Below are 72,089 nucleotides of genomic sequence, written 5' to 3'. Positions count from 1 at the left end.
TGTCGTTCGTTGTGCGATAGTTGTACCTTTCGTAGGTTAACGATAGCATTATTATCGTTGATGTAGATTAAGGTATGATGAGACGAGTTCAACGTATTTATTGGACAGATTGTTTTAGGATATTTTAAGGCTAAACCTTTTCTTCATTTTGACATGATCCCGTAACTACTTGCATTTGATAATGAGACATAATGAGAAGTTTGTATTCCTGGATTTATGTACATTATCCTAGTCTCATAAGCTATCATATTCTCCCTTATCGGGAATTTATATTCGGTTAACAATCATCTTCTTCCAGTCAAGAGAGTATATATATATATATATATATATATATATATATATATATATATATGTGTGTGTGTGTGTGTGTGTGTGTGTGTGTGTGTGTGTATTCAAATGGCGTTATATACGGTGGGCAGGCCTCTATTGTGCAGTATTACAGTATTTTCACAACCATCGAGCTATAATCAATGGGAAGGCCCCTATTAGGCAACCTCTGATCAGATGGTAAGTTTTATACCGAGCATACTATACCGAGCACCTATGATCAAGCCCAGAATGGCCGAGATCCGAGCCTACTACGGCAGATCAATTACACGTACCGAGCCTTATAGGGCCGAACAGTTATTTTATTTACTATATTGAGAGAGTTGTGTCAGCATCAGCAGGTAAACATATCATCATAAACTCTCAGTTTCTTTCAATTATTATATTATATGTTCAGTCACAACTTTCAGTTATTCTATTGCCTTACATACTCGGTACATTATTTCGTATTGATGTCCCTTTTATCGGGGATGCTGCATTTCATGCATGCATGTCCTGATTGACAGCTAGATAGGCCTTCCCAGTAGAAAGTGCCAAATATCAACTTGATTGGTAAGCTCCACACCCCGGTGTTACCAGGTCTAGACTTTGGAGTCCATTTTATATATACAGGTTTGATGGGTAGGTCGAGGCCCTATCCCAACCATGATACAGCTCATTTATCTCTAGAGGCTTGTAGACAAGTCCTGTATATTTTGTATATCAGTAGTGTGGCTTTGTAAGCCTTGTGTACATGTTCAGTTTGGTATTGCTGGTTGGAGATATTCATGGCGGCCTAGTCGGCCTCCACAGTTATGTATATGAGCTTTTGGGTATATTTACCCATCAAATGAGAGAGATGTTATTTTCAGATGACTTAAAATATGGCATCGCCGTCCTTGATTAGTATTGTCAGTTTACGGGTAGGCCTTGTCGGCCTAATTTTAGGGCTACACCTTCAGAGATCACAATTACAGAGTGGTATTTTCGGGCCAGGTCTGGCACCGGGTGCCGGCCACGCCTCCCCACGTTTGGGGCGTGATACCAGCTGCCTCTCAGGCTGGGGGCGAGCACAAACTCCTGCTACTCACACTCTGAAGCAGATGACTCCCATATATCAGACTCTGGCAGTTCTGCCAGTTAGGGTAGTTCCTCCTATTGTTTCTACGCAGACCGGGAAGAGGCCCGCGATGTCTTCTGAGGGATTAATAAGATTGGATAAGTTCACAAAGCTCTTCCCTAAGTGCCCCTTCTGAGGAGCCACGGGATTATTTGGACCGTTGCTACGAGGTGTTGCGCAACATGGGTATTATTGAGTTTAATGGAGTAGACTTTGCAGTGTTTTAGATGACCGGTTCTGCCAATAGGTGGTGACAGGATTATGAACAAGGTAGATTAGCAGGTTCTCCACCCCTTACTTGGGATCAATTTTTGCAGCTTTTTCTGGAGAAGTTTATTCCTTTCACTCTGAGAGAGGAGTAATGCAGGAAGTTCGAGTGCCTTCAGCAGGGTAACATGACCGTTACCCAGTATGAGACCCGATTTATGGACCTACCTCGTCATGCAGTTATTTTACTCCCTACTAAGATGGAGAGAGATAGGAGATTCATTGATGAACTTACTTTCAGTATCAGGCTATAGATGGCCAAGGAGACCGGAGATAATATTTCTTTCCAGAGGGCCAAAAATATTGCTAGACGGATCGAGATGATTCGTGGTCAGAGTAGAGAGGCAGTATCTATGAAGAGGCCTGGTGATTTTGATGGTTTCAGTGGTGCCTTATCTAGAGGAAGAGGTTCGTTTGGTAGAGGCTATCCTCCCAGGCCGATTCAATCAGCGCTTCAGGCATCCCACAGTGCTCGGGTAGTCGTGGTTCTTATGGGTCTCATCCTGAGAAGCTAGCCTACAACGCATCTTCAGCTCCTATTAGTACACCTCATATCCAGATTTATCAAGGTGGTTATCCAGATTGACAGGGTCAGTTCCATAGTCAGCAGTCACAGCAGTCAAGGACTTTTTATATTTGTGGAGATCCGAGGTACGTTACGAGATTTTATCCTAGGTCACAAGGCGGCATGTCACAGCAGGGTTCTCGTGCCATGGTTCCGGCACCGGTTGCTTCACTGCCCACTCAGGATACTAGATGTGGAGGTCAGGCCATTAGAGGTTAAGGTCAGGCCATTAGAGTTAGAGGCCATCCAGCTAGAGGCCGTCCGAGAGACGGAGGTGAGAGTGATGGAGCCCAACCCCATTTTTATGCGTTTCCAGCTAGACCTGAGGCAGAGTCATCTAACGCCATCATCACAGATATTGTTCTAGTTTGCTGTAGAGATGCCTCAATTCTATTTAATCTGGGCTCTACTTATTCATATGTGTCATCCTATTTTGCTTCATATCTAGTTATACCTCGTGATTCTTTGAGTGCTCATGTCTATGTGTCCATGCCTGTGGGAGATTCTATTATTGTAGATCGTGTGTATCGCTTGTGTGTGGTTTCTATTAGGAGTTTTGAGACTAGTATAGATCTTCTACTTCTTGATATGGTGGACTTTGATGTTATTTTGGGCATGAATTGGTTGTCACCGTATCACGTTATATTGGATTGTGACGCCAAGATGGTGACCTTAGTTATGTCATGGTTTCCTCGATTAGAGTGGAGAGGAACTCCTAGACATTCTACTAATAGGGTTATTTCTTATATGAAGGTTTGACATATGGTCGAGAAGGGATGTCTAGCATATTTGGCCTATATCTGTGATCCTAGTGCGGAGGTTTCTTACATGGATTCAGTACTAGTTGTGCGTGCGTTTCCATAGGTGTTTCCTGCAGATTCGTTGGGGATGCCACCCGACAGAGATATCAACTTCTGCATTGACTTGGCTCTGGGCACTCAGTCCATTTATATTCCACCATACCATATGGCCCCAACTGAGTTGAAGGAACTAAAGGAGCAATTGCAGGATTAACTTGACAAGGGATTCACTAGACCTAGTGTCTCGCCCTGGGGTGCGCTAGTGTTGTTTGTGAAGAAGAATGATGGGACGATGAGGATATGCATAGATTATCGGCAGTTAAACAAAGTCACCATCAAGAACAAGTATCCTTTGCCGAGGATTGATGACTTATTTGATCAGCTTCAGGGTGCCAAAGTGTTTTCGAAGATTGATTTGAGATCTGGCTACCATAAGTTGAATATTAGGGCACTGAATGCCCCTAAGACAGCTTTTCGGACTCGGTATAATCATTATGAGTTCCTAGTGATGTCATTTGGCTTGACAAATGCCCTAGTAGCATTTATGGATTTGATGAACCGGATATTCAAGCCCTAATTGGATTCTTTTATGATCATCTTCATTGATTATATTTTGGTTTACTCCTGTAGTAGATAGGAGCATGAGCAGCATCTTCGGGTTGTACTTCATTACCTTGAGAGATAGTCAATTATATGCCAAGTTCTCAAAGTGTGAGTTTCGGTTGGATTCGGTTGCCTTTATGGGGCATGTGGTATCTTCCGAGGGCATTAAAGTGGATCCTAAGAAGATTGAGGCAGTTCAGAACTGGCCTATACCTACTTCATCTATAGAGATTCGGATCTTCCTAGGTTTCGCGGGTTATTATCGCCGGTTCGTGGAGGGGTTTTCATCTATTGCAACCCCATTCAATAGAATGACCCAGAAGGGTGCCCCATTCAGGTGGTCTGATGAGTATGAGTTGAGCTTTCAAAAGCTCAAGACTTCTTTGACTACAGCTCGAGTGTTGGTGTTGCCTACGGGTTCGTGGTGTTACATTGTGTATTGTGATGCGTCATGTATTGGGCTTGGCACGGTGTTGATGCAAGACGATAGGGTGATTGCCTACGCGTCTCGGCGGCTGAAGGTTCATGAGAAGAACTACCCCGTTCATGACTTAGAGTTGGCAACTATTGTTCATGCACTGAAAATTTGGAGGCATTACCTCTACGGCGTGTAGTTTGAGGTATTCACAGATCATCGGAGTCTACAGCACTTGTTGAGGCAAAAGGATCTAAACTTGAGGCAGCGGAGTTGGTTGGAGCTATTAAAAGACTATGATATTTCCATTTTGTACCATCTCGGGAAGGCCAATGTGGTGGCCGATGCCTTGAGCAGAAAGGCTGAGAGTATGGGTACCCTTGCATATATTCTAGTTGGTAAAAGATCGCTAGCATTAGATGTTCAGGCTTTGGCCAATTAACTCGTGAGGTTAGATGTTTCGGAGCCCAGTCGGGTTATTGCTTGCGTGGTTTCTCGGTCTTCTTTGTATGAGCGCATCAGAGAGCGTCAGTATAACGACCCCGATTTGCTTGTCCTTAAGGACACAGTGCAGTACGGTGGTGCCAAAAGGGTTTCCATTGGAGATGATGGGGTGTTACGGATGCAGGGTCATATTTGTGTGCCCAATATGGATAGGTTGTGTGAGTTGGTTCTTGAGGAGTCCCACACTTTGCATGTATCAGGATTTGAGGCAACACTATTGGTGGAGAATAAAGAAAAACGATATAGTGGAGTATGTGGCTCAGTGTTTGAACTGTCAGCATGTGAAGTACGAGCACCAGAGGCCGGGTGATTTGTTTCAGAGACTTGAGATTCCCTAGTCGAAGTGGGAGGGTATTACCATGGATTTCCTTGTTAGACTCCCATGGACTTTGAAGAAATTCGACACAGTGTGGGTTATTGTGGATAGACTGACTAAGTCTGCACATTTCATTCTGGTGGTGACTACTTATTCTTCAGTGCAGCTGGCTTAGATCTATATCCAGGAGATTGTTCGTCTCCACGGCGTGCCGGTGTCTATTATCACCGATTGAGGCACACAGTTCACATCACATTTCTGGAGAGCTATGTAGTAGGAGTTAGGTACGCGGGGTGAGTTGATTACAGCATTTCACCCCCAGACAGACAGGCAGTCTGAGCACACAATTCAGATCTTGGAGGACATGATACGCGCATGTGTTATGGATTTTAGGGGGGTTTTGAGATCAGTTCTTACCACTTGTGGAGTCTGCCTACAGCAATATCTACCATCGAGTATTTAAATGGCTCCTTATGAGGCCTTATATGGGAGGCGGTGTCATTCTCCAGTTGGGTGCTTTGAGCTGGAAGAGTCTAGGTTATTGGGCACCGATTTGGTTCGGGATACCTTGGAGAAAGTCAAGTTGATTCAGGATCGGCTTCGTACAGCCTAGTCTAGGCAAAAGAGTTACGCTGATCAGAGGCTCGTGATGTAGCATTCATGGTGGGAGAGAGGGTTTGCTGCAGGTTTCACCCATTAAGGGTGTGAAGAGGTTCAGAAAGAAGGGCAAGTTGAGCCCCAGGTATATCGGTCCCTTTGAGAGAATTGGCGAGGTGGCATACAGACTTGCATCGCCACCCAGCTTATCGGATGTTCGCCCTGTGTTTCATGTTTCCATGCTCCGGAAGTATCACGGTGATCCGTCCCATGTATTAGATTTTAGCTCAGTCCAATTGGACAAGGATTTGACTTATGAGGAGGAGCCGGTGGCTATTCTAGCACGGCAGGTCTGGAAGTTGAGGTCTAAGAGTTATATGTTGCGGCCAAACGCACACACGCAAGTATACGCAGTTGTCAAGTAACAAAATGACTAGAAGTCGGATGTCGAACCCACGAGGACTTGTTATCAACTATTAACTAGATCAGACTATCCTAATTATCTAAACAAGGATTAAACCTGAAAATTATGATGCTAAAGTATTTAAACTAAAAAGAAAATAAATAATGAACTCTGAGCAAAGGAAGAACAGATTTTTATGTTATCAATGTACTGAAAACGATCTAGGGTTATGGGCTATCTAACATTTGTATTGTATTCTTCAATTGAATTGACTAACTAATTTATCTAGCTTATTGGTTAACAGGGTTAATATCGCTCATAAGAATCTGTCGAGTTCTTACTCGCCTATTCAAGCTAACATAACGCCTATATGTCTATGGAATTAGAACTAACAAGAACGCATGTATAAATCCTGTACATCAACCAAGCAAGGCAATTAGGCATATGTCTATCCTAACCGCGAATTCGTTCCCCGATGCCCAGGTTCAAGAACTTGCTCTACTCAATCCTATATGTAATCTAAAATTTCCACTTTCGAGTTCAATTCTAGATTCGTAGATAGTATTTAATTGGTGATCAAGCAATCAAATAATTAAGTGCATGATTGAATAAATAAACTAATACAATAAACTAAGAAATTAAAATCAATATTCGAATAACAATAATCATGAAAGAACCACAACCCTAGAAGGTGAAGTTTAGCTCCACATAGACATGGTAGGAAAACAATAAATCATACAAAGAAACATAAAAATTACTAAGTTTGGTGGAAGAAAAGATGAAACCCGGCCTCCACGGCGGCTCTGTGCTCTCCCTTGGTCAAAAGTTACTCTAAAAAACGTTCTCCCCCTCCAAAATAGGTTTAGGACCCCTTTTATACGAGTTGGGAGTATGTAGGGCCGAAATAACCTAAGTCCCGGGCAAAATAGGACAAGTCCCCACTTCAAACGTCCAGGGCAGCGCCTAGCGCTGGCCCTGGCGCTAAATCCAGTAACATTTCACGTTCAAAGTACGAATTCCTTCCTTCTTTTTATTTCAATTCTATCTCTCTCTCTTTTTGTCTTTCATTTGGGGGGACAAATACCAAAGGGTGTCCCCCTTTTGTCTTTTTTTGTTTATTTTCCTTATTTTTTTCTTCCGCATTTTATTCAATTTTGCTCCAAATCTCTTCATCTTCACACCGCTTTATTCCTACACAGTTAAAATATAATATTAAGCATAAAGTGATATAATTAATACTCAAAAGATGATTATATGTACTAGAATGTGAAGCAACAATGGTTAAATATATGTATTTTTGACCGAACATCACCACCCCACACTTAAACGTTGCTCGTCCTCGAGTCAACCAACAATTTACAATATTCTTGAGCACATTATATTTACACATTTGAAGCACACTAAACCAATGACTATGATTTATAGCAACAATTAAATTGTAGCATATGCGGTCACTTACACTTCCCTTTACTTATGTCATTCTTCAAAATAATTTACAACAAAGACAACGTGCTCATAATAATCCTAGCCTCAAAATCCGACTCAATGTCACAATGCATTCATGGCTTGAACACTCAACATCATAGAGAAGTCTAATAACGTTACATATCCCTCATGAAATCATGTGCTTTCACAACAAAAGCAAAGAGAGTAAGTTGAATCCACACATCCGAATCGCATGATCAAATATAGTTTAAGGACTCACTTGTATATAAAAGAAATCTCTCACTCTCACAAAGAAGTCGCATGCATGCAATTGGTACCATAGGCTTGACCTTAATGTAAACCTCTACTAATGTAAGCTCGCTCGATCTAAAATCAATTAGGACTTTTTCATGGTTGTAATGTGGGCTAAGGGATGGGTAGGATATATTTAGAACAGTGACTCAATCTCCAAAGCACTTTAACACATCACATGATAACTTAAGCGCAAATTCCTCAATCCACTTTAGTTTCATAACTACAATCGCCCCGAACAATGTTCCCTCTTTCTTTAAGCACTACTTTAATTTATACCCCACTAGCAAGAACAAGACAACAATTTATTCACCTATATTTTTCCTTCTCTTTTTTTCAGATTTTTCTTCTTTTTTTTTCTTTTTCAATTTTCGCTAGTGGTGTATTATTTTACAAAATAAGTGCACCCTTCTTTCTTTCATTGGTTCCAATCAAAAGCCACCCCACACTTAGTCTCTTCTTACTTCTTTTAGCGCTCATTTTACAATTAAAGTGCTTTAAGAGGTAAAAGGATTAAAACAATATCAATTAAGAATAAAAGGGTATAGGCTCGTAATGTGGGTGCCAAATAAAAGTCTATAGGCTCAAAAGGGGTAACTAGGGATAAATTTTATTTATGGTAAGCAATAAGCACAAAAAGATCAAAGAAAGCCTAAAATCATTTCTCAAGCCGAGCATCACCTAAAATTTCGCTTCAACTCACATACCGGGAAAGTTCTAGACACAAGTACAATACATGGACTACACAAAAATCTTACCACATATGGCACATGACTCACTAAGGGACGGTCCCATTCCGACTCTCAACTAATGCAAGTATTCACGAAGTCACGAGATATTAAGCATTAAGCACAAAGTGAACATAAGTCAAGTAAACAAGACATAGGCGCCACAAAACATGCTATCCAAATAAGCAAGGCATCATCAATAATTTCAAATCATAGGGAAGATACTACACATGCCAAAGCCTAAATATGTTATTATCAAAAAAGTCAAGGTCGCCTAGGTTCATCATTCATCCTCCATTATTTCCTACATCCTACTCTAAAAATAAAAAAACTTACTACCCGGTTCAAGCTACATCCCATGGAAAAGAACCTAGGCACAAAGAAAACTCACGGGGAATTATTACTACCTAAGAAAAACTAAAAGACATGTTTTTGGATTTTTTCTATTTTCTAATTTTTGTTTTTTGTGTGAGTGTTTTTGGTTAGACTTTAATCCCTCAAGAAAATTTTCTAGGAGATCCATCGTAAGGAAAAGTCCAATTTTGAATATAAAATTCATTGTTTTTTTATTTTTTTTAAAATTAATCACCTAAAATACTACACTATTATAAAAAACAAAAATACGAAACTGAAAAAAATAATAAATTAACATAATAATATAATACTACTAATGATCTAAAGGAGATTTCTCCCACCCCACACTTAAAAGAGTGCAGTGTCCCTAATGCACAAATAAAGCAAAAAATAACGAGGGTGGACAAGAAACTCCCTGAAAGGCCGAAGCACAAGTAGCTCACGGGGTACTCAGACTTATCCCAAGGATGATCCTTTGCACGGGCACCCCACACTTAGTAACTTTTGCACCTTCCAATGGCTTTTCTTCCTATGCTCATAATCCTACAAAATAAAACAACACTAAAAAGATAATAGAAAAATAAAATAAACAAAAAAAATAGTAAAGTTGGGTTGCCTTCCAACAAGCGTCTAATTTAACATCGCGGCAGGACGTGAACTACTTTTTCTCCACCTTGAACTTATGAATTGTACCCTTAACATGGCATCCAGTCTGTGGCTATGCTCCAGTGGTGGGGCTACAAAGATAACCAGGCCAAGTAATAAATTTTTCACTCTGCACTTCTCGGCCTTTAGATAAGAAATGTAATTTTTTGTTTTTCGGCACATCAAATTCAAAAATATAGGCACTCTCATCCTCACTCTTTGACTCCCCCATAGGCTCAGATGGCTCGATTACTATCTCACTGTCTAAACACAATGTGGAAAAATGATTGGAGTGAGCTCTAATGCGCCCTAACTTATGAATTGTACTACTATTTATATCCCCGTATATACATACACTCAAGTCTCCCAAATTAATGTTATCTACTCCCTCATATGACTCTAGAGCACTCTTCTTAACATTGGCATCATGATTGGTAAAGTTGGTCTAATGATTGGTATTCTTGTTTTAGCTCCTCAATTTAGTTTAGAAGATTTTTTTCAGCTTCACACAACTCATCATTAAATTGTTGGGCGTTACACGCATCAACCTTTGTACTCAAATCTACATCCAACTTATGCACAACCAAGCCAAAATTTTCAATTTTATATCCAAGCTCATCTCTCTCCTTAGACCAATCGTTTACCAATGTTGTTAGAAGACAACGTCGTTCCGCATATTTCCCTAATCGAGAATATCCATCCCAATACCAACCCTTACTCCTATATTTAAATTCAGACAAGCATGAGTTCAGGTCATGACAAGCCCAAAAAGATGGGCCATAAAAGTCTTCCGTCAACCAAGCGTCTTCATCAATAACCTTACCATCGTATATTTCATCCCCATATGTCATGTTGAGAGAACTAGAAACAAACTAAAAGAAAGATCAAATTGTTATAAAAATAAAAATATTCACAAAAAGAGAAGAAGAAAAAAACAAAACTTGTAAAGATAAAAGTAAAAGTCTAATCTAGAAAATAAGCTAATTCTAAGTCCCCGGTAATGGCGTCAAAAACTTGTTGCGGCCAAACGCACACACACAAGTATACGCGGTCGTCAAGTAATAAAGTGATTAGAAGTCATATTTCGAACCCACGAGGGCTTGTTATCAACTATTCACTAGATCAGACTATCCTAATTATCTAAACAAGGATTAAACCCAAAAATTATGATGCTAAAGTAATTAAACTTAAAAGAAAATAAATAATGAACTCTGAGTAAAGGAAGAGCAGATTTTTATGTTATCAATGTACTGGAAACGATCTAGTTGTCATGACCCAAAATTCATTAAAGGTTGTGATGGCGCCGGACCCCGCTATCAGACAAGCCAAAAATAAATACTTAATTTGATTCTCATTTTAATATTTTTGAAATCATTTCCTTTAATTAAATAGTAAAAGATGGAATTTACAGTGTAAATAATAATATTTTTAACCAATAATTCCAATAAGTCATATATCACTGCCCGAACTTAGTCGAACCTCCGGAACACCCAAAACAACACCAAAACACCAAATCAACCTCGAATTCAAGCCTAAGAACTTCTAAACTTCCAAAATTCGCCAACAACGCCGAAACCTATCAAACCACGTCCAAATGACCTCAAATTTTGCACACACGTCACAAATGATACTACGAACCTACTCCAACTTCCGGAATTCCATTCCGACCCCAATACCTAATTTTCCACCGCCGACCAAAATCTCCAAATTTCTAACTTTCGCCAATTCAAGCCTAATTCTACCACGGACCTCCAAATTACATTCCGGACACACTCCTAAGTCTAAAATCACCCAATGAGTTCATTTATTCATAAGTCAACTTTCGGTTGACTTTTCTAACTTAGCTTTCTAACTAAGGGACTAAGTGTTCATTTAACTCCAAAACTACTCCGGACCCAAACCTACCAACTCGATGCAACTCAACACAGCCGAACAACACATTAAGAAGCAGAAATGGGGAAACAGGGCTATAACTCTCAGAATGACTGGCCGGGTCGTTACATCCTCCCCCTCTTAAACAAACGTTCGTCCTCGAACGTGCCAAGAGTTGTTCTCAAAACCATCAAGAAATCTCTCCGAACCCCAATGGCACAAAACCAATCCGTCAGGACCGAATCCTTCTAACTCAACCAAGCTACGCAGACCACCAAAAACCCTAGGACATTGCCACAAAACACTTGTAGAACTCATTACCTCATACAAACCCAAAGAACTAATCATACCCATTACCATGCCGATCCAACCTACTACTAAGATGTCCTATCTATCCGAGTTCCTTCTGAATTACCTTCAAATTGATACTTTGCCCCGCCATAACACCACAATCCTCAACCCAGACTCACCACACGAGACCCAAGCATAAAACCACACCGCCCTAAGGCTCATAGGCCGTTGAACACTCTCTTAAATATCCCCAAAAGTACCACAAGTACGCGCTCACACAATTAACACCTCAGTGCTCAAGCGACAGTCAAAACCCGGCCTCATGTCCTCCAGACTGGCCCGACATCAACACACAGAAATCACATCTCGCACCTCATTCAGGGAATCACAAGCCGTCGATGCACAACTGATACCGAGCGCCCATGTGCGCATACGAATGCGTGGAAGGAATTAAAAGAGTTACACTTCAAGCTGAATCAATACCGCACGAAAAGAATTCAAGAATGTGACGTTTTCCTAAAGGTTCTGCAGCCTCTCAAAGATAAGTACAGACGTCTTCGTACTGATCCGCAAGACTCTACTAAACACGCTCATAACTCGTGAGACCTATGTAATCTAGGCTCTGATACCAACTTGTCACGACCCAAAATCTAACCATGGTCGTGATGGCGCCTATCGTGTTACAAGGCAAGCCTACTTCCCAAAATATTACTACTAAACCGATTATAAGAATTTAATAAAACGTTTCCAACATTTAACTTTTTCATAAACTAAATCCACTCTAAATATAATATAGAAATAAATACGGAAACGAGACCCAAACATCGGGGTATCACTAAATCATGAGCGTATACTATAAACTAAGATATATAAGATGTCTAACTGTCCAAAAGAAGAAATGACAAAAGGAGTAACAAGGTCCTGCAGACGCTAGCAGCTACCTTGATCTCTCCACAGATAGCCGGCCTAAACTCAACGATCGCCGTGCTCTAACTCACCTGGATCTACACATAAAGTGCAGGGTGTAGTATGAGTACAAATACCTCAGCAAGTAACAGAAATAATTAAGGAACTGAGCTGTAGTGACAAGCTAAGTAAAATAGTCCAATTATTTATTTTCATAATTTAAAAATAAACATTAATAAACAGGTAAATTCCATAACTCAGTAAATGCCACAAAGAAGTTTAACAAATAAATGCAGCAACAACACAAATAAATACAACCTCACAGCAGTGTCACTCCATCACTCATCACTCGCACTCAGCACTCAACACTAAAAACACTCAACACTCTGCGCTCACTGGGGGTATGTACAGACTCCGGAGGGGCTCCCAAAGCCCAAGCGCAAAACACGGACAACTCGCGTGCCATCATATCAATACCTGGATCCACACGGTCAACTCACGTGCTACACGGACAACTCACGCACTATGGTATCAATACCTGGACCCGTACAGTTAACTCACGTGCTACGCTAACAACTCACGCGCTATGGTATTAATTGTTACAACCCAAATTCGCATACCATAGATCACGCCATAAGTTAGTCGACGTAAATCCAAGAAGAGATTATCTTTGAGATGATAAGAAGTTAATCCTATTGGTCTTAAACGATACAAGGGTGTATAAGAGTGCTTAACAAGTATTTGAAGTTAAACGAATCAAGGATGTTGTAACCCGTATTTTCGGGTAACACTAGAGGTGATTAATTGTCCCAAGAGGTCTTGTTTTAATGTATTTGAATCATATAATATCCGCATCATAAGTCTTGAAGTCAAGCGAGTTATGAAACAAAAGTCGATAAAAGTTGTCGCAACTTAGGTTTATAATTTTACTTAAACTTTAGGTCAAATATTACTGATTTTTTATACCAATATGCTTGGAATTATGGGGTGATCTACCTATCAAATTGAATATCTATGAGTCTAGTTTCCAACGCATTAAACCGTTCGTTGATACGATCTCGAAATAGAGAGATATTCGCATTTTCGCGAGAGTGCGCCAAGCTGCTCTCTATGGGGCCCACAAAGGCGGTTTAAGACATATGGACATATATAAGATACCTCAACCCCGTTTTAAGTCATTATTTTTCAGTATATTCAGACCTTATAACCCTAAAAACAGTCTCTCAAGGTTCTCTCATGATCCAAGACCCAAACAAAGGGCAAACAACACAAATCAAATATCGGGAATCCCGTGGCGCTAGTAAGTTTCTTGTTCTTCTTGTTGTTGCTGATTTTTGTGTTGTTCCAGCTCGTGTGGGAGGTTGTTTTAAGTTTTTTATGTCCTGTAAATACACCTTCAAGTTTTTAATATCAACCCTAGGTGATTTCAAGTCTTCTAAAGTAATTCTAGTGCCGAAAAACCCGAATTAATTGCTAGTTTCGCTTCCTTGTTCTTGTGGCAGAATTGAAGGGATATTTTGTGGAAAATTAAGGTCAAATTGGAGTTGTTCTTTCTTTTTAAAGGTAAGGAACCTCTTACTCTATACATATTTAAGATTATTCAAGTTGCAGCTAAGTCGTTGAAGCTAGAACTTGTGAAATATATATCGAAAGGCTTGGTAGTAATGTTGTTGGTTGGTGGACTATTTTGGAGGCTCAATATGATTATTAATGATGTTGTTTGGGCTGTTTTGTGATTGTATTGACTTGTGGGAAGTCATATAAATAGGGGAGGTGCTGTCCGTTTCATCGTAAAATAGGTTGTGGTCGATACATAATAGTTACGACGCTTAAACGATAATGATAGTGTCATTTGTCTTATTGTAGACTAAGGAGTCGTGACATTTGCATAGCTTGAGGTTGGGAAGTATATACAAGGTATGTGAGGCTATCCCCTTCATTCTTTTGCACGACTCCGATTGTACATAATGTAATGAACGAGCTCCCAAAGATACTCTACTCTTAGAAGCTAGCAGTACTTACATTGCTGTCCTTCTTATGAAACGATTGATATTGATGTTACTTCTCTTATTCTTATATTATCAATGTTGTTGGTAGTTCCTGATTCTTATAAGATTCTTGATGAAGAGTTAATCCTAATAACGTGTACGAAGGATACCAACCTTATGTCACTCCAAAAGGTTCAAAATGTGATTCCAATGAGTCCAGCATGCATCATATATATGTATCTATTTTACTCTACCGAGCCGCGCTATAGTCGGCCGGGTACGGCACCTATTGTGCAACCACTGATCAGTTGAGTTTTACCGAGCTCCACGTGGCCGGGTACGATTCTACCGAGCCCTATGATGGCCGGGTACATTTTACCGAGCCTATTATGGCCGGGTACGATATGATGATGGTGATGCCCACAAAGGCGTATGTTTTAAAAGTTTATGTATATATATGTATGTATCATGTATTTCATGTCAGTAGCCCTCAGAGGTACCCAGATGTCACAGGTTGTATATTCTTTATCCCTGTTTATATTACTGTTCTTACTTATGCTTTCTTGCCTCACATACTCAGTACTTTATTCGTACTGACGTCCTTTTTATTTGTGGACGCTGCATGTCGTGCTGCAGGTCCTGATAGACAGGTAGACGTAGCTCCCCCACCACAGTAGGCTGTCCAGTTCAGCGGTTATTGGCGAGATCCCTTCTCCGGACTTGCCGTGGTCTTGGTATGCATTTTTGTTATAGACATTATGGGTATGTCGGGGCCCTGTTCCGGCAATGTTGTAGCACTTATGTTCCTTTAGAGGCTCATAGATAGGTGTCGACTTATGTATGGTTTAGAATGCCTTTTCGGCTGATTTTTGTTGTATAGTCTTTCATGGCATCATGATAGCTCGTACCTTATATATAGTTTCTTGACAGTCTTGTCGTCCCATGTTATGTATGTTCATGACATTATCTTTCATTGTTGGATGTTCATGATCCATGTCTACTATTTATATTGATCTTGTCGGCCCTTAAAGATAATAAGGAAGGTTAGATAAAATGTACGTTGGTGCTCGGCAAGTATGGCCCGGGTGCTAATCATGACCCTCCAGTTGGGTCGTGACAAACTTGGTATCAGAGCAAGTCTGTCCTAGGGGATGTCTATGAGTCGTGTCTAGTAGAGTTTTGATTATGGATGTATAGCGCGCCACATTTATAATCAGGAGGCTACGTGACATCTAGGGTTGTTACCTTCTTCCTGAATCTAGATCGTGCGTAGAGTTGAGTAGTAAGTGTTCATATCTAATATTCACCTTGTTTTCTTTCAGCGATGCCTTCGACTAGGAAGCAAGCAATTAGTAAACGGCTTGATACAGCTGTGGGAGAGGGTAACATTCAGGTGCCTCCAGCCAGAGCAGGCCAAAGTGAGGCTCAAAGTGAGATGCCGTCTCATACCTCTCCGTCTCCTCCAGAGGATATTAGGAGGCACCCAGTACATCCAGTTCCTGCGTCTAGCACTACAGACCACGATATGCGCAGTGCGGTGCAATTGTTGACTAGCTTGGTAGCTGCTCAGGCTTAGAGGCAGAATACCGGTGCTGCTGATAAACCGGTTAGTGTGAGAGTTCGTGATTTTATTAATCTAGACACTCCAGTGTTTACCGGATCAGACCCCAAGGAGGACCCACAAACATTTATTGATCAGATTCATCGTACATTGCGGGTTATGCATGCTAGTGATACAGAGGCAGTAGAGTTGGCTTCTTATCGGTTATGGGATTTAGCGGTTTTCTGGTATGATAGTTGGGAGAGATCTAGGGGTCCGAACGCTCCTCCAGCCGTGTGGAAGGAATTTTCTGAGGCCTTTCTTCGTCACTACTTGCCAGTTGAGATACGACAAGCTAGAGCTAATAAGTTCTTGAACTTCGACAGGGTAATATGAGTGTACGAGAGTATAGTATACAGTTTGATTCTTTAGCAAGGTATGCTCCCCATATGGTGGCCGAGATGAGTGATAGGGTGCATCTGTTCGTGAACGGGTTGGGACCACATCTGATAAATAAGTGCACAACAGCCTCCTTGGTAGAGGGCATGGATATTTCCCATATTCAGGCTTATGCCCAGACCCTAGAGGATTGTAAGCGCTAGCAAAGGGCAGATAGGGAGTAGGATAGGGGCCAGCATAAGAGGGCGAGATTTGCAGGGTATTCTGATGAGTTCAGAGGCAGTATCAGGCCCCAATCTTCGAGGAGTTCGGCGCCACCTGTAGCTAGTGCTCCTCCAAAGTTTCAGAGGCCTCGGTATGATCGATTTACCTATTCTGGTTCAGGTCAGAGTTTGAGGGCATCAGGCTCACAATTTCATAGAGATACTAGTCAGACGAGACCCCCAACACCTCATTGTGATCAGTGCGGCAAGGCCCACTTTGGACTGTGCCGTCGAGGTTCCGATGCGTGCTATTCTTGCGGACAGCGTGGCCATATGATGCGGGATTGTCCTAACATAGGAGGTGGTGGTATGGCTCAACCGACTGGATCTGTGTCTGGTTTTTCCTCATCAGTTCGACCTCCAGCACAAGGTTTTCAACAGTCAACAGGTCATGGTAGAGGTAGAGGTTCAGTGCCGAGTTCGAGTGGTGCTCAAAATCGAACCTATGCTCTAATAGGTCGACAAGATCTTGAGTCATCTCCGGATGTTGTTACAGGTATATTGTCTGTGTTTTCTTATGATGTATATGCGATAATTGATCCAGGATCTACCTTATCATATGTTACACCCTTTGTGGCTAATAAGTTTGGCATTGAACCTGAATTGATAAGTAAACCACTTGCGGTATCCACTCTGATAGGAGATTCTGTGATTGCTAGAAGGGTATATAAAGGTTGCACTGTGATGATTTGTAGTCGTCAAACCTCGGCAAATTTATTTGAGTTAGAAATGGTTGATTTCGATGTGATAATGGGAATGGACTGGTTAGCCTCATGCTATGCAAATGTTGACTGTCGTACGAAGATGGTTAGGTTTCAGTTTTCTTGTGAACCCGCCATTGAATGGAAGGGGAACATTGCTACGCCGAAAGGTAGGTTTATTTCCTATCTTAAGGCAAGGAAGATGATCTCAAAAGGTTACATTTATCATCTTGTTCGCGTTAGGGATGCGGAGGCGAAGCCGCCTACTCTACAATTAATCCCCGTGGTCAATGAATTTCCAGATATTTTCCCAGATGAACTCCCAGGCCTTCCTCCTGAAAGGGAGATTGAGTTTAGCATTGATGCATTGCCTGACACTCAACCGATCTCTATCCCTCCATACAGGATGGCCCCGGCAGAGTTGCGAGAGTTAAAGGCACAGTTGAAGGACTTGCTGGATAAGGGTTTCATTAGGCCTAGCACTTCACCTTGGGGTGCGCCAGTCTTGTTCGTGCGGAAGAAAGATGGGTCGTTAAGGATGTGTATCGATTATCGACAGTTGAATAAGTTTACAATAAAGAACAAGTATCCACTTCCAAGAATTGATGACCTGTTTGACCAACTCCAGGGTGCCAAGTATTTCTCCAAGATTGACTTGCGTTCAGGGTATCATCAGGTGAGGGTTAAGGAGAATGATATTCCAAAGACGGCCTTCCGGACAAGATATGGGCATTTTGAGTTCTTGGTGATGTCGTTCGGGCTAACAAATGCCCCAGCAGCTTTTATGGATCTCATGAATAGTGTATTCAGGCCCTATCTTGATGTGTTCGTGATCGTATTCATTGATGACATTCTGGTGTATTCTCGTTCGGAGGCGGAACATGCGGGCCACTTGCGAATAGTATTACAGACCCTTCAGGATCATAAGTTATATGCTAAGCTCTCTAAATGTGAATTATGGCTGAACTCAGTAGCATTCCTTGGCCATGTGATATCTGATGAGGGTATTAGTGTCGACACTCAGAAGATCGATGCAGTGAAGAATTGGCCGAGACCTACAACACCATCAGAAGTCCGCAGCTTCCTGGGGCTAGCAGGATATTATAGGCAGTTTGTAGAAGGGTTTTCCTCTATATCAGCACCATTGACTAAGTTAACACAGAAAGCTACCAAGTTCCAGTGGTCTGATGCTTGTGAATATAGTTTTTAGGAGCTAAAGAATCGATTGACATCCGTGCCAGTGCTCACTCTCCTAGAAGTAACAGAAGGTTATGTGGTATATTATGATGCCTCAGGTATAGGTTTGGGGTGCGTATTGATGCAACGTGGGAAGGTGATTGCTTATGCATCAAGACAATTGAAGAAGCATGAAAAGAATTACCTGACTCATGATTTGGAATTGGCTGCAGTAATATATGCTTTGAAGATATGGCGGCACTACTTATACGGCGTCCATGTTGACATCTACACATATCACAAGAGTTTACAATACATCTTCAAGCAGAAGGAGTTGAATTTGAGGTAGCGTAGGTGGCTTGAATTACTGAAAGACTACGATGTCGAGATATTGTACCATCCCGGTAAAGCTAATATTGTGGCAGACGCTCTCAGCCATAAGTCAATGAGAAGCTTAATACATATTGAGGCAGGTAGACAAGGGTTGACCAAAGAGCTTCACCAGCTGGCCAATATGAGAATCAGATTGTTGGACTCTGATGACAGAGGTGTTACTGTACAGAATACAGCAGAATCATCTTTGGTAGCCGAGGTAAAAGCACGGCAATATGAAGATCCTACCTTAGTAAGATTGAGAGAGGGAATTCAGCAGTGTAAGATTGTAGCTTTCAAGATCGGAGGAGATGGGACACTGAGATACCAGGGCCGATTATGTGTACCTAGTGTGGCAGGGTTGCGAGAGAAGATTATGATTGAGATTCACCAGTCCCGATATTCTATCCATCCTGGCTCGACAAAGATGTATCATGACGTTAAGGAGCAGTATTGGTGGGATAACATGAAGAAGTCTATTGCAGAATTTGTAGCCCAGTGTCCTAATTGTCAACAAGTAAAGATCGAGCATCAGAAACCTAGTGGATTGATTCAGAATATAGAGATTCCGACCTGGAAATGCGAGGTGATTAATATGGACTTCATTATTGGATTACCTCGCTCTTATCATAAGTTTGACTCCATCTGGGTGATAGTTGATCGACTTAAAAAATCTGCCCATTTTCTGCCAGTTAAGACAACTTACACGGCTGAAGATTATGCGAAGTTGTATATCAAGGAGATTGTTAGGCTTCATGGTGTGCCGGTATCTATTATATCAGACCGAGGAGCTCAATTTACGGCTAACTTTTGGAGGTCTTTTCAGAAGGGTTTAGGCATACAAGTAAATCTCAGCACTGCATTCCATCCGCAGACTGACGGACAGGCTGAACGTACCATCTAGACGCTTGAAGATATGCTACGAGCATGTGTTCTAGATTTCAAGGGGAATTGGGATGACCATCTGGAACTTATAGAATTTGCCTACAATAATAGCTACCATTCCAGTATTAAAATGGCCCCGTATGAGGCACTGTACGGGAGGAGATGTAGATCACCAGTTAGATGGTTCGAAGTCGGTGAGACAGAATTATATGGGCCAGATTTGATTCACCAAGCCATTGAGAAGGTGAAAGTGATACAAGAGAGACTGAGGACGGCACAAAGCAGGCAAAAGTCTTATTCCGACGTCCGACGTCGTGATCTGGAATTTGAGGTTGGTGATTGGGTTTTCCTGAAGATCTCGCCGATGAAGGGTGTTATGCGTTTTGGGAAGAAGGGTAAGTTGAGTCCGCGGTATATTGGGCCGTACAAAATTCTTCGACGAATTGGACAGGTTGCTTACGAGTTAGAATTGCCATCTGAATTGGAATTTGTCCACCCGGTATTCCATGTATCTATGTTGAGGAAATGTATTGGAGACCCTTCTCGGGTCGTCCCTATCAAAGATGTACAAGTTACAAAGGATCTATCATATGATGAAGTGCCAGTGGCTATATTAGATCGACAAGTCCGCAAGCTGAGAACAAAGGATGTAGCTTCCGTGAAAGTATTATGGAGGAACAAGAATATAGAAGAAATGACATGGGAAGCAGAAGAGGAGATGAAGTCTAAATACCCTTACCTATTCCAGAGTGAAGATAACGAGGATGCCGGGGGAAAGAAGGACACATTATAAGGTGAAACGGCTCTATGAGGTAAGCAATAGCTTGTGAATACTCTTTTTTTTTAATACAAAATGGTAATATGCAGATAATGTACATATCCATAATGCTTTGTATAGTCTTGTAAGGCCATAGGTTAGGTTTAACTGCTTGCAAGTTTGGCTAGTGTCCATTTTATAGGGGAAACTCAGCCGGAAATCTCCGTCGGAATCCACAATGAGTTAGACACCCCATAAACCCTTACATTCGAGGATGAATGTTCCTAAGGGGGAGAGGGTATTGTTACAACCCAAATTCGCATACCATAGATCACGCCGTAAGTTAGTCGACGTAAATCCAAGAAGAGATTATCTTTGAGATGATAAGAAGTTAATCCTATTGGTCTTAAACGATACAAGGGTGTATAAGAGTGGTTAACAAGTATTTGAAGTTAAACGAATCAAGGATGTTGTAACCCGTATTTTCGGGTAACACTAGAGGTGATTAATTGTCCCAAGAGGTCTTGTTTTAATGTATTTGAATCATATAATATCCGCATCATAAGTCTTGAAGTCAAGCGAGTTATGAAATAAAAGTCGATAAAAGTTGTCGCAACTTAGGTTTATAATTTTACTTAAACTTTAGGTCAAATATTACTGCATTTTTCTCCCAATGTGCTTGGAATTATGGGGTGATCTACCTATCAAATTGAATATCTATGAGTCTAGTTTCCAACGCATTAAACCGTTCGTTTATACGATCTCGGAATAGAGAGATATTCGCGTTTTCGCGAGAGTGTGCCAAGCTGGTCTCTATGGGGCCCACAAAGGCGGTTTAAGACATATGGACATATATAAGACACCTCAACCCCGTTTTAAGTCATTATTTTTCAGTATATTCAGACCTTATAACCCTAAAAACAGTCTCTCAAGGTTCTCTCATGATCCAAGACCCAAACAAAGGGCAAACAACACAAATCAAATGTCGGGAATCCCGTGGCGCTAGTAAGTTTCTTGTTCTTCTTATTGTTGCTGATTTTTGTGTTGTTCCAGCTCGTGTGGGAGGTTGTTTTAAGTGTTTTATGTCCTGTAAATACACCTTCAAGTTTTTAATATCAACCCTAGGTGATTTCAAGTCTTCTAAAGTAATTCTAGTGCCGAAAAATCCGAATTAATTGCTAGTTTCGCTTCCTTGTTCTTGTGGCAGAATTGAAGGGATATTTTGTGGAAAATTAAGGTCAAATTGGAGTTGTTCTTTCTGTTTAAAGGTAAGGAACCTCTTACTCTATATATATTTAAGATTATCCAAGTTGCAGCTAAGTCGTTGAAGCTAGAACTTGTGAAATATATATCGAAAGGCTTGGTAGTAATGTTGTTGGTTGGTGGACTGTTTTGGAGGCTCAATATGATTATTAATGATGTTGTTTGGGCTGTTTTGTGATTGTATTGACTAGTGGGAAGTCATATAAATAGGGGAGGTGCTGTCCGTTTCATCGTAAAATAGGTTGTGGTCGATACATAATAGTTACGACACTTAAACGATAATGATAGTGTCATTTGTCTTATTGTAGACTAAGGAGTCGTGACATTTGCATAGCTTGAGGTTGGGCAGTATATACAAGGTATGTGAGGCTATCCCCTTCATTCTTTTGCACGACTCCGATTGTACATAATGTAATGAACGAGCTCCCAAAGATACTCTACTCTTAGAAGCTAGCAGTACTTACATTGCTGTCCTTCTTATGAAACGATTGATATTGATGTTACTTCTCTTATTCTTATATTATCAATGTTGTTGGTAGTTCCTGATTCTTATAAGATTCTTGATGAAGAGTTAATCCTAATAACGTGTATGAAGGATACCAACCTTATGTCACTCCGAAAGGTTCAAAATGTGATTCCAATGAGTCCAGCATGCATCATATATATGTATCTATTTTACTCTACCGAGCCGCGCTATAGTCGGCCGGGTACGGCACCTATTGTGCAACCACTGATCAGTTGGGTTTTACCGAGCTCCACGTGGCCGGGTACGATTCTACCGAGCCCTATGATGGCCGGGTACGTTTTACTGAGCCTATTATGGCCGGGTACGATATGATGATGGTGATGCCCACAAAGGCGTATGTTTTAAAAGTTTATGTATATATATGTATGTATCATGTATTTCATGTCAGTAGCCCTCAGAGGTACCCAGATGTCACAGGTTGTATATTCTTTATCCCTGTTTATATTACTGTTCTTACTTATGCTTTCTTGCCTCACATACTCAGTACTTTATTCGTACTGACGTCATTTTTATTTGTGGACGCTGCATGTCGTGCTGCAGGTCCTGATAGACAGGTAGACGTAGCTCCCCCACCACAGTAGGCTGTCCAGTTCAGCGGTTATTGGCGAGATCCCTTCTCCGGACATGCCGTGGTCTTGGTATGCATTTTTGTTATAGACATTATGGGTATGTCGGGGCCCTGTTCCGGCAATGTTGTAGCACTTATGTTCCTTTAGAGGCTCATAGACAGGTGTCGACTTATGTATGGTTTAGAATGCCTTTTCGGCTGATTTTTGTTGTATAGTCTTTCATGGCATCATGATAGCTCGTACCTTATATATAGTTTCTTGACAGTCTTGTCGTCCCATGTTATGTATGTTCATGACATTATCTTTCATTGTTGGATGTTCATGATCCATGTCTACTATTTATATTGATCTTGTCGGCCCTTAAAGATAATAAGGAAGGTTAGATAAAATGTACGTTGGTGCTCGGCAAGTATGGCCCGGGTGCTAATCATGACCCTCCAGTTGGGTCGTGACAAACTTGGTATCAGAGCAAGGCCCTCGGCCTCACTCAATCATGTACCTCACTAGCCTCACCATCATCAACAAATAAGGGAACACATCCCACATCAAGTATCACAGCATATTAGCAAATAATAGAGACTGAGGTAAATATGTACAATAATTTCTATGACTGAGTACAAATAATGTGAGCATGAATAAAGCCTAAGCACGATCTCTAACATGAAGGCAGACAAGTTCAACAACAAGTAACTACGTAAATACAGATGATGGCCGTGAGGCCTCATGAGACGGCCCAAGTCTCAATCCCTCGAGGTATACACCCACACGCCCGTCACCTAGTGTGGGTATCACCTCCAAACAGTCACACGATATCAAATTCTCCGGGTTTATACCCTCAAAGCCAGAGTTAAAACTATTACTTACCTTAACAGCGTAAAATCCTACTCCGGGATGCCCTCGTCTCTGGACTCGGTCTCCAAAAGCTCCAAATCTAACCATAATCAGATTAGTACCATCAACATAGGTTAACAAATCGAATTCCACAATAAAAACTACAAAATATGCCAAAAATCCGAAACCGGCCAAAACCCGGCCCCCGGGCCCACATCTCGGAACCAGTCAACAATGGCAGAATCCAAACCCTCGTCCTCTCTCGAGTCTAACCATATAAAATTTTCAAAATTGGACTCCGTTTGGTCCCTCAAATCCCTACCTAAAACTCTCCAAAACTCAAGCCCTAACTCCCTCAATTTTACTTTGAAATCATCAATCAAATCCCAAAAACTAAGATGGATTCATGAAATATAACCAAAACCAAGTAGAGAACACTTACCCCAATCCCTATGGTGAAAATCGCCTCCCAAATCGCCCAAATCCGAGCTCCCCAACTCAAAATATGACCGAATGAACAAACCCTTATTTTATATATTTTTTTGCCAGATATTTTGCCTCGTTTCTCATGCCAAACGATCCCGAAACTCGCTTTTTATGCCTCCACTAGATTCCTTGTGAAATGCTAGTCAAGTTAGGCTTTTGAATCACTCAATTTGACCTTATAATGAAGGAGATATATTGGTTTCAATATTTGCAAATAGTGTAGATTTTTAAATACGCCGTCAGTGGCAGTTGCGTAATTAATCTGAAAAATCTGACAACCTAATTCTTAGTAAAATGACCATAAAATCCTCACACGATGTCCAAATTTGACGATCCTTTTTGCTACGGGTCTGTAATTACGATTCGGATCTAACGTTTCAATCAAAAAAGAAATTGGAGCTCATTTTTTGCAATATGATATCATTTATGCTTGAAAAAACGGCGTCAAAACATAAGAAAAAAGAGCGCAACACAACCCAAACCTATCTGAAACTCACCCGAGGCCCTCGGGACCTCAACCAATAATTCCAATAAGTCATATATCACTACTCAAACTTAGTTGAACCTCCGAAACACCCAAAACAACACCAAAACACCAAATCAACCTCGAATTCAAGCCTAAGAACTTCTAAACTTCCAAAATTCGCCAACGACGCCGAAACCTATCAAACCACGTACAAATGACCTCAAATTTTGCACACACATCATAAATGACACTACGAACCTACTCCAACTTTTGGAATTCCATTCCGACCCCAATACCTAATTTTTCACCGCCGACCAAAATTGCCAAATTTCTAACTTTCGCCAATTCAAGCCTAATTCTACCACAGACCTCCAAAATTACATTTCGGACACACTCCTAAGTCTAAAATCACCCAATGAGTTCGTTTATTCATAAGTCAACTTCTGGTTGACTTTTCTAACTTAGCTTTCTAACTAAGGGACTAAGTGTTCATTTTACTCCAAAACTACTCCGGACCCAAACCTACCAACTCGATGCAACTCAACACAGCTGAACAACACATAAAGAAGCAAAAAAGCGAAAACAGGGCTATAACTCTCGGAACGACTGGCCGGGTCATTACACAAATATATTAACCAAACTGGTTGGCATATTGAGATCATAAATGAAAGGAAGATTGAATATCATCAAATTACTATAATCATATCGGGAAAATATAAAAGGCTACCCGACTTTCCTTTTATTTATACTACACAACTATAAGCATGATGATTGAATCACATGGCACAAGTAAACTAGATGTTTACTGAAATAAATATTAGTTGGCATGATCGATTGGCCATCCCGGTTCAATTATGATACAAAATTTAATTGAGAATTCACGCATATTGAAGAAATAGTAGATTCTTTAAGAATTCTCTTGTGCTGCTTATTCTCATGATATACCAGTTAAGGTTGGGATTGAATCCCTTGATTTCTGGAACGAATAAAAGGTGATAAATATATGGGCCCAGTCACCTGCCATGTAGACCGTTTACTATTATATGATTTTAATAGATGCATCTATTGTATGGTCACATGTGCATTTTTTAATCAACTTGCAGTTTGACATTTGCAAGGTTACTTGCTCAAATTATTAGAGCAAAGTTCCAAAATATAAATTATGATGATTTATCATGATAATACTAGCTTAAATCTAAGTTGGTTTAGCAGAAATTGTATACCTCTAATTATAGCTAAACCATTGGTTATGAAAACAAAACTCCCAAAATAAAATTTGGTATGAGATGTATTATTTAATATACATCAGCACTTGTACGCATCTAGCCAAGTTATGAAAAGTTCTCCCTATCACAATCGGTTCAGGGTCAGGAACCAAATAATTTTCATCTAAAAATATGGATGTGCTATATGATTTAATTATGCCACCACAATGCACAAAGATGGGTTCCCAAAGAAGGTTGGGAAATGTGTTGGTGATCCCAACATTAGGGGTAGAAAATGGGCAGCTAAGAAAGTGATACGTGGAATGAATTATTATGAATACATATAGATCCTCGTACAAGAAAATATGAACTTGAAGTTCAAGTGATAATTCATTTTTAAATTATTGCCAAACGCATTTGCTGACCCAAATCTAAATGTTATATTTCAGCTGCTATTGCTCCAAATAGAATAATGCCCGTGATGGACAAATTTTATGGCACGCATAAAGTATAATAGACTAATCGGTTCCAAAGATAAAACTCCTTGAAGAAGGAGAGGAGAAAATGTTCAAGATGGTCATAAGACCTCATCGAGCACCACGACATAACATTTCATAAGACCTCATAGGAGAGGCTCAGGTACCTAAAAATAATGAGATAAAGAGATCTCATTAAGTTATGTCTTTATTGGGTAATAATGAAACTGACATAAAATGATCGTCGACGATATTGTTAATATAATATAGCGCTCAATATTATTGACGAGGATCTTGAGCTCAAATCTGTCATGAAATTTGGACAGATAAATGATTGGCCAAATGAAAAATACACAATGAAAATTGACTTCACCTGAAAAATGTAAAGTTAGACGGATAATCCCAACACCTGAAAGTTTAAAGCCAGTAGAGGTATAAATGTGTTCTTGTGCGAAAAAAGTCAAGTCGATAGACATAAACACGACTTGTGTTACAAGAAGATTTTAAATATCCTGGCATTGATTATATAGAGACATGCTCTTCTGTGGTGGATGTAGTCATTTCAGGTTTTAATCTAGCAATACATGAAAAACTTGATATGCGTATAATGGAAATCATTGAAGGATTTAAATTGTTCTGAAACATATTAAGGTTTCCAATAAATTTATTAAATAAAATTTCAAAAATCCTTATACGGATTGAAACAATCAGGGCGCATGTGGTATAATCGCCTGAGTGAGTACCTGTTGAAATAAGGGTACAAGAATGATTCAATTTGTCCTTGTGTCTTTATAAAAAGATTAGGATCTGAATTTGTTAGAATCGACGTATATGTTGATGGTTTAAATATCATTGGAACTCCTGGGGAGCTTCCTAAAGCAGTAGACTGTTTAAAGAAAGAATTTAAAATGAAAAATCTTGGAAAGATAAAATTTTGTCTTGGTCTACAAATTGAGTATATGAAAGATGGAATTTTTGTCCATCAATCAGCATACATTGAAAAGATTTTAAAGCGATTCAATATAGATAAAGCACATCCATTGAGTACCCCGATGGTTGTGAGATTACTTGATATAAATAAAGATTCATTCCGACCTCATAAAAATAATGAAAAGCTTCTTGGTCCTAAAGTACCATATCTTAGTGCAATTGGTGCACTAATGTATCTTGCTAACACTACAAGGACTGACATGACTTTGTCAGTTAATGTCTTAGCAAGATATAGCTTCGCTCCTATAAGTAGACATTAGAATGGAATCAAACATATATTGCGGTATCTAAAAGGGACTACCGATATGAATTTATTTTATGGCAATGATTGCAATCCCGATTTTGTTGGTTATGCCGATGCTGGGTATTTATCTGACTTACACAAGGCCCGATCTCAAACAGGCTATGTGTTTACATGTGAAGGCACTGCCATATCTTGTCGATCGACTAAGCAATCAATCGTGGCTACTTCATCTAATCATGCTGAGATAATTGCTATTCATGAAGCAAGTCGAGAATGTGTATGGTTGAGATCTATAATACATCTTATTCGAGACAAATGTGATTTGAAGTATGACAAACTACCCACAATTTTGTATGAAGACAATGCAGCATGCATAACCCAATTGAAGGTAGAATTCATAAAAGGAGATAGGACAAAGCACATTTCACCAAAGTTATTTTTCACACATGATCTTCAAAAGAATGGTGATATCAATGCGCAACAGATTCGTTCAAGTGATAATATGGCTGATTTGTTCATCAAATCTCTACCGACGTCAACCTTCAAGAAATTAGTGTACACGATTGGGATACGAAGGCTCAAGAATATGAATTGATGCTCTCATCAGGGGGAGTTAATACGCGTTGTACTCTTTTTTTCTTACAAGGTTTTGTCCCACTGGGTTTTCCTTGCAAGGTTTTTTACGAGGCAACCAACAGGCGTATTTCTAAACATGTGTACTCTTTTTCCTTCACTGAGATTTTTTTTTTCCATAGGATTTTTTCCTAATAAGATTTTAACGAGGCACATTATCTATGGACATCGAAGGATGAGTGTTATAAGAAAATTAAATTATGGTGGTTGTCTACTCTTCTCCATTATCTCCATAACTCCCAATACTCTAATAATTATGGAGTTATGATTGTAACTCCATAACCTCCTCCGTGATCTTCCTCTCAAATGCTTAATGACATATTCAATGACATATTTTGCAATAGTGATTCTTCACTTTTCATGCATATATAAAGGTCTTATAATAGATAGGAATAGATATACACAATTGAAGAAGAAATAATAATAATCTCTCATCTCTTTCTCTCTATATCTCTTAGCTTGTTTTTCCTTGATCTATATTGTTACTTTGAGCTATATTTTATAATACAATCCAAAATATATAAAAGACAAATAAAAAAGTTACAGTAAAAAAAAAGACTCTTAATAATTCAAACTGCATTAGATTAATTAGGATAACGGAAATATTATTTAAAATGTGTAGGTTGTCATACATTGACAAGTCGGCAGTTGGAAATGAAACTCTGTCAAAACCTAAAAATTCTTTTTTTCTATGGTAAGACTTTGGACTCTCGCATTTATTGTCACTTTCGAAAAGATCTTCCATATTAGTAATTCAGAATAAAACACCCATACCCCGGCTCGGCCCGGCAGAAGAAGCCTATTCTAATTTTCCATAATAAGATGCAAGAAAAAAGGGCTAAATTTTGAAAAAGAACCTCTGTACCTCACTAAATTCCAACTCTACAACCCACCTATAAGGTCCCATCTTTGATCTATTCCGAACCAACTCAGCCATCCAAAACTTCTTGTTTTGTCTTTATGTTTTTAGACTCTTCCCCTCCCCTTCCCCTCCCTTCCTCCTTGTCAGTTGTGGGTCCCTTGTTTTCCCTGTAATTTGTATACTAGTATCTGATTACTCTCTTTCTCATTGCCAGCCAACTCTCTTCCCAATTCCCATCTCAAAACAAAAAGCTTGCACCTTTTTAGACTCCTTTTCCCCCTCTTTAATCTACAAGAAAAAACTTGCCATTTTTCAAGATGTTCAGAAGAACCCATCAACCTTCTCTATAAATGAAGCAACACCTTCCACCGAGTCCTTTGAAAAAAGTAGAATATACCTTTAATCTCTCTTTCACCTTTTAGGAGATTTTTTTCCTCTCCTCCCACCCTAATTCAAGAAAAGAACAAGAATTCTCATTGGTTCCCTTCTGTTTCCAAGATTTACCAAACCCCATCAATTTCATCACTCGTAATCCAAGTAGAGATTATCAATATAGGAAGAAGTTGATATTTTTTCATTCTAAACCACCCAACTCCCTGTACTAGTAGAGAGATAAGAATACGTATACACACATTTTGATTGAGGGATGAGAGAGTTGTGGACAACGCTGGCATCAATGATGGGGGTATGGGCTTTCAGTCAAAGCCTCCTTCAAACAGTTTTCCCAGCAGAAGTCCGTTTTGCGTCCCTCAAATTCATCCATCGCATCTGCAACTGGTTCTCTGCCTATTGCTACTATGACATAACGGAGATCGACGGCGTTAATACCAATGAGCTTTACAACGCCGTTCAGCTCTACCTGAGCAGCTCTGCCTCCATCACTGGGAATCGCCTCAGTCTCACAAGGGGACTCAATTCCAGCACCATCACTTTTGGGCTTTCCAATAACGATTCCCTCATTGACACATTCAATGGTACTGTTAAAGTCCTGTGGGAACACGTCGTCATCCCAAGGCAGGCCCAGACATTTTCATGGCGTCCTCTCCCAGAAGAGAAAAGGGGTTTCCTCCTACGTGCCAAGAAGAAAGACAAAGCAGTGGTGTTGGGCTCTTATCTGGATTTTGTCATGGAAAAAGCAAATGAAATTCGGAGGAAAAACCAAGATCGGTTGCTGTACACGAATTCACGTGGGGGTTCACTTGATTCCAGAGGCCATCCTTGGGAGTCGGTACCCTTTAAACATCCCAGTACTTTTGAGACACTTGCTATGGATCCTCAGAAAAAAGCTGAGATTATGGCAGATCTTTTGGATTTTGCCAATGGAGAATCTTTTTATCAGACAACTGGGAGGGCTTGGAAAAGGGGTTACCTTCTTTACGGACCACCAGGTACAGGCAAGTCTAGCATGATTGCTGCCATGGCCAATTTTCTTGGTTATGATATTTATGATCTTGAATTAACCGAGGTCCACACTAATTCCGAGCTCAGGAAGTTGTTGATGAAGACAAGTTCTAAATCTATCATTGTCATTGAGGATATTGATTGCTCTATCAATTTGACTAACAGGAAAAATAATAATAATAATAATAATAGTAGTACCCATTCATTCTCACCTCCAGGAGCAGGAAGTTGTAGTACTGAAGATGGTGGGAATACTATAACTCTTTCTGGTTTGTTAAATTTTACTGATGGTTTGTGGTCTTGTTGTGGAACTGAGAGGATATTTGTGTTCACATCCAATCACATTGAGAAGCTTGATCCTGCACTGTTGAGGAGTGGGAGAATGGACATGCACATTCACATGAGTTACTGCTCTTTTGCGGCACTCAAGATTCTCTTGAAGAATTACTTGGGATACGACGATGATGATGTGGAGAGGCAATTTCTTGAGCAATTAGAGCAAGTGATTGAAAAAGCTGAAATGACACCTGCTGATATAAGTGAGGTGTTAATCAAGAATAGGAGGAATAAAAACAAGGCTGTTTGGGAATTGCTGGAAGCTTTGAGGACAAGGGCTGAGAGGAATGATGCTGTAAAATCAAGTTCGGACGATGAAGAGCAAGAGAAAAGGGCATTAGAGAGTCCTAAACAAGGTCAATTGCAATTACATGATGACAAGGTACATTAGTAAGTGATATTACAAGGGTTAAAAAAAATATTAAAATTTTGCTTCTTTAAATCTTTGTGGAGAGAAAGAAGAGACAATAAAGTTTGCTGTTTGAAGAGAACATATTTACTATTCATGACAGATTTTTTTTGTCAAATAGGCAAAACATGAAATGACTGTAAGACAAAGGCATCGTTCTACTATTTTTCTCTCTTATTGCTTGATTTAGTTTAAGTCTATTTTGAAACATACAAAACTATTTTGTCGATTTACATGTGGTGTGTTTGGTTATGTTAGTTCATATTTGTCGCCTTGGAAATGGCTACATTAGCATATGAGTTTCATATTTCGTCCACATGCCACTGTTGCTGTTCGGTGTGCAGCTCGTTAATATTTAAATTTTGTTAGCTGGCTGGGATTTGAGTGAACCCTTCAAGCACATGGGGCTGATGTACTTTCTGATTTAGAATTTGGAACTTAAGTTGCCAAAACCTTTAATTTTTCTTTCTATCATTTTGAAAAGGACATGTTTCTTTTTGAGTTGGGCAATGAAAGTTACTTCCTCCATCCAAAACAGTGACCACAATTCAGCGTTTTACAATAATTATAATAATATATTTATAATACAAAATTGTCTTAAAATGTAATATTTGAAATCAAACGAGAGTACCGTTATTCTTATTGAAATGACTATCCATTCAATCAAATTAAAATGTTAGTATTTCATAAGTTACAGATATGTATTGTATAAAGCAAAGGGGATTAACATGCCAGTTTCATGTTTTTCGATAATAGAATAAGAAAGCAAATTAGAATTCAAAACAGTTAGGGTATTCAAACTGAACCTAAAAATTATACTACTAAACCGAAAAGTTAAATCAAACATACTTAATTTGGTTTGGTTTGATTCGGTATTGAGTAAGAAAAACTTGAACCAAACGGATATATAAATATATATTTTTTATATATACTTTTAAAATTGCATGTTGGATTTTATTTAAAAATATGTATAGAAATATCTTTGATCCTCTCATAAGTTGTAATATTTTAATAGAACTATAAAGTGCATCTAATTTTATTAACTTTAAACAATACTTGTTTCTAACGTGTATCATCACTTTCTTATCAAGTGTTACTAAAATGCCTTAATTTCTTTGTTCTTTCATATTCATAAGTCAAGATCTGCTAAACTCGTATATGTTCTACGAATTTGAAATGCTATTTTATCGATAATTTTTAAAATTAAACAAAATTTATCATTATTTAAATTTTATATAGATATTTTTATTTAATTATTAAAATTCGATTAAGTTTGAAAGCGTACATCAATAAAAAAAAAAATATTGTTAGACTAAATTCAGCTATTTGCAAAAAAGAAAAAGAAATTCCTCCATAAGAATAATTTAATAGATCATATGTTTGTCAATTATTTTTAATTTTTACTAAACATATATTCCCCCCGTTTCAATTTATGTTATTTGACTAGACAAGGAGTTTATGAAAAAAAAGACTTTTGAACTTTTGGTGTAAAATGAGGCATATATATTTTATGTGGCTATAAATCATTGTATCAATGTAAATTATTTTCAAATATGAAAATGAGTCATTCTTTTTAGTACAGACTAAAAAAGAAATAGGTTCACAAAAATTGAAACAAGGGGAGTATTAACTTATCAAAACGTTATCTTTTAATTTAACAAAGTAAGATTGAAACAATATTTATGTGACACCAAAAAATCAAAAGCGTCGATAAAATTCGAACCGATAAACTGATATAGTTGGTTTGATTTGATTTTGATAAAAATCAAACCAAATGCATTGAATGTTATTTTGTTTCAACAGTTGACATTATATTTTACTTAAATCACAAAATTTAGACATCTTTTAAAGTAAATTAAGGTATTTACTAATCAATTCGTTTTTAATTTATGTGAACCTATTCGACTAGGCACAAAGTTTAAAAAGAAATGAAGACCTTTAAAACTTGTGGTTCTAAACAAGTTAAAACATTTGTGTGACTATAATTCGTTTGAAACTTATGGTGTTAAGCATGACAGAGTATTTGTATGACTATAAAAGTTTCTCATTAAGGGTGAAATTGAACGTTTAAGTTTAGTTATTTTCATTAGAAAATGGTCACTCTTTTTGAAACGGCCCAAATAGAAATATATTCACATAAACTGGAAGAGAGAGAGAGTAGAATTATAAATAATCATTACTAAGTGAAAGATCAAAATGTAACCGCTAAATCCAGGGGTAGATTCACATGTAGGGGTTGGATTCACCTGAACTCATGCTTTCCTCCCTAAATAATTTATAACACTATTACTTTCTTAATTTCTTCTTATATTTCTACATGTGATCCCAAGGTCAACTAGTACTTTGGTGTAGCAGTGGTTGAGCGCATTGTTGCTTTGCCAAGTTAAGTGGTCGATCCTTTGGTGCTGTCTTTTTTAAAATAAAATTTACGCTTTTTAAACTTAATTGTTACATGTTTTTGTTTTGTTTTTCCCTTTCATACTTGGTTATCATTTTTCTGTCTGTCTCTCCTTTTTTTTGGTCATTTTCTTTTTTGAGTTTCAAAATCCCTCAAAAATAGAATACTCATTCTCAAACACCCTCTCTTTATTGAGTCTTCAATGAGTCCTCTCTTCAATTTCGACATAATTCTTCAACGAATCAGCAAATTGGCAAAGGCTTTAAGAACAAATGCACACCCTTTCCCCAATTTCTTTATCAATCTCTTTCCTTTTTTTATTCATCCTTTTTCTTTTAATTGTTTTAAATATTGACCGTTTTAAAGTATAAAAACTCATCAAGGACAAATATAAAATGAATGATACCTTTCTGTGATAAGAATATTAATTATAACTTGCTCGCCAACTTGTTATTATCCTAAAATTTTATATGATAAAACCGAATTCTATTTTAAAGGTAGTAATGCATTCATCGTCCTGAAACTCCTGAATGCACCTCTAACTTAATCCAACTTATACCATGCACATTTGGGAATGACTCAACAATGTAAATATGTTACTGAACTTATTAAAGTGCTCCCAAAAGATTTTGTTCAAAGTGAAAATAATGGTATTCAATATAACTACTAGTTTTTACAAACCCCACAATTGAAAAAGGTTTTGATGGAATGACCCAACTAAGTGGGTTTTATGTACAGTTAGACCTCTCTATAACAACATCCCTATATAACAACAATTCACTATAAAAGTCAAGTTTTCTCGGAATCGACCTTTTATATTATGTTATAATGTATGTCCTCTATAACAGCACTTCACTATAACATCCAAAAAAATATCGGAACAAACACGGCTGTTATAGAGAGGTTTGACTGTATTTATATTACAATTATTATAATGTTACAATATAAAGAATGAAAATGTAATAAATACAAAGATACAAATATGGCAATACAATCATTCAAAGGTAATTATAATAAATTCTAATTATCATATAAATAAATGTTAATCCTCTAAATAAATGTAGAGTATTCTCTAACACCCTCCCGCAATCTGAGCGGGAGGATCGAACGTTCAGATCGCTAACCAAATCAGTGAATTTGTTGAAGGTAATGACTTAGTAAATATATCTGCAAGTTGCTGAGACGATGAGACATGATGATCTAGAAGATTTCCTGAGGCAACTTTCTCATGAACAAAATGATAATCTATTGAAGCATGCTTCGTTCGAGAATGCAACACTGGCTTTTGAACAAGATATAATGGCCCAATGTTATCACAGTAAGATTGAACGGGATCTTTTAAGAAAAGATGTAATTCACACAATCACTGTGGAATCCATGTGACTTCAGCTACAGCAGAGGCCAAAGCTTGATACTCCGCTTCAGTACTTTAACGTGCTACTGTGGGCTGCTTTTTAGCTGACCAAAAAATAATATTTTTTTTCCAAAAAACACACAATAACTAGAGGTTGACCGCCGACTAGATTGACATCCGGCCCAATCGGCATCAGAATAAACAAGAAAATTAGGTGATAAATCACAGTAGAGTTGTAGGACAAAATCAACATGTTTACCCGAAAAATCGGATAGAGTTGAATTTATACGTAGTTCTAAGGGTATGTGGTATAACTTGACACAAATCATAAAGAGAAATAGAAAAATCCAATCTTGACTATAAAGAATAAAAGATAAACACAATAGAAAGGAGAAAAATAAATGAGCAAAATAAAGATGAAGTGATGGAGCTCAAAAGGTTAATCTTTCAATATGAGAAAATATGATTCTTGTTACAATGTGAATGTCTCTGCCCTTTACAGAAACAACAATTATCCTTTTAATAGTGGAGGGATCTTACTTTAGATATAATAAAAAATACATAGTGGGGAATCCATGATGAATTAGCTTTTTCCTAATTCCTGCCAGGATTCTCTCCCCTAGTGCGGTTGCAATGGCTCTTGTCTGTGAGCTCGATATTGACTCGAGCTCTTGATCTTGACTCGAGCTCGATTCCGACTCAGAGTCTGATATCAATTCGGGATCGGTGTCGGTCGGCGTATGAATCTTAAGCTCGATAACTTCGCTTCGCCTCGTAGCTCGATTTGGATTCGAGCTCGATAATAATATCGAGCTTGACATTGATCGGTCCAAGAACTCGAAGCTTGATGACCTGACTTCGGACCTCAATCTGATATTACGAAGACGCTCTTCGATCAAAGTATGACCATCTCGACCAGTTCGTACGACAGACTGATCGGTTTTGGCCGTATATACAATAATACCTTGAAGGCAGCGAAAAATTCGCTTAACATTATGTAGATGAGCTTGGCGGGGTTGATGGAGAAACTGTGACACCAAATTCATAACAAACTGGATATCGAGTCGTGTAAAAGCCAAATATTATAATCCTCTGACCATTATTCGATATTCAGTTGGATCCTTCAAAAGAGGAGAATCAAGAGTGTGCCAATTTTGCTTACTATGTAAAAGTGTATTCATTGGCTTTGATTCAGATAAAATATGCCGCATCAACAAATCTGAAATATACTTTATGTATGGAGGGGTAACCCTTGAGAAGTTTGAGAAACAAGGTCCTTTTCTGATATTGGCTTTCGGATGGCGGATAGCGCACATGATAGAGAATGCAACTGTTGTATATATTCTTCCATTGAAAGAGATCCTTTTTCAAAATTTTGAAATTTGTTTTTAAGATGGATCATAGAGGAAGAAGCATTGTCAAGAAAAAGCTTCTCTAGCATGCTAAAAGCTTGATGAGAAGTTTCACAATTGTAATTTAGAAGCATATCAAGGGCAGATGGTGACAACGTCGCATTGATCCAGCTATAAGCAGTTGTGTCACATTGAATCCACAATGCGTATTGTGCATGATTGAGATCAGGACATTTGACAAAATCTTCCACAAGGTCCAAAAGATTTTTGCTATGCAAGAAATACTTGAAAACGTTTTTCAAGTGAGATAGTTCAAGTAATTAAGTTCAAGAGGTACACAATATTTTATATTAAAAATTGAAGGTGGCCGGAGGGGGAGCACCAATATGATGGGTGTGGTATTTTTTGGAGAAGAAAGGGTGGGTGAAGAACTTACCATCTGATCAGAGGTTGCCCAATAGGGGCCTGCCCACCGATTATAGCTCGATGGTGGTGAAAATAGTGTAATACTGTATATATATATATATATATATATATATATATATATATATATATATATATATATATATATATATATATATATAGAGAGAGAGAGAGAGAGAGAGAGAGAGAGAGAGAGGGCCCCATTATAAATGAAATTTTGCTTGGAGCAATGGCCTGCCTTCGCACGTTAGTTATGTTCCTTTTGCTACGACTGGGGTTCGAAACCCCTTTTCTACAAATACTTTTTTTTAGTTTCTTTCACTTTTTATAACTGGAATAATCAATTATATACTAGTACAATAGTACTATTTATTAGTCACTAGTCAACAGTTGACTAATTTATAATTTTTGATTTTATCTTTTCTCAATTTAATTATATTTTAATAGTTATACATAATAATTAATTTTATTATTTAATTCTTCTACAAAATCCTACCCCAATCAAAAGCCCCAAAATATTAAATCCCTAAACCTTTCTTCAGTTCCTCCTCGATCAAATGCAGAAGCTCCCCTCCGTCAAACTCAGAAGCTCCCCTCCGTCAAACTCAGTCCTCAGCCATCACTCCTCACTCCAAAATAGAGAACCATTCTTCCTAAATCTCAATTTCTCTCATTACTTTGAAAAAGTAGAGGGTATCGAATCTCTGGTTAGTGCTTCTCTTACTTTGAAACTTAATTTTTATTTATAAATTGTAAGAGCATGGAGAATTGGGGATGAATTTTATATGATTTTATTTAGGTTTAAAATTTTTGGTTCAATAATCCCCAAGGCATTCTTGGTAAACCCCAAATCTATTATCCAAATGATTTTGTTTAGGTTAAGCTTCTCTGAAATTTAGTGGTCTCTTACTTTTGTTGTTAAACTTTAAGACTGGCTTCTCTTTCTGTTAAAAATTTGTCAGATTCTTGTAGAGTTGTAGCATTAGTATTCAGTAAGTTTCCAATTTTCTTTTACCCACAATTTCTATATTTTGTTTGTTAGATTCTTGTAGAGTTTAAGTTTACCATTCTTGCTATACAAAAAGAAGCAAATTAAGGGGTGCGATTTCTTTATTGATATTGTGTTTGTTTGTATAATTGATAGACTCTTAAATTTATTAAACTCATTTTTTGTAGGAAGTTCTTGTTCTTGTGAATTGAGATGGACGTAGTTTTGACGAAGTTTAATTCTTCTCAACCAAGTTCTAGTGTTAGAAACAATTCTTCTCATCTTATAGATGAGTTTGATGAGAAATTACTCAATTCTGACCCTGGAGAGAGAGTACCCATTGATAAATATAGTCTTAGAATACGGGATGAAGTAAGAAGACACTACATTCAAAATGGACCTTGCCAACCGGTTGATCATAAATTTCCTAAAACTTTATTCAGGAATAAAATGCGTCAATTTAGTCCGGGTTAGTTTAAAGCTTCGTATTCTAGATGGTTGGAGTATAGTGTGAAGAAAGATGCCGTATTTTTTTTATGTTGTTATTTATTCAAAAATAATTATGTTTATGGAAGCACGGGTGACTCTTTCACAAAAACAGGCTTTAAGGCTTGGAATAAAGTTTCGAAAAGACTTGCTTTACATGTTGGTCAAGTAAATAGCCTCCACCACAAGTGTTTCAACAAGATGCTAGACTTATCAAATCAATACCAATCAATTCAAGTTGATTTTGATAAGCAATCTGAGAAACAAAGAAATGAGCACTGAATACGTTTAAATGCATCAATCGATGTTGCAAGGTTTCTCTTGTATTTTGGATTGTCTTTTCGAGGTCATGATGAAAGTGATTCTTCAAAAAACAAAGGCCTTTTTCTAGGGCTTTTGGAATGACTTGCAAAGAGGCTCCCTAAAGTAGATAAGAGTCATATTGAAACATGCTCCAAAAAATAATATGATGACTTCCCCAAAAATTTAAAAGGACATTATGAGTGCTTGTGCACAAGAAACCATGAAAGTTATAATCAATGATTTGGATGGGAATTATTTCGGGATATTAATTGATGAGTCCAAGGATATTTCATACCATGAACAAATGGCCCTTGCTTTGCGGTATGTTGACAAAAAAGGCCAAGTGAACGAGCCATTTATTGGTCTTGTTCGTGTTCATGATACCTCTATAAAGTAGTTGAAGGAAGCAATACTTTCTTTGCTTATGAAACACTCATTAAGTCCATCCAAAATACGTGGACAAGGCGATGATGGAGCTAGTAATATGCAAGAAAAAATGAATGGTCTTAAAGCTTTAATTTTGCAAGAAACTCCTTCGGCACATTGCATTCATTGTTTTGCTCATCAATTACAGTTGACGCTTGTAGCGGTTGCTAAAAAATATAAGGAGGTAAAAACTTTATTTGCTATAGTTGCTAATGTATTGAATGTAATTGGAACATCCTTTAAACGTAGAGATCAACTTCGGGATCATCATGCCGAATTATTGGAGCAATTGCTAGAGAGTGGTGAAGTTCAAAGTGGGAAAGGATTAAATCAAGAGCTAGGGCTTCAAAGGCCAGTTGACACTCGTTGGGGATCACATTGTAAAATATTAGATAACTTTATTATTTTATTTGCATCTATTATTAATGTGCTTGGGGTGATTGAATATGGAGGTCAAGAGGCTAATGATAGATTACAAGCAGAAGCTTTTTTGAGTAAAATCAATTAATTTAAATTTGTGTTCATGCTTCACCTGATGTTGAAGGTATTGTTGATGTCGAACGAGCTGAGTAAAGCTTTACAGAAGAAAGAGCAAGATATTGTTAATGCCATGATATTTCTTGACCTTACAAAGGAAATGTTGCAACAAATGAGAGATGAAGGATGGGAATCATTAATAGATGAAGTCTATTTGTTTTGTACTACACATGACATTTTGGTGCCAATATGGAAGAATTCTATATTCCTGGAAAGTCGAAGCGTAGGCCTTCTAGTGTTACTTATTCACATCACTTACGTGTTGAGTTTTTTTATACAGTGATTGATTTGCAACTTCAGGAGCTTAACAGTCTTTTTGATGTTGTTAGTGATAACTTGCTTCTTGGTATGGCTAGCTTGAATCCGGCTAATTCGTTTGCTAATTTTGATAAAGAAAGAATAATGACATTGGCCAAGTATTATCCAGATAAGTTTGGCGAATTGAAGCTTCGAGATCTTAGTCACCAACTTGACACTTTCATATTGCACATGCAACATGGTGACCATAGATTCTCGGATTTGAAAGGAATTGGTGATTTGGCAAAAGCATTGGTTGAGGCAAAACTTGTGGAGACATATTCACTTGTTTATTTACTTGTGAAGTTGACTCTAATTTTACCTGTCGCGACTGCAATGGTAGAAAGAGCATTCTCATCCATGAAGTACATCAAAGATGAATTGCGTAGTAGTATTGGTGATGCATTTTTAAATGATTGTTTAGTTTGTTATTTTAAAAAAGAAGTATTTACAAATGTAAGCAATGATACTATTATTGACCGTTTTCAGAGTATGAAAACGCGTCGAGTTCAAGTATAAGCGGATGATGTACTTTTGTTATATTAGTATCAATTAAAGATATTCTATAACATTGAAGTTTGTATTTTGATGTAAATTGTGCCTTCTTTAGCTTTCTTTTTTGGACAACAGTATATATTACTATTACTATGTCAGGAATTGCTATTAAGGACACTAAGCTTGTTTTATATTTTAAAGTTTATTCCAGTTTAGTCCATGTGTGCGCAAGAATGTGCAGGAAGTTGTTTATTTTCTTGGAATGCTTATTTTAAAATTTGTTTTCGCATATCAATTGGGGAGTCTGATGAAATCGAAGTTTGTGTTCGCGGGTCAATGGGGGAGTCTGATGAAATCAAAGCGTAAGCTCTTCTTACTTTATTTTAGTTTTTTGCTTAGCAAGTTTATATTATACAGTGGATTGTGCTGCTTATTTACTGGTCTATCATAGAGTTTATATGTATTCTTTTATTGGCTTTGGGTAATTTACTCTAATGACAATGGTGCCCCCGTCATACTCAAATCCTGGGTCCGCCTCTGAAGAAAATGGATCTTTAAAGCTCTTGATACCAAATTGAAAAATGTTTTGGTGAAATGATCCAACTAAGTGGGTTTCATGTATTTATATTACAATCACGATAAACGATACAAAAAATAAAAATGTAATAAATACAATCAATCAAAGGTAATTGTTGTAAATGCTAATTATCATATAAATAAATATTAATCACCTGAATAAATGTAGAATATTCTCTAACACCCACGTTTTTTTTTAAAATCCAGACCTTATTTTCATTTGGAACGAAGATTCCCACAATCTTATTTTTAAATTTTATTATTTTGACCTTGAAGGTTTTCTGATTTTTTTTTTTTTTCAATTTAAGTTTTTTCCTTCTATTTGTTATGTCTAGTTATTTTTTAAATTCATTGTCTTATGTTATATTCTACAAACCGTGAAATACTATTTATATTTCTTTTGCTTTAATATCTATGTATAATGAATTTGTAGTTTAGTATATATTGCTTTAACAAATTTCAATATTTTCAATCTTTATATAGAATTAATAACATGGGAGTTTGACATATAATTTTTCAAAATAATAGGCTCTAATTTTACTTTTTGTCGAAAAGTAATTTTAAAAAAACAACTTCTAAAATGTACAATCTAAGCGTGACTAATTTGTGAGATATCGTATTGCAACGCTTTTTTATAAAAACAAAATTTTATCATAATGTCTATAACTAAACCTAGCTCCAATATTGCAGTTGAGTTAGAACTGCAATAAAAATGACCTTTTTCATTTGGATATATTTTATGTCAAATATGCGGTCTGATTTGGAGTAATTTAGGAAATAAAACTAAGAGAAGAATAATTGGATGATGACACTAGGATTTACAACAACTTGTTGGGGCCAAATGGATGCCTCCTTTAATGTAATTTTTTAATCAATGTTTTTTGCTGCATTTGAGCTTTTGTGCCACCCCTATCACATGTTGAAGTCACATTTGGGTTTTTGCCATAATAAGTTATGTAGGCAAGGTCATTCGTTTTCATGCATATCTACAAAAGTAATGACTTCAATTATGACTATAATGTATCCATGTTGTCTCTTTGCGCCAATTAGGGATAAGCTCAATGATCCAAATTGCACTGTCAAGTCGAAGTCACATAACAATAACTAATATTTCAATATTTCTAATCTTCTTAACTTGGTGCACAACGTCAAAAAATGACACAACTTTAACTAAGCACGCATGTTCATAATTGGTTATGATAACCCGATTCTTTTTTAAATTTGGATTACAGACTTGAATACTGAAGTTCTACTGGGTAATTCTGTTGTCAGCAATTTTTCAACAAAAGGTGCAAGAAAAATACTACTGGAATACGCTATAGTTATCTTCAAAAGCACTCTCAAATTAAGGTTCACAAAAATAAGTTACAGTGTTACTTAACTTACATTTTCCGTAGCAAAATATTCCACAGTACTATTGTTTACCCTTAAAATTGGATAACAATTAAACTTATAATGTGGTTCTAAAGACACATGATTTCACTTAATACCAATTGATAAATATGAAGAACTGTTTACTCTTAAAATTGGATAAAAATTAAACTTATAATGTGGTTCTAAGGACACGTGATTTTACTTAATACCAATTGATAAATATGAAGATTAATAATAGAAATGAACAATAAAGTAAAGCAAACCAGTGTTAGAATGAAACTCAGCCCTCGAGTTTGGATACCCTCGAACTGGTTGATGCAAGAACAATTAAAATATAACAAGCTGATGAACAATAGTATAAACGAGAAAGAGAATTATATTGCTTTGATATCTGTGAATAATGTGTGTTACAAATGATTAGAACCATCTTTAAATAGTAGATGAATTCCACTTATGGTATAATTCTAATTACAGAAGGAAATCCCATAATTAGCTAATTAACCGTTTCTGATTTGATCTGTTCCAATATTTACGCCATGATCCTCGACCAGTCACGGATATCTCGTCTTTCTGTTATTGTGATATCTTCGATCTTGCTCGATGTCTTTCTCATTTGGCTTCGATCGCTACTAGCCTCAATCTCGACAGGTACCTCGATTCTGAACTCGGTACCTATCCTCGTAATTTAGTCTGTTTCGTTATGAGGCCGTCCTTCGATACAACCTCCCGGTCTCGATCAAATAGTAAAATTGGGTTGGTCCGATTTTAACCGTATACAGATAGTCCCCTCATTTTTTGGAGTGAAATGATAAGAAACGAATTGAGCCTTCGATTTTCTACTTCGACCTGTCATGACGTCATCCTCATGACGTAAGTGATGGGAGTGAACGAAACGTCCCGTTGGTATAGTTCCCCAAGTCATTAATGAGTGTCAGCTGGTGGTCGGCCATTAGTGCCTTTAAACCATCGTCGTGAATCCAATAAATAGACCCCTTTCTCATTGATTCAAATTTTACTTTCACTTCCTTCTAATCTCCAAAGCTTTTACATCTCTTAAGTTCTTCCCTTCTACAAATCTTCAGGTTTTACTGTTAATCCTTTCCCAAACGTCAAGCCCTATTATCTTCCTCTTCTTCAAACTTACACAAAAATGGCAAAAACATCGAAAACGGTACCACATAAAGAAGCTGCTTCATCTTCTCAACCGGCCGACGGAAAAATGCCGGTGGAACTCCGTCTTGAGGAATGCATTCCTGGGAGGTGCGCGCTAAACTCCGATTTCAAGACCAATAAAGCTTCGTCGATTCCTGGTCGATGCGAGGCGCGAGCCAATATCGAGGTATAAATGCTCGATAACTAAGGGATACCTTAAGCAAGTAAAGAAAGACTGCAACTGGGAGGGAAAAGAAAATAGAGGAGATCGAGGCTCTGTTGGCTTCTGAACTTGCGAAGGCCAAATATGAAGCCGAAAAGGCAAAGGCCGAGGCAGAGGCAATCGTGGCCGTCTACCGGGCTGATGCTGAAGACGCTCAAGTCCAAGCGAGAGAGGCAGCCAAGACCGCTCAAACTTGAGCACATTAGATTGCTGAACTCGCCAAATGCCAATCTCGGAGGGAAACCCTCGAGGAGATCCATGCTCGAGGTTTCGATCTTACCGACAAGATAATAAAGGCTAAAGAGCATGAAGCTGATGCTAGAGCGCTGGCCTCTTCCGATGATGATGATGATGATGATGGCAGCAAGAGCGGGTCCGAGAATGGGGAGGACCTCGATGGAGAAGAAGCTGCCCCTAAGGAAAATTAGGAATCTTAGGCTTTTTCTTTTTTGATTTTTTGTGCGGGACTCTGATCGGTCCTTGTAAATATTTTCGTATATATAAAAGATCTTTTTTCTCTTTAACTTGTCTTTATTCTATTTCCTGCCTCATGAAAATTCTATTTCATTCACGCCTTCATTCCTTATGGAGATTTTGCTCACAGGTTTGGGACTTTAGGCAACTAGACCGAAGTCGGACCAGTGTAGTCTTTAAAATCGAGTGAGTACTTGCTCGAACTCGAAGTAGAGTGACCCTTAGGTTTTAGTTGAGTAAGACAATTTCTCGAACTCAAAAAATAAAATGGCCCTTAGGCTCTTGAATTAGACCGATATGGCCTCAAAGGAATGGATTTTCCCCTTTTTCGGTTTGGAAAATTAATCATAAAAATTTGTCATGCCTTAGCACGAGAAAAATTTGTACCCATTAGGTTTTTCGAGGATTGGTGTTATCGAAATCATTTGCTTTGTTATGCCTTAGCACAAAATTGTCCGGGACTTCGAACAATTCGCTACCCCTTAGGGTTTTTCGAGGGTCGATATTATTGAGACCCTTAGTAATTCAGCCGAGGGTTGCCTTTTTTAACCGGTTTATGAGAATATTTGAAGGCCTATTTTATAACGAAATTTGGACGTCTCCTAACCGTGTTAATTTGGTCGTAGCCTTTAGTTTGGGATTTTCCCCTTAGGCTTGTTTCCCTGCTATACTTCGAACTCGTTCGAAGTGTCAGTCCCCGAGTGGGGTGACCGTGACCTATAACATAGAGGATTGCTTTTTTAAGGTCTTACGATTTCGAGGTTTTGTAATTCGATCATGTCAATTTTTTGGACGGCAGTCCCCGAGTATAGGGTAAATTGTTTGAACTTCAGTTGTGATCGGCCCTTAAGCCAATTTCCATAATAGATCATAAGTATGAAATTGTAAAGTATAAATTTCTCTAAGGCATGGAACATCTGGTAAGGAAAAATACTTCTTTCAATAGATTATACAAGCGTACATGTTTTGCCATTAGGGCTCGAGTAATCTACATGGACACGGTTCATTTGACCGTTTGGTCCTTTACCTATCGAGACCCTGTCGACACGAAGTATTTTCCTTGTAACTATCCGAGGGTGATGCCCCCAGTATTCGAGGTTGATTGTAAAGTAGCCTCGGATACTGTTGAATTGCTCTAAGTTAGCACGAAAAATGGTTGCCTCGTTAAAAACCTCGCCAGAAAAACCCATTTGGGACAAAAACCAGTCTAAGGGAAAAAGAGTGCAACGCGTGCTTTCAGACTTAAGGACTTTGTGTGTGAAGAATCTTTTGGTGTCTTCGATTAAACACCTGCAAATGGTTAGTATAAATATAAACGAAAATGGAGAAAGTCGTACCTTAGCAGTAATATCGTTTGAGGAGTGATATGTTCCAATTGTTTGGTAATTGTTCGCCGTTCATTGTGCCAAGTTTGTAGGATCCCTTTCCGATGATATCGAGGACCTGATACAGTCCCTCCTAGTTCGGGCCAAGTTTTCCTTCATTTGGGTCTCGAGTATTGAGAGTAACCTTTCTCAGAACCAAGTCCCCGATTTTAAAGTGTCGAATATTGGCTCTTTGATTGTAGTACCTTTCGATCTGCTATTTATGTACGGCCATTCAAACGAGGGCGGCTTTCCGTTTTTCATCTAGCAATTCGAGGCTTGTATTCATAGCCTCGTGATTTGACTCTTTCGTTGCATATCGAAACCTGACTCTAGGTTCCCCGACTTCAACCGGGATCAGAGCTTCGGCGCCATATACTAAAGAGAACGATGTTGCCCACGTACTGGATTTTGACGTTGTTCGATACGCCCAAAGGACTTCGGGCAATATTTCTCTCCATTTTCCCTTAGCATCATTTAATCTTTTCTTTAGAATTGGATAACAATTAAACTTATAATGTGGTTCTAAGGATACATGATTTCACTTAATACCAATTGATAAATATGAAGATCAATAACAGAAATGAACTATAAAGTAAAACAAACCAGTGTTAGAATGGAACTCAGCCCTCGAGTTTGGATACCATCGAACTGGTTGATGCAAGAACAATTATAATATAACAAGATGATGAACAATAGTATAAACGAGAAAGAGAATTATATTGCTTTGATATCTGTGAACAATGTGTGTTACAAATGATTAGAACCCCCTTTAAATAGTAGAAGAATTCCACTTATGGTATAATTCTAATTACAGAAGAAAATCCCATAATTAGCTAATTAACCATTTTTTATTTGATCCATTCCGAGATTTACGCCATGATCCTCGACCAGTCACGGATATCTCGCCTTTTTGTTATTGTGCTATCTTCGACCTTGCTCGATGTCTTTCTCATTTGGCTTCGATCGCTACAAGCCTTGATCTCGACAGGTACCTCGATTCTGAAGTCGGTACCTTATCCTCGTGATTTAGTCTGTTCCGTTATGAGGCCGTCCTTCGATGCAACCTTCCGGTCTCGGTCAAATAGTAAAATCGGGTGGGTCCGATTTTAACCGTATACAACTACAAAACTAATACACATTATACACTTGACGAGCCCGGAATAGCTCTGGAGATAGAAGATTTTTGAGGCTAATATCACGATTCAACCGGTCGTTTTGAGTTCTAGAATCTCTCTTCTTAATTTAAGACTTTTTAAAAGTTCATTTGGTTATTTATGACTTGCAGGTATGGATGTTCGGGTCCCGAAAGGTCCGGGAGTATTTTGGAATACTTGGTTGCTAATTTGAAGCCTTAAGTTAAAGAGAGTTGACCAATGTCAACATTTTGGGTAAACAAGCTCGCATTCATGATTTGAAGGATACTACACGTTCATAAGATGATTTTGGACTAGTACATATGTTCGATTTAGTATCTGAGGGGCTTGGGTGGGATTCAGATGCATCTTGTAAAAGTTGGAACTTGAAGAACTTAAGAAAGTTCATGAGTTTGGTTTGGATATTGATTCTTACTTGTGATATTTTTGTGTTTGTTTCGAGTCTTTGAATTAGTCCATATAGGGTATTTGTGCTAGTTGGGATGATTGGATGTGATCACGAGGGACTCAGGGTGAGATTCGGGACATTCAAAGAAGGTTTTGTGTGAAAAATGCTGCATCAGGTTGTAGGGGGCTCGTCTCAGGGTCTCGCCTCACGAGATCCATCGCAAAGGCTCGTCTTAGGGTCTCGCGTCTCGAGCCCAACGCGAGGACCCTCAGAACAGTGGTTTTCAAATTTTGGTTATATAACACCACTTCGTACTTGGACTTCATTTTATTATTTCGGGAGCTAGAAAGCTTGGACTGATGTAATTTTGTCATGACCCAACTCCCACTAGGTTGTGATGGAACCTAACCAAACCCACTAGGCGAACCATTCAACATATGTATAACCCACAACAGAAGATATCATATAAATAAAAAGCAAAATAAAAAATTGAATATAAATACGGACTGGTGTCACAAGTCATGAGCAACTAAGAATAGAAATACAATGCTGATATAAAGAAAATGCATTATCTGTTTGAATATACATAAACAAAAATTTAAATCCTAGGCTACCATAAATAAATTACATGCAACGATTGGAACGGTGATATGTCTTTAATGCTCACTCTGAAACATCGCAACATCTTAACTCCAAAATCTGCACGCAAGGTGCAGAAGTGTAGTATGAGTACAACCGACCTTCTGTACTCAGTAAAATATCAAGACTAACTTTAATAAAGTAGTTAAAAAGTTTAGTCAAAAGGTACTCACTTTGTATAACCCATATAGTTCATAAGCATATACAGAAATTGAGAAACAACCGAGGAGCAACACGTATGAATAATAAGTTGCACAATTGAAGTAGAAGATGAGAAGAATGTTTTCTTCGATATCATGATCAAAACCATATATCAATGCACCGAATTCGCATATAAAGGGGATATGTATCACGCAATATTTATTAAAATGCTTCTACATGAGTCTAGAATGTCTATGCATGATAAAGACTCAAATTGTACATCAACTAGCACTTCCTATGCCACGACACTCCAAGTATCCAACAACCTGCTAACAAGTCTCATGCATATGTTAAAATACATAAATATGCATATGTATATAAATGCATGAATATTTTTACATGAGTATCGAATATTTATTCATGATAAAGAGTCAAAATTTACAACAACCGGTACTCCTTGTGCCCCGGCACTCCCCCACATCAAATGACACACTAACGGTCCAATATAACATAGCTAATCACGTGACTCCGGAGGAATAGATCTAAATCCAAACGCCCGAACATCATAGCTTCATAATCAATCATCAATATCAGCAATCAGTCATGAAGCCACAGGGAATAAACTGTCGTGGCATAACCATAATAACCGCATAAAATATCCCATCGTGCCGTAAAAATATCAACCGTATAGAATATCTCATTATGCCAACCTCTATCCACATCAAAGAATCATATGTAGGCATATACTCATATGTATAAAAGATAAATATGTAAGATGCATATGGATTAGGGAAACAAACATGTAGGGATGTATGCATGTACATAATGTATAACCGCAGCTACAACATATATGTAACGATCTGACTGGTCGTTTTGAGCTTTAGCATTTTATTTGGTAGTTTGTGACTTTGTGTAGCTTCATAATATGTATTATGACTTGCGTGTATATTTGGTTTTGATTTTGAGCGGTTTAGGATTGATTTGGAAGAATGATTCTCGTTTTAGAAGCTTTAAGTTGGAAAAGTTGACCAATGTTTGACTTTTGGGTAAATATACTCGGAATCGGGTTTTAATTAGTCCAATAAGTTTGTATGATGGTTTTGGACATGCACACAAAGTTTGGTTAAATTTGGATGAGTTTTGCATAAGTTTGGGTTGTGTGGTGATTATTTTTGATTTCGACGTTGATTTGAGCATAAAGCTTACCATATTGAGTAAACGACATTTGATTCGTGTTTCTACTAAATCCGTATCATAATTTTGGACCATAGCAACTAAAATCATCATGTTTTGACTTCGTATGAGGAATTTATGGTCATTTTACTAAGCATTGGGTTGCCAGATTGTTTAGATTAATTACAAAATTTTTACTCAATTCGTATTTAAAAATCTGCACTATTTCCAAATATTGAAACCAACATTTCTCCATCATTATAAGGTAAAATGGAGTGATGCAAAATCCTAACTTGACTGGAATTTTACGGGGAATCTATTGGAGGCATCAAAAGTGAATTTCGGGATCGTTTGAAACAAGAAATGAGGCAGAACAGCTGGGCATTTTTGGCTATTAATGTTGTTGGAGTTTTTCTCATCTTGAAAGTTTGGGATTGGGTGAATTCAAGTATGTTCTTCAAGTTTCTTCCATGGGGTAAGGTCTAAACCATAACCTAAGTATTTTTCTTTGATTCATTCCATTGGTTTAAGCTTTAATTCATGATTTTAATTGAAAACCCTTTTAATTCTTTAAATCAAGACCTAGGGTTATGTCCTAAATTTTAAAAAATTGAAAATGAGTTAGAGGCATTTATTTCTCGATTTCTTTTGGGGTTTGTTCTCCTATATTAGGAGAACAACATACTCTAATTTGACGAGCTTTGGAGGAGTATTTCAAGAGTTATGAGACCCAACTAGTGTGGGTTGGACTCTTGGGTTAAGAACACCCAAAAGCAATATTTTGGCGAATTGGTTGAGCTATCAGACTCCGATTGAGTCAGTTTTTATTTGTATGAGCTTGTATTGGTTCGGGCTTCACTCGAGTAGGCTTGGATTTAGAATACAAGGCAAGCCCGGTGTTGACTTTTGTTAATTTTTTGGTTGACTTTGGGCTTTTGATTAAAGATTCAACCTTTATCGATTTGGTTTGTTTCCTTTGGCATTATTTGACATTCTTGAGTTGCTTTTGGCTAGTTTCGAGCCGTTCGGAGGTCGGTACGTGTGGGATGGCATTTCTAGAGTATTGTTTGGCTTGCTCGGTATTGGATTTGGCTTGTTCGAGGTAAGTAACACCTCTAAACTTGGTGCTGAGGGTATGAATCGTGGAACATACATGTTAAGTGTTTGGTGTTGAGGTGACGCACATGATAGGTGATGGGCGTGTAGGTGTGCACCATGTGAATTATGACTCGGTTGATTCTGTGATACTGTGTAGTTACCTAATCTTGTTTCTATCCATAAAATTTCTACGTGTTAGAGAAATTGAGTTGTGAAGCATGTTAGAAATCATGTTTAGGCTATATGCTTATTCTGTTGGGACCCACTGAGGTCATTTCTGCCCTTGAGTTATTTTCTTAAATTGAAGTTACATACAAGTCATATTTATTCATTCGCTTATCATATCTTAGTCTTTGTTATCCTTTGTTACCACATCATGTTATCTTTGTTTGGGCTGATTGGCATGATATTTGTGAGCTCGAGAGGCTGGAGAGATTGATGACTGAGTTGGGCTTGAGAGTCGTGTTGTGAGAGATATTGTGGATCAAGTTTCACACCGCAACAAGCCATATTGGCTTTATATTTATTATTATTATATGTATCGGGCTGCACGCTGCAGCAGGCCTTATAAGCTTTACTATTATTAATGGGATCGGGCTGCATGCCGCAATAGGTTATATTGATTCATCATGGGATCGGGCTGCACGCCGCAACAGGCCATGTTGGCTTATATTAGCGCTTGGGCAGGATCCTCCCCTACTGAATCTGACATACCAGCAGTGAGCGTAGGTACCATACAGTGCTGAGTAACTGAGTGTGCTGAGTGATTGAGCGTGATGAGTGGGAGTGCGAGACAATGAGATTGAGTACTTTAAGAGTGTGAGTACATGAGTTTATCACTGTGATGCATTGCATTTGACATGCATACTTGACATACATGCACAGAGATGCATTTCCTAATGCTACACGGTTTTATGACATTCATGATTTCACATGCACATTGACATGTATGCATAGAGATGTACTTTCCTCATGCTATCAGAGAATGAAATATCTTATCTGTTGTTGAATAATTTTGGGAAAAATCACAGTTCTCTGATATACTCTCATATTTTGGTGATTTCGGTAAAAGACTTGGGTTTTACTGTTGTACCTAAAAAGCATGTCTATTTTTTTCCGTAACTGTGAACGAGCTGAAAATAATATATTTTGAGTAATTACTTATACTACTTTCATTGTATTGTTACGAGTTATTTTTTGGCTGTTGGTGTTGGACTCTGACCGTGTTTCCGAGCTAGTCATTTCTTTCAACATAAGGTTAGGTTTGTTAATTATTGAGTACATAGGGTCGGCATTACTCATACTATACTTCTGCACCTTGCACGTAGATTTTAGAGCTGATGTTGTTGTGTGTGGAGGGAGCTGGCATTGAAGATGTACATGCGTTCTGGTTATAGTCGCCTCTTGTTCTTGGTATCTTTAGAATTATAAATTATATTTCGAATAGATGATGTATTTATTTCATACCAACTTTGTAAAATTCTAACTCTTAGAAGCTCATGATTTATACTACCAGTTCTTGGGTTGTTGTATAAAAGTTAGCTATTTCATCATTTATTTTTCTCAGTAAATTTTATTTGGGTTGGATTATTGTTAATTGGCTTATCTAGCGGGATGAGTTAGGTACCATCACGACTAGTTGAATTTTGGGTCGTGACAAGTTGGCATCAGAGCTCTAGATTCATAGTTTCTACAAGTCATGAGTAAGTGTCTAGTAGAGTCTTGCGGATCGGTATGATGACGCACATACCTATCTTCGAGAGGCTACATGGCATTTAGGATAAACCTCCCATCTTTCTTTTATTATCGTGCGGTATTGATTAAGCTTGAAGCGTATCTCTTTGAATTCCTACACTCGTATGCGCATGTGAGCGCTCGGTATCTGGTGTACATCGACAACTTGTGAATTCCTTGGATGAGGTATGAGATATATTTTCTATGTTTTGGTGATGGGCCAGTCTAGAGGACTTGAGGCTCGGTTTGGACCGCAGCTTAAGCTCGGTAGTTTCAGTTATGCAAGCATGTGCTTTTGGACTTTTATGTCAAGTGGTGTGCCTATGAGTGGGACCAGTTGCTCGGTGAGTGGTTGGATGGATATATGATGAGTAAGATGTGACTGCGGGATGCATTCAGATGGTTTGAATGTGATGGGAAGAGTTTGCTTGAGATGTGAAAAGGACTATTGGATGCTCAATTTTTGGATGTATCATACAGTCTTGAGTTATGAAGGTTTTTGAGAGATTCATTCGTGTTATTTCATTTGTGGAACGAAGTAGATTTTTATGTCTTGTTGATGAGTTCAGACTCAGGAAGATTAAGTGATTGTATAGTAGTTATGGCTATGAAAGGGTATAGAGAGATATCAGTTTGAGGCTAAGCAGGTGGGTTATTGATGAGTGGTGATTTTACCACTCATTCTAGTCTCTTTTTTTTAGATTTTGAGTCCTTTAATTATAATGTGAGGTTGTTTATGGTGTGTATTGCTAGATTTTCAGGTAAATTATGCTATGAAGGGACTTGAATTAAAGTGAAGCGGAATTGAGCAAAAAAGAGTACAAAAGTGCAAAATCCTTCAGTGATTCAGCATCTGCGGAACACTGTCCGCATATGCGACCTCGCATCTGCGAGCTGGAAGGACGCATATGCGGAGTTAAGCTTCACTGGGACCGCATCTGCGGCAAAAACTCCGCACCTGCGGAGTCACTGGTGCGACTATTTTGTCCGCATCTGCGGAGAAAAGGAATTCTACATGGGCTCGCACTTGCGATGGTTTATCCGCATTTGCGGAGTCGCACTTGCGCCACAATGTCCGCATCTGCGGAGTAGGCAAAATCCCCTGAGTTCATGCATCTGCGATTGAAGGCCCGTATTTGCGGAGCCGCACCTGCGAGGATCTTTCCGCAGGTGCGGTCAACGGGTTTCTGACCTGGACAGTATTGACATTTCACATTTTCTCAACTCCAAAACCCACAAATACACGAATCTTATCATATCTTGAAGCATCTTTTGGCTTATTTTCAGTCCAGATACTCGAGAGAACAAGTTTTGGAAGATAGGGTTCTTGCACACACACTTGGGTCTTGAAGATTTGAAGCTTTTGGTTGAGAATTTCTTATCCTTTATGCTCATTTCTTCATTTCCTTGCTTTGTATTGTATATCTAAGTTTGTAGTATTTATTTCCTACACTTGAACCTTGTTTATGGAAATATTCATATTTAAAGTGTGGATTAAATACCTTGTTGTGCTTATGTATTGAAGGATTTTTATTTATTATGAAGCGAGTTGTTGTTTCTTTAATTATTCTTGTTCTTAAATGTATCCAAAGGGATTATCTAACCCTAGGACTCGCCCATTCACTTCGGATTAATTTTGGAAAAAATAATTCGGGGTTGGGAAAGATTAATTAATAAGAACTTGAGGCGTTAACCCTCACTTTATAGATTCTACCTAAGGATAGGAATGAACTACTTGTAGCTATATTCGTGTGTGCTTAATCTCTTAATTATTTTAGGGATAATTCAATTAGGAAGTCTTGTTAGTCTTCGAGAGAAGCTAATATAGAATTATTATCCGAGGCTAATAAATAATAAACTCGTTCATATTTATAAAATTGTGAAATATATTAGATCGTTACTTGAGTGTAAATCCCGATGCACCCATGCTTGTAGCCATTGATCATTTTACTTGCTTTCTAGGTTAGTTTATGTTTTCGCATTTAGCTATAATATTTTCTCAACAACCATTCTAAGTGTTTGGCATTGCGTAATAAGTGATAATTCTCTTACATTCCTAATTGCCTATATATTGTTCTCTGTGGGATTCGACCCCGACTCATAGTTGGGTAAATTTTATTGCATGCGACTGTATCTATTTACTTTTTAGCAGTGGATTTGGACATCATCAAAATTGGCGCCGTTGCCGGGGAACAATTTGGCGTAATTTAGGTTGTTTGAGAAATAAGCGTAAGTGCTTTGGTCCAAACTTCTGAATATTTGTGTAATTATCTTTCTTCCCTTGGTCTATTTTTCTCGTTTGTTTCTTGTTTATTTTCTTAATCAAAAAAATAAAATAATAAATAAATAAAAAATGGCATCATATAATGAAAATTGGTCGGATGGTAGTTGTTCATACTTTGATGACCATTGTCCTTATTGTGGAGGACCACCCTCGTGGAAAAATTGTTTAAATTCTCCGAGGGGTGGATTGTGCACACAATCTCAAACCCACGAGTGGAGTATTTGTGATAAGCGTGGTCGTAAAAATGGTCATTGGGATGATTATGCTTATTTGTCCTTCCCTTCTCCAAGCCCCCGCTATGATGATTCTACTTTTTGTGATGAAAATTATAGGGATATGGAAGTGGAAGAAATTGAGCATGGTCAAAATGGAGAGTTTAAGCTCATGTTAGAATGCCTACTTGAAGGAGGAAACAAAGAGCAAAATGCATTGGAGGAGCTTTTGGAAAATAGTTTCCAAAATAATTTGGTGCTTGAAAGGTTAAACTTACAAATGGGAGAAATGCTTGAAGCTTTAGAGGTCCAAAAAGCCTCGGAAGTGGATGATAGCCAAGAACCTTCCTTAGATGTGGAAGCCAAAAATCCTTCCTTGGCACTTGATCAAAACCAAGAAGAACTCTCAAATGCTCAAAATGAAATGGTGATGCTCATGTTGGAGGCCATTCTTGAAAATGAGGAGAAGCAAAGCTTGGCACTCGAGGACTTAAAACAAGCACTAACTCAAAATGATGATAATATCCGCACCTTGGAAAATCAAATAAAAATATTGGTTGAGGCTCACTATGCTCACCAACTTGAGAGTGTGGAAAGAGATCAAGAAGAGTCCGACATCGAGGAAGAAAGTGAGCTTTATTTTGAGGAATCAAGTATTGAACTTCTGCCAACCGACTCCATGAGTGTTAATGATGCCAAAAAAAATATGGAATTAGAATCAACCGGTGTAATTGAAAATATGGTTGAGATTGACTCTAGTCCGGGGGAAAAGGAGGATGTCAAAATCCGGGAAGAATTGCAATTTAGAGGTTTGATGTCACATTCCAAGCACTTTTCAACATTGGACTTGTGCGGTGCTATGGGAATTGAACTACACGAGTCAATAAGGGATTGCGAGGAAGAAAGGCAAAGACCATACATCTTACAATTTGAGGGAACAAGAAGACAAAATGACATTCCTCACATGAAAGCCAAGAAGTGCAAAATGATGAAATTAATGCTTGGCTTGATCATCTATTTACCACCCCCATCGCTCGTGGTCACAAGCTTGATTCCAAGTTAGGTGCCCAATTCATATCGTCCAAGTGGCGAGAAAAGTGATAAAGTTGATCCGTGTCGTGCCACGACGTTAAATGCGGCGCTTGGTGGGAGGCAACCCATCGTTTTCAACATTTTCGGTCATTTTTGAAATTGTTTTTTTTGGATAGTTTAGTATATTATTTTTGACTAATTTGTCAAGTTTCAGATTTTTTGGAGTTAAATTAAGAAGTTTGGGGTGTTGGAACAAACCAAACCAATAGCTGCCCAGAATTGGCCTGCCAAATCCTGGCATAACCGCACCTGCGGACATAAGCACGCAGGTGCGCTCACGCAGAAGCGGAAACTATGGCGTAGATGCGCAACATTCGCAGGTGCGACATGAAACTCACAGAAGCGGCTTCGCAGAAGCGCTTCCGGAGTCGCAGGTGCGGATATCGAACTGGTTTAATGAAATAACCCCTCATTTCATCAGGTAAACTCTAAAAAAAAAATTCCCAAACTCAAACTCCTCTCATCTCTCACGCTACTACTCTTCATCACTGCTCACTTTTGAGTTCTCAAGCACAAGACTACACAGGTACCAAGTCTCTCATCTACTCCTCTCTTCTACTTCTCTTTTCTTTTTCTTCTTCTTCATCTCCACTGTTCTAGCCCATTTTTCCCCACATTCTTTTTGTTATCAATTTTAGTTTTGAAAGTGAGGGATATTGGTTGAGATTATGTATTGTGTGCTATTGTGTTGAACATTACTGTTGGGGGAAATCAGAATACCCAAAAATTTTGTGTAGAAGAATAAATTCTCATTGCTTGCAATGTGTTCGACAAATTGTCCAAAAGAAAATCGGTTGCTAAGTACCACAAAATCAAGTTTAATAGAGTCGTAGGTTTATGTAATGCACTAATTTAGAAGTCTTGAGTATAAATTATGTGCTATAAATCTTGTTTGAGCAGTAAAAGAGTTGAAAATTCTTGGGCATTTGAAGTTTTGAACCCGCTGACAAACTTTGCAGAAGCGAATAAAATGCCGCAGATGCGGCCTCGCACCTGCGTAGACTGTCCGCAAGTGCGAACACTGAGGAAATGGGCAAAACTGCAGTAGCGGATAAAAACCTGCAAAAGCGGGACCGCACTTACGATGGCTTTTCCGCAGGTGTGGAAACTGGGCAGATTTCCAAATTCCAGTAGCTTTGCATCTGGAGCTTCCCGGGCCCATTCGACTCGATTCTTTGGCCTAATTGCTTTGTTTTAAATTGCCTAATATGATTCTACTTCCCGACTAACGTTGTTTTGATTTTGTTTTTGAAGGTACTTTGAGCTAAAATGGACCCGAACATGAACGAAAATGCTCCGCTTGCTCACAAAATTGAAGAAGTGGCTGAGGATTCAAATTATGATGATATCAGATTCATGTCTTCCCAGTGCCAAGCCCGGTATTATGATGATCTCCTCACGAAGAAGCTAAAACTTGAGAAAGGAATTACCGATGACAAATTGTCCGAATGTCTTCCAGATTTCCATGGCCAGCTAGTTTCAAGTGGCTGGACCTGCTTCATCCCCACTCCATGCGATGCCAATGAGGAATGCGTTATGGAATTTTATGCCAATTTAAGGCGTACACATTTCCAAAACCATGAAATCACTATAAGAGGGAAGACTGTGAGATTTAGAGTTGAAGAGATAAATGATGTTTATGGGCTCTCAAATCATCCGCTCGAGCCAGTGCAAGAAAGATATACATGCGACAATGGTGATTGGAGTCGCAAAGCTATGTCCTCCAGGTCATAGAGTGACTTGGGCTACAAAGAAGAAAGACATCAAATATGGTGATTTCATAGCTGAAGCAAAAATGCGATTGTTTATCATTACGAGCAGAGTGTCTCCTTGTGGGAACGTGTCTGATGTTCCATATACCAGGGCCTTGATAATTGCTTGCATCCTTGATGGAATTCCTGTGAATGTCGGTCACTACATTGTTCGGGAGTTGAAGGAATATGTGCTTCAAGGTGGCACATTATTGATATTTCCATCATTGATTATAGAGTTGTGCCGGCGTGCACATGTTGAGAAATGGAATGGAGATCATTTGATACCGGCAGACAAGCCATTACACCCATTGAGAGTGACAGGAGCAGGCAGTGTACTCAAGAGCAAGAAGAGGAAAGTGGAGATTACTGTAGGTGAGGGGTCCTCCTCACAGACTGCTCAGGCCGAGGGACCATTTGGGATGCTAAACTCCCAGCTTTCTTCCATTCGTGACTTAGTGTCACAGCTCCCTAGTGGGCCCTCACACTCCTAGCCTATGCCCGAGTACTTCACCAGGGATGACATGAAGACCTACTTAGATGCACAGAAAAAGTAGGCAGAGTCTCAGGAGAAAATAGCAGCATCTGTTGGCACACTTGAGGCCGCCTATGGCAACTTGGCCAAGGCACATGCAGATCTGCAGTCAGACTTTGAAAAGGAGAAAGCGAGAAACAAGAAGAAGGGCAAGTTTATGATCAAAATGTGGAGAGGCATCAAAGCCATCCTCAAATGGGGGCAGCCGAACAGGAAGATACCTGTTGCTGATGCTAAGGATAGTGAGGAGTACTCTTTCATGTCGAGTGTTGATGATGATGATGCTGATGACACTGAGGATGATGGGGCCGAGAGTTCTCAACAGCAGTGATTAGCTTTTCTCCCATAGTCTGCTAGTCTGATGCAGACCTCAGGGAGACCCTCAAACTATTATTATTTTATTTTGATATTGTGCAGTGAGGACACTGCAATGTTTTTAGTTGGGGGTGGATTTAGGGAGTATATTTTATTCGTACATTGATGCTATATATTTGCCCTTGCCGAGTTTATGTTGTGGTATGGATATTGTGTGCCCTCCGGGCTTGTTTTGTTATTGATTATCATGTGCTCTTGTCGAGCGTAGTTGTGATTGGTTGTACATAGTCAAGATTAGTCACTTTAGTAGTTTTCTTTAGTAGTTTTTAGTTTATGTTATTTTTGTTCGTTTAGTATTAGTTGCTTTTGTTATTTTAGCTTCTTTTAGTAGTTTTGTCCTTTTATAGTTATTTCTGTAGTGTTTATTTTATCTTGTTCAATAGTTTTAGTTTATATTACTTTTATCTCTTTTAATAGTAATATACTTTTCAATAAATGTCCTTGGATTTTCTTTATGCTATGGTTCTTTCCCAAGGAATATTTATTTGTTGAACCGGGTGACTTTTCCCTATGACGGATGGCGTGACGACTTTCTTAAGGGAATTGGTCTTATTTTTTTATGTGAAAACTTTTGGATTATTTGGTACTAACAAAATTAATCTCTTGTATGTGAAGTGTGAATTAAGAATACCCCTCCGATTTTTGGTTTTAAATTGAAAAAATAAGTTGCATGGGGAAGAATAATTTTTGAGATAACTTTTTGGCTCATTTGGTGACTCTTTGCCCACTAGTTGGCATGATATTGCTCTAAATGCTCTTGTTAAGAAGTGAAATTGATCCGACTTGATTAGTTCATGCGCCATGTGTGCTAGTTTTTGTTATAAATAATCCTTATGTTTACTTCTATCATCTAGGACTTGCCTGGTTGGTCTTTCAATGCTAATGTTAATTATGTTTGGTTAGAGGGATGACCTTAGGCATTCTTTGTAATCTTTGAAAAAGCCTCTTTAGCCTTTCGAGCCTACCATTGCATAAATATTATCACTAGTTTACCCTATTTGAACCTTTAACTTTTTCTTTGGCCACCTCATTACAAACCTTTACCCTTTTGTGAAATAATCCCCTCTTTTGAACCCGTCCCTCCTTGAATATCGAGAATGAGGCTAAAAGCCTAAGTTGGGGGTGTTGGTGTCAAGTTGGAAATTGATAAGGTTGTATATTGAGGGTAGAAACATATACCTCAAAGTTGTTCATATGAAGTTACTCAAGCTCCAAAAGAAAATAGTATTTAAAAAAAAAAGAGGAGAGAATAATATGTATATATATAAATATGGAGTCTATGAGAAGATTAGAGAGGTACTTTAAGGTGGTTCTATGTTGGTAACTAGATGCCAATAAGGGCGATGTGTTTTAAAAAAAAAAGAAGAAACAAAGTGCAAAAAGAAAGACAAATGTGAGTAGTGTTCAAGGAGGGTGTAGTCACTTGTATCCCAAATGCTAATCCTACCCTTCCCTAAACCTACATTACAAGCTTAAAAATTTCTTATGGGATCTCCAACTGAATGTTCTTGAATAGGCGGCGAATTAAAATAAGGGCAAGCTTATGGCATGATATTTTGTAACACTTGAAATTCTTTGTTGAGACTGAGTGTGTTTGCGCATTTATCCCTTGTGTTGTTATTGTAAATATGGTAATTTTGGGACTTTCTTTCTTGTGAGAGCACATGAATTATAATGGATTGGTGACATTGATGTATCCCGAAATGAGTAAATTGAGCATATGTAGTAGAATAGTGCTTTTCAGTCACTTCTTGAGGCTTTATGTTGTCACTTGATTATTTTGAAACTCCTTTGCATTTCTTAAAGTTGATTTTAAATGAGGGAGTTGTTTAGTTGAGATTCACATGCTTGAGTCTAATTATTAGTACCAACCAAATCCATAAGTATGGTGCTTAATTGGAGAATGTGATTTGTTTATGATAGCAATGCCACTTGTGCTTTAAATGGTAGAACCTCATTGAATTGTTGGTTTTGATTTGCTTGAGGACAAGCAAAAGCTTTAAGTTGGGGGTGTTGATGAGTGGTGATTTTACCACTCATTCTAGTCTCTTTTCTTTAGATTTTGCGTCCTTTAATTATAATGTGAGGTTGTTTATGGTGTGTATTGCTAGATTTTCAGGTAAATTGTGCTACGAAGAGACTTGAATTCAAGTGAAGCGGAATTGAGCAAAAAAGAGTACAAAAGTGCAAAAATCCTTCAGTGATTCCGCATCTTCGGAACACTATCCGCATATGCGACCTCGCATCTGTGAGCTGGAAAGACGCATCTGCGGAGTTAAGCTTCACTGGGACCACATCTGCGGCAAAACATCCGCACCTACGGAGTCGCTGGTGAGACTATTTTGTCCGCATATGCGAAGAAATGGAATTCTACATGGGCTCACACTTTCAATGGTTTATCCACTTCTGCGGAGTCGCACTTGCGCCACAATGTCCGCATCTGTGGAGTAGGCAAAATCCCCTGAGTTCACGCATCTGCGATTGAAGGCCCGCATTTGCGAAGCCGCACCTGCGAGGATCTTTCCGCAGGTGCGGTCAACGGGTTTCTGACCAGGGCAGTATTGACATTTCGCATTTTCTCAACTCCAAACCCATAAATACACGAATCCTATCATATCTTGAAACATCTTTTGGCCTATTTTCAGTCCAAATACTAGAGAGAACAAGTTTTGGAAGCTTGGGTTCTTGCACACACACTTGGGTCTTGAAGATTTGAAGTTTTTGGTTGAGAATTTCTTACTCCTTTATGCTCATTTCTTCATTTCCTTGCTTTGTATTGTATATATAAGTGTGTAGTATTTATTTCCAACACTTGAACCTTGTTTATGGAAATATTCATATTTAAAGTGTGGATTAAATACCTTGTTGTGCTTTTGTATTGAATGATTTTTATTTATTATGAAGCGAGTTGTTGTTTCTTTAATTATTCTTGTTCTTAAATGTTTCCAAAGGGATTATCTTACCCTAGGACTCACCCATTCACTTCGGATTAATTTTGGAAAAAGTAATTCGAGGTTGGGAAAGATTAAATAACAAGAACTTGAGGCGTTAACCCTCACTTTATAGATTCTACCTAGGGATAGGAATGAACTACTTGTAGCCATATTCGGGTGTGCTTAATCTCTTAATTTTTTTGGGGATAATTAAATTAGGAAGTCTTGTTAGTCTTCGAGAGAAGCTAATATAGAATTATTATCCGAGGCTAATAAATAATAAACTCGTTCATATTTATAAAATTGCTAAATATATTGGATCGTTACTTGAGTGTAAATCCCGATGCACCCATGCTTGTAGCCGTTGATCATTTTACTTGCTTTCTAGGTTAGTTTATGTTTTTGCATTTAGCTATAATATTTTCTCAACAACCATTCTAAGTGTTTGGCATTGCATAATAAATGATAATTCTCTTACATTCCTAATCGCCTATATATTGTTCTTTGTGGGATTCGACCCCAACTCATAGTTGGGTAAATTATATTACATGCGACCATGTCCATTTACTTTTTAGTAGTGGATTTGGACGTCATCAGTTATCACCTCCGGGGTAACCTACGGATGTGTGATCCTTATGATGTTGTGTGGAGGCTTTCTTTTCTACCAGTGGGTATAGGTGTTGTGATTTGAGTTTGGATTGGTTGAGAAAGTTGACCTGACCGTCACGAGGATGAATGAGAGCTTAGTAGATGATTTGAGGTATTATATGGTTTGTGTTACATGAGCTTATGAAGGATTTAGTTGAATCTCACTGCGGTATTATGGCAGTAATAGAGTATGGGCATTGTGAGTTATCGAGTGTTTTATTCTATGGCTTTGAGCCAAGTGGGGGAGTCTGCTATCGACGATTTGATTGCATAGTTATGTGTTGTATTGGTTTCGGTCTGAGGCATACTTGTGGATCAGTTATGACTTGTAGAGGTTGGTTTTAAGGATGACTTAAGCAAGTAAATTTCTGGATGTATAGTGTATTACACTTTATGGGTATACGGGAATCATGGACTGGTTGAGTTGCTATTCGTGAAGGATGTAGTGTGCATGGAGTAGGAATTTGCTCAGTTGCATTATGGCGGGGTTACTTCTTTGGGTGTTGTCGTGCTAATAGGGCACATGTCATTCGACCAGTTTGGATGGTGCAGTTGAGATTTGAGTAGAGTGGATGACTCTCGAGAAGGTTCTAATGGATTCAAAATTTATATGTAGCAATTGAGAATTTTTCAGATTTGTATATGGATAGAAGCTGAGATTTACATTGGATGGTGTTGAGACTTGCGATATTTCTATATCATTATGGATTCTACATTTCAGTATCAAGAAGGTGAAGGAAACGACTTTAGATTCACAGAAGGTCTCTTCAGAGTGAGTGTCTCGATTATGGTACTTTTGGGGTGCTTAAGAAGGAATACAATGGCTTATGGTCCTTAGGGCGATGTGGTTTTATGCTAGGATATCTTGTGGTGAGCTTTGGGTAAGGATCGTGGTGTTCTGGCAAAGAGAAGTGTCAATTTGAGGGTAATTCGGAAGGAACTCAGAGAAATATGACAGCTTGGTAGTAGGTTGGATCAGCACAGTAATGGATATGATCGATTCTTTGGGTACTTATGATGTGGTGAGTCTCTAAAGGTGTTTTATGGCAATACTCTTGGGTTTGTCCTGTCCTAATGACTTTGTTATGTGCAAATGGGTTTCGAAGGGTTCTCGATGATTTCTGCCACAACTTGAGATGGATATTATCTACAAATATGAGGGGTATGCGACGTGTTATGATTTTCTCCTAAATGGGATAAAATGGAAGGTTTCTGACTGACCGGGTACGTATTCTGCTGGTGACTCAGAGTTGATTATGAGATTCTCGTGCTTTTTATATGATGGCATGATAGATGTAGTGTGTTGTGTGGAATTGATATTTGCATGTGCAAAGTCATAGTTTAGTTTTGAAGGGAAGGTCATGAATTCTTAGAAAACATGGACGGTTTCAGATGACTAGATGAATGCTATTACTACTTGGTATTTCTTGAGAAGGGTGCGCATTTTAGAAGGCGCACTGTGTTTTGACTTACGGATATTTCATTGGTATTGCGGTACTCGCCTGGTTGATCAACTGTTGATGTTTTGATTTTGCTATGTGGCATGAACGAATTATAGAAGTATTTTTTGTGGGGATGATTACGTATGAGAGATGTGTTAGTCATTTGAGTAGTGGAGTTGGGATTAGCTATGGTGATTCATGTATTCTCTGGATTTGGAGACTGTGAGTTCTTAGAAGCAGATTGTTTCAGGGTTGCAGACTGTGAATATGTGGCCAAAGTTAGCTTGATGGTAGTACGTGCTATGGTTAGGTTATTGTGGACTTTTGGATGGCTATTTATTCATTCGGGGATGACCGAAGTTGATTTGGGGGCCCATTGGTAGGCTCAATAAGGATGTGTATTCTACACCAGGTAGGATTTGTTGACTCAGCACTGTTATTGTTGAAATGCGTGTCATTCGGTTAGAGTTGAGCTTGTTCGTATTCTGATATGTTCTATGTTATTCTTCTATGCTACGAGGGGTTGTGATTTGTTGGTTATATGCACACCCGATGCGGTTCTGTTTGTGCCTTGTAGCGGAATTCGAGCGAAATGGTTATTGGGGTGTTGAATGGTTGATTGGGCCTTGGTTATGGTCCTTTTGGGCTATGGTATATTGTGTTATTCGTTTCTCCATGGTTATGGTCGTGTATTTCGTGTACTTGATGTCGAATTGCGTGTGGTTGTTGATTTTAAGCATTATGGCTTGAGGTATTTCATATGGACCGGTGTTCATATTGGGTTATGCATTGCAATGACGTTATGCTAGGATATGATCCTTTGTGCTTATTCCGTGTGTTATGTTTCCCCTTATGTGGTGGATTTATAGCATTGCGCTTCGTGGTGGTATCTGTTGAGCTGGCGGGATGGTTTCTTCATTTTCATTCTCTTTCCATCATTGGGTATATTTGAGTTATTGTTCGTTGGTGCACGGATCGCATGTTATGTGGCTCTAAGTAGGATTTGTGTGACAGGTCGGTCGAGTAGCTTGTACTGGATGAGGTGAGGTTATTGGGCCTGAAATAAGTGCTATCAAATTTGATTAAGGTATGTTTGCAATAATTGTGTCACTAGTCGGCTTAGATTTTGGCTATGGTTCTTATCGGGCAAGAGAGCTCCACGACTTGTTAATTGATGGGTGGTTATGAGTTTCTATATGTTTCTTTCATCATTGGCAGTGTACGAAGGTTCAGAGCAAGATTTTAGTTGATATGAGGTTTGTTATCGGTGTCGGGTTGGTTATCGAGCAACTATAGCGGTCTGAAGTTATTGCTATTAGTATTTGAGTTATGTGGTACATCGTTTGATTATGTTTTGAGATATGATTATGGATTGATACAGCTTGTTCATAGTTATACGATGCATAGATGCAAGAATCGGGTCATATAATGAGTTTCGAATGTTGGGGATTTGGCTTTTAAGGTTTATGGACTAAGGTTGAAGTAAGGATCCTCTGTTAGGTGGTGTTGTCGGGCTTATATGGATTGGGGTATCGTGGGATCACCCATGGTTATGTGTATGGTGAGGGTATATGGCGATTTGATGGCTTTGGAACGACTCTTGGCACGTTCGAGGATGAACGTATGTTTAAGTGGGGGAGAATGTAACGACCCGACCAGTCGTTTTGAGCTTTAGTGTTCTATTCAGTGGTTTGAGACTTTGAGTAGCTTCATATTATGTACTATGACTTGTGTGTATGGTTGGTTTCGGTTTTCGAGCGGTTCGGGATTGATTTGGAAGAATGATTCTTGTTTTAGATGCTTTAAGTTGGAAGAGTTGACCAAGGTTTGACTTTTGGGTAAAGATTCTCGGAATCGGGTTTTAATTATTCCAATAAGTTTGTATGATAATTTTGGACATGTCCACAAAGTTTGTTAAATTCCGATGAGTTTTGGATAAGTTTGGGTTGTATGGTGATTATTTTCGGTTTCGATGTCGATTTAAGCATAAAAGTTACCATATTGAGAAAACGACCTTTGATTCGTGTTTGTACTAAACCATTATATTCGTATCGTAATTTTGGAACCGTTGCAACTGAAATCATCATTAGTTATGGTCATATAACTAAGAATTGGGTTGCCAGATTTTTCAGATTAATTAGGAAATTTCCACTGAATTCTTATTTAAAAATCTGCACTATTTCAAAACATTGAAACCAACATATCTCCTTTATTATAAGGTCAAATGGAGTGATTCAAAATCCTAACTTGACTGAAATTTCACGAGAAATCCATTAGAGGCATCAATAGCAAATTTCGGGATTGTTTGGCATAGAAAACGAGGTAGAATAACTAGGCATTTTTGGCTATTAATGTTGTTGTAGTTTTTCTCATCTTGAAAGTTTGGGATTGGGTGAATTCAAGGATTAATCCATGTTTTTAATTGAAAACCCATTCAATTCTTTAAATCAAGACCTAGGGTTATGTCCTAAATTTTAAAAAATTTAAAATGAGTTAGAGGCGTTTATTTCTCGATTCCTTTTGGGGTTTTGTTCTCTTATATTAGGAGAACCACATACTCGAATTTGGAGAGTTTTGGAGGAGTATTTCGGGAGTTATAAGACCCAACTAGTGTGGGTTGGACTCTTGGGTCATGAACACCCAAGAGCAATGTTTTGGCGAATTGGTTGAGCTATTAGACTCCCATTGAGTCAGTTTTCGTTTGTGTGAGTTTGTATTGGTTCGGGCTTCACTCGGGTAAGCTTGGATTCGGAGTACAAGGCGAGTCCGGCGTTGGCTTTTGTTGACTTTTTGGTTGACTTTGGGCTTTTGATTAAAGATTCGACCTTTATCGATTGGATTTGTTTCCTTTGGCATTATTTGACGTTCTTGAGTTTCTTTTGTCTAGTTTCGAGCCGTTCGGAGGTCGGTACACGTGGGATGGCATTTTCAGAGTATTGTTTGGCTTGCTCGGTATTGGATTCGACTTGTTTGAGGTAAGTAAAACCTCTAAACTTGGTGCTGAGGGTATGAATCCATGAACATGCGTGTTATGTGTTTGGTGTTGACTTGACGCACATTCTAGGTGACGGGCGTGTGGGCGTGCACTGTGTGAATTATGACTCAGTTGATTTTGTGATACTGTGTAGTTACCTAATCTTGTTTCTATCCATGAAATTTCTATGTGTTAGAGAAATTGAGTTGTGAAGCATGTTAGAAATCATGTTTAGGCTATATGCTTATTCAGTTGGGACCCACTGAGGTCATCTTTACTGTTGAGTTATTTGCTTAAATTGCAGTTACATACTCAGTCATATTCATTCATTCGCATATCATATCTCAGTCTATGTTATCCTTTATTGTCACATCATGTTATCATTGTTTGGGCTGATTGGCATGAGATTTATGAGACCGAGAGGCTGGAGATATTGATGACTGAGTTGGGGCATGAGAGCTGTGTTGTGAGAGATATTGTGGATCGGGGTGCACGCCTCATCAGGTTTTATTGATTCATGATAGGATTGGGTTGCATGCTGCAGTAGGCTATGTTGGTTTATATTAGCGCTTGGGCAGGATCCGCCCCTACAGAGTCTGACATAACAACAGTGAGCACAGGTACCGTACAATGATGAGTGACTGAGTGTGCTGAGTGATTGAGCGTGATGAGTGGGAGTATGAGACAGTGAGATTGAGTACTCTGAGAGTGTGAGTACATGAGTTCATAACTACGATGCATTTCATTTGACATACATACTTGACATACATGCATAAAGATGCATTTCCTCATGCTATACGGTTTTGTGACATTCATGATTTCACATACACATTGACATGTAGGCATAGAGATGTACTTTCCTCATGCTATCTGAGAATGAAATATCTTATTTGTTGTTGAAAATTTTGGGAAAAATCACAGTTTTTTGATATACTCTCATAATTTGGTGATTTCGGTGAAAGACTTGGGTTTTACTGTTATACCTGAAAAGCATATTTATTTTTTCCGTAACTGTGAACGAGTTGAACATAATATCTTTTCAGTAATTACTTGTACTACTTTCATTATATTGTTACTAGTTGTTTTTTTGCTATTGGTGTTGGACTTTAACCGTGTTTCCGAGCTCGTCACTGCTTTCAACCTAAGGTTAGGTTTGTTACTTATTGAGTATACATGGTCGATTGTACTCATACTACACTTCTGCACCTTACACGCAAATTTTGGAGCTGATGTTGCTATGTGTGGCGGGATTTGGCATTGAAGATGTACCTGCGTTCCGGTTATAGTTGCCTCTTGTTCTTGGTAACTTTAGAATTATAAATCTATTTACGTATATTTCGAACAGATGATGAATTTATTTCATACCAGCTTTGTAAAATTCTAAGTCTTAGAAGCTCATGATTTCTACTACCGGTCCTTGGGCTGTTGTATAAAAGTTCAACTATTTCATCATTTATTTTATGAGTTTATTTCATTTGAGTTGGATTATTGTTAATTGGATTGCCTAGCGGGATGGGTTGGGTGTCATCACGACTAGTTCGATTTTGGGTCGTGACAATATAAACCATCGTACAAATAGCCTATCACATCCAAATAAGGTATCAAAATCCTAGATATAATTTCTAACATGAATGAGAAAGCTCAAGTAGTCATACAATTAAATAAAGCTTATCATAAGTAAAGCATGTTTCTGTCACGACCCAAATTCTCACTTTAAGGTCGTGATGACGCCTAGCCAAACTTGCTTACCAAGCCAACTCATAATCTAACACATGAGGTTCATTTTTATTATTTAACAAAGAGATATAATAATTCAAAATGGAAATGGTCTCAAAACAATAACAATATAAGATATAATCAAAACACATCCTAAATACGGCCAATACAATACAACCCCCAAGACTAGATGGGCACTAGTTCATGAGCAAATTACGGAAATGAGAACAAAGTCTGTATACATAACAAGTTGTCTGAAGTACAAGTAGACAGGAAATAAATAAGGAACAAGCACTCGGAAACTGCAAAGTAGATCCATGAACTACAACTCACCCTAAGTCTCCGTGTTGTCTCCTAAGCTCAATCAGGAAGCTCTGTTAGGACCTACCGAGGACCTAAACAAAAAGATGTGCAGAAGTGAGTATGAGTATACCACTATCGGTACCCAATAAGTATTAAGTCTAACTTCGAAGAAGTAGTGGCGAGAGTAGATGCTTCCGAATACTTACCATACTGATATAATAACAAAATTAAGAACTGAAATAATAGATAATGTCACGAATAACAAAAATCACATATATCAACAGTTGAACGGTATTAAGCATGCTTTTCCAGTACAAAAATAACCATAACACTCTCAAATATAGAAATAAAAGATAGCATGCTCAATTAACGGAGCCAGGACTCCCAAATAGCATATAAGGATGTCAAGTAAAAATTAATAGCTAAACAAATACTTCTAAATGAGTCAATAGTATGAATGCATGATCAACCGGTACAAGATCCATGTACCCCGATATAAAATTCATATATTAATATAACCCGATACGAAGTTCATGTATCGACCCGGTACAAAATTCATGCACCGACAACTCTCACATGGCCTAAGGTAACATGACTAATAACTTGACTCCGGATGGATGGATCCATATCCAAGCACAAAGAGGAGCATAATAGCATCACTCATAAATTATTATCTGATCATTATGTCCTGTGTGCCATAAGTGTATCTCATTCGCACGCTTACCCTTCGTGCCAAAATCCACAATCCAAATCAAGTATCCATTATTCAAAATGTATGTATATACTCAAGAATTACAGATAACATATGCATAAGGACTTAACAATTATCATATGGATATCAGCTCGGGGAATCTCTATGTGACTACAGATAAATTAAGAAACTCAACAAATCAAGAATACGTTCCCATGCCTTCACAAATAATCATAAGCCTAGGCATGATTTCTTACATGAATAAGAGAGCAAAAATACATAAGTTTAATAAATCATGAATCAAATGAGCACATAGTCAAAACGAGGCATACAATATATTCATTCTACCCCGGTCATGATATAAACTCGGCAAATGCATACACGCTCACAACCACGTATACACACCAACCCCAATACCTTAAACACATAGCGAACAAGTCAAATCCTAGGGGTTTACCTCTTAACAAGGTTAGCCAAGAGACTTACCTCCACCCGTTAGCCTTAAAAATAAGTAAAAAAGCCAAATCCTCAAAAATCCAACTTCAAATGGCTCGAATCTAGTCAAATATAACCTAATAACATCAAATAAAGCTATAAAAATTGAACCCAAATGATAAGGGTGGGATATTTTCGTGCCATGACACTCTCCAAGTATCCAACAACCTGCTAGCAAGTCCCATGCATATGTAAAATACATAAATATGTATATGTAGATAAATTGCATGAATATTTTTACATGCGTATAGAATATTTATGCAGGATAAAGTGTCAAACTTTACAAAAATCGGTACTCCTCGTGCCCCGGCACTCCTCATATCAAATGACACACTGACAGTCTAATATAACATATCTAATCATGTGACTCCGGAGGAATAGATCTAAATCCATGCGCTCGAACATCATAGCTTCATATGCAATAATCAATATCAGCAATCAGTCATCAAGACACACGGAGTAAACTATCGTGGCATAACCATAATAATGCACGAAATATCCCATCGTGCCATAAAAATATCAACCGTATAGAATATCCCATTATGCAAACCTCTATCCACATCTAAGAATCATATGCAGGCATATACTCATATGTATAAAAGATAAATATGTATGATGCATATAGATTAGAGCAACAAACATGTAGGGATTTATGCATATACATAATGTATGATTGTAGCAACAAAATATAAACCATTGTACAAATAGCCTATCACATCCAAATAAGGTATCAAAATCCTAGATATGGTTTCTAACATGAACAAGAAAGCTCAAGTAGTTATACAATTAAATAAGCTTATCATAAGTAAAGCATGTTTCTGTCACGACCTAAATTCTCACCTCAAGGTCGTGATGGCGCCTACTCGAACTTACTAAGCAAGCCAACTCATAATCCAACACGTGAGGTCCACTTTTATTATTTAACTGAGATATATAATAATTCAAAATGTAAATGGTCTCAAAACAGTAACATTGTCAGATGTAATCAAAACACAGCCTAAATAAGGCCAATAAAGTACAACACCCAAGACTACTTTAACTACAGCCCCAGTGTTGGTGTTGCCTGTGGGTTCGTTGTCTTACATTGTGTATTGTGATGCGTCATGCAATGGGCTTGGTGCGATGTTGATGAAAGGTGGTAGGGTGATTGCCTACGCGTCTCGGCAGTTGAAGGTCCATGATAAAAATTATTCGGTCCTCGACTTGGAATTGACAGCTATTTTTCTTGCATTGAAGATTTGGAGGCATTATCTATACAGTCTCTCATGTGAGGTCTATACCGGTCACCGGAGTCTCCAGCATTTGTTCAAGTAGAAAGATCTTAATTTGCGGCAGCGGAGATGGTTAGAGTTGCTTAAATACTATGATATCACTATTCTGTATCATCTCGGGAAGGCCAACATGGTGATCGATGCCTTCAGTACAAAGACAGAGAGTTTGGGCAGTTTGGCATATCTTTCGGTAGCAAAGAGGCCACTATCCATGAATGTTCAGGCCTTGGCTAATCAGTTTGTGATAGTGGATGTTTCGAAGCCCAACCGGGTTCTTGCTTGCGTGGTTTCTCGGTCTTCCTCATATGAGCACATTAGAGAGCGTCAGTATGACGACCCCCATTTTCTTGTCCTTAAAGACACCGTGCAGCACTTCGATGCCAAAGATATTTCAATTGGAGATGACGGGGTGTTATGGATTCAAGGCCGGTTATGTGTGCCCAGTGTGGATGGGTTGCATGAATTGATTCTTGAGGAGGCCCATATTTCGCGGTATTCCATTCATCCAGGAGTCGCTAAGATGTATCAGGATTTGAGGCAGCACTACTGGTGGAGGAGAATGAAGAAAGATATAGTGAAGTATGTGGCTCGGTGCCTAAACTATCAGCAGGTGAAGTACGAGCATCAGAGGCCGGGCGGTTTGCTTCAGAGACTTGAGATTTTCGAGTGGTAATGGAAGCGGGTTACCATGGACTTCATTGTTGGGCGTCTATGTACTTTGAAGAAATTTGATGCACTATGGGTGATTATGGACAGGTTGACCCAGTCATCTCATTTCATTCCGATGTTGACTACCTATTCTTCCGAGCAGTTGGCTCAGATCTATATCTGTGAGATTGTTCGCCTCCATGTTGTGCTGGTGTCCATTATCTCTGATCAAGGAACGCAGTTCATATCGTATTTCTGGAGAGCCGTGCAGCGTGAGTTAGGCACATAGGTTGAGTTGAGTATAGCATTCCGCTCCCTAACGGACAGGCAGTCCGAGCGCACCATTCAGATATCAGAGAATATGCTTCGTGCCTGTGTTATGGATTTCGGGGGTTCTTGGAATCAATTCTTTCCGCTTTCAGAGTTCGCCTACAATAACAACTACCAATCGAGTATTCAGATGACTCCTTATGAGGCCCTATATGGGAGGCAGTGTCGTTATCCAGTGGGTTGGTTCGAGCAGGGAGAGCCTAGGTTGTTGGACACTGATTTTGTTTAAGATGTCTTGGAGAAAGTCATGTTGTTTCAAGGTCGGCTTCTTACAGCCCAGTCTAGACAGAAGAGTTATGCTGATCGTAAGGTTTGTGATGTAACATATATGGTTGGAGAGAGGATTTTTCCCCGGGTTTCACCCGTGAAGGGTGTGAAGAGGTTCGGTAAGAAGGGCAAGTTGGAGCGGAGAGAGTTGGTGAGGTGGCCTACAAACTTGCATTTCCACCCAGCCTATGGGCAGTTCACCTAGTGTTCCATGTTTTCATGCTCCAGAAGTATTATGGTGATTCGTCCCATGTATTAGATTTCAGTTCAGTCCAATTGAATAAGGATTAGTCTTATGTTAAGGAGCTGGTGGCCATCTTGGACAGGTAGGTCCGGAAGTTGAGGTCAAAGAGTATTGCTTCA

The 72,089-nt window shown here is 38.4% G+C and overlaps 2 protein-coding genes across 2 annotated transcripts; both read left to right on the top strand.

The window, feature by feature from the left end:
- The first annotated feature begins 29,174 nt into the window (after nucleotides 1–29,174).
- LOC107831816 (AAA-ATPase At5g57480-like) lies at nucleotides 29,175–31,424 on the top strand. Its single transcript, XM_016659608.2, has one exon. The coding sequence runs from the start codon at nucleotides 29,708–29,710 to the stop codon at nucleotides 31,187–31,189; it is 1,482 nt and encodes a 493-aa protein (XP_016515094.2). The 5' UTR covers nucleotides 29,175–29,707; the 3' UTR covers nucleotides 31,190–31,424.
- Nucleotides 31,425–38,707: 7,283 nt separating this feature from the next.
- Nucleotides 38,708–43,788, top strand: LOC142177149 (uncharacterized). Its single transcript, XM_075245616.1, has 6 exons — nucleotides 38,708–38,878; nucleotides 39,086–39,373; nucleotides 39,482–39,622; nucleotides 39,775–40,168; nucleotides 43,299–43,476; nucleotides 43,599–43,788. Exons 1-6 carry the CDS (start codon nucleotides 38,708–38,710, stop codon nucleotides 43,786–43,788), a joined length of 1,362 nt encoding a protein of 453 aa, XP_075101717.1.
- Nucleotides 43,789–72,089: the final 28,301 nt, after the last annotated feature.

Source organism: Nicotiana tabacum, chromosome 23 (assembly GCF_000715075.1).
Source record: "Nicotiana tabacum cultivar K326 chromosome 23, ASM71507v2, whole genome shotgun sequence".
Lineage (NCBI taxonomy): Eukaryota > Viridiplantae > Streptophyta > Magnoliopsida > Solanales > Solanaceae > Nicotiana > Nicotiana tabacum.
This window is presented reverse-complemented; position numbering and strand designations above follow the sequence as displayed.

Bases quoted from the DNA above. Each gene is read 5' to 3' on its own strand.
- LOC107831816 (XM_016659608.2), top strand. From the start codon at position 29,708: ATGAGAGAGTTGTGGACAACGCTGGCATCAATGATGGGGGTATGGGCT.
- LOC142177149 (XM_075245616.1), top strand. From the start codon at position 38,708: ATGAGTGCTTGTGCACAAGAAACCATGAAAGTTATAATCAATGATTTG. The intron at 38,879-39,085 runs GTTCGTGTTCAT...CATCAATTACAG, and splicing joins ACGAGCCATTTATTGGTCTT to TTGACGCTTGTAGCGGTTGC. The intron at 43,477-43,598 runs GTGCGCGCTAAA...AAGCAAGTAAAG, and splicing joins GAGGAATGCATTCCTGGGAG to AAAGACTGCAACTGGGAGGG.